Below are 51,256 nucleotides of genomic sequence, written 5' to 3' on the forward strand. Positions count from 1 at the left end.
ACTAGTAATTTTATTGGTTGAATTTAGAGCTAAACTACAAGCCACATACAGATAACTCTTAATTTTGGCAAAGATTTGCAGGATGAAATTATTGAATGAGTAATGCCCATTGTGGGGCTGGGGATACAGCTTAGTTGGTAGAGTGCTTGCCTCATGTGTATAAGGTCCTAAGTTATAGATCCTAAGTTCTAATTTCAGTACTGGAAAAACAAAAACAAGCAAATAAAAAAAGTGAGCAAAACCAATGAATTTATTGATTACTTACTATTCACTAGTTACCCAGATGAAGTCTGTGTACAGGGTTTTGTTTTTTGTTTTTGTGAATGATGTGCTGGGGATTGAACCTAGGACTCCCTGTTACTTGGCTACAGCTCCAGTCCTATTGCATAAAGTTTTATCTCTTACCAGCCTGCCTTCCTTCCATTACAGAGGATGCTCATTAACAGTTGCTACATTAAAAGAAATCATTTCTGCTATTCATCTTGAAGTGCAATAACGAGAATTATCTGTGTGAGAAAAGGCTTGAATTGCAGCCGCTGGATCTGTAATTTCAGCAGGTTTTAAGTTTGGAGTTTGTATTTCAGGGTTTCCTTGCTGTAAGTTCATGCACTGGTGGATCTCTCCCGATCTTTAATTCTCCCTGGGAACTTCGGTTTCAGATGATGTCTTACTGATTGTTTTAGCCAGTCCCTTCTGAGAATTTTGTCTGTCACATAGTCTACTACCTCTTAAGTACTTTGATCCAAGTCCTCAAATACTGTGGCCACCTATATCCACCTACTTTATGTTGTTATTCAGTGATATAGATTTTACTATTCCAGGAAGAGGTCAATCAGTATATTGAGCAAATAATGAAACGCCAGCTGCAATTCAGTTACGATGAAAACAACAGCAAGTTCCGTTCTCCCATGCAGATACTATAATATATATTTGTATGGTTTATGCATTAATAGTACAGATATTTTCAAATAACTTTTTTACATTTTATCAGATGTTGTATTGACTTTTTTTTCCCACGCTGGCTAAAATGTGATCACCACTTTCCTTTCTAGGTCTAAAAATAAAGCAGAAAAAAGGGGGGGTTACTTTTTCTTTTTAATTTTTTTAAAAAAATCTTTTTTTTTCATTTTGTATACCAATCTCAGTTCCCACTCCCTCCCCTCCTCCCATCCCCTACTCCCCACCCCACCTCCATCCACTCCTCAGAGAGGGTAAGGCGCATTGCTTTGGGGAAGGTCCCAGGCCCTCCCCACTATATCCAGGCTGAGCAAGGTGTCCATCCAAAGAGAATAGATTCCCAAAAAGCCAGTACAGGGGTGGGGATAAATCCTGGTGCCACCGCTAGTGGCCCTGCAGTCTGTCCCAGCCATACAACTGTCACCCACATTCAGTGGAAGAGGGTTACTTTTATCTTTAAAAGATTCATAAAGTTTGGAAAAATAATTTCTAGAAATCAGTAAGAAAATAGGCAGCTGAGTGGGAAATGAGCAAGAGAGTTAAAGGTTCCTTTACAGAATAAGATCCTCAGACATTTGAATACACACACTCGATAGTGGTGATGGTTCTGTTAGTTTTGTGAACACGTACAATGCGTGATGGTAAAATGGTGGTTCTCCTGGCGCCTAAGTGGCTAGACGATGCAGAATGCTCTGGTAAAGGTCCATATTAGGCAATTCTTGTAAGTGAGCTATGAGGCATAATTCTTTTAGTCACAGTAAAAATACTAGTGATTTTCTAATGGTGGTGGTGGTGGTGGGGAGACAGCTCTATTATGCTGTCTGGAGAGATGGCTCAGCGGTTAAGAGCACTGCCTGTTCTTCCAAAGGTCCTGAGTTTAACTCGCAGGAACTACATGGTGGCTCACAACCATCTGTAATGAGATCTGGTGCCCTCTTGAGGAAGAGACCTGGTCAATCATCTTCATTATCTTAGACCATGAAACCCAATATGAACAAGTTCAACAGAACCGCCATATACAGGCTGCCCATGCATGCTTCAGCATTGCCAGGGCATAAATTTCAAATTTCAAATTTCAATTTTCACACCCCAAACTATCTGCTTGTGAGTCATACATGAATCTGATTTGTTTGTGTTTAAAGTTGTGATACATTTAACAAAATTATAAAGGTAGTCTTCATCTCAGGCATTCAAGATAATTTTAAATAAAGTAAATTAAAGCTAGGACTGAGCCAGTTATTTCTGCAGTAGCTAGTTTCTGATCCTGGTTTTCCTATGTAGGTTACTACTCTACATGAGGGAAACAAAGACATTGGTGTTCTTTCTTTATTAGTATTTTCATAGACATTATAAAATATTAATTTTGGTGATTTAGAAATGGAAATTGGTTGACTTTTAAAGATCAATATTTTGGATTGGGCATACAGTTCAGTGGTAGAGCACCAGCCTAGCACATGTAAGGTCCTTGTTTGGACCCCAGTACCACCAACAAAACTCATAACATTTTAAATATCGGTGATTAAACGTATTATTTTACAAAGGAGTAGCAGCTGAGTGAGAAGGAAGTGGACCCAAGTTCCAGCTATTTTCCCCTCTTCCAGTGGGTGAAGAGAAGCAAGCTACCCTCAGTTCCTTTTCTCTATAGTTAACATGTAATCCTCATAAGGGGAGAGGAATAAACTATCATCTGTTGGGTTCTTTCTTCCTCGAAGATCTGAGATCTGTTGGTACTGAAAAAGTTAAGTAATAATGTACTGTAAATTGTACCACTATTAATTCTCTATCTTTTGTTCTGTTATGTCCAGCCATAAACATGGCCCTAAACACAAGCAATATATTTTCAAGTATATATAGTAAAGTATAATTCCAAGGCTGTTGACCACTCCCTAGATCCGGCATCTCACCTCTCTGTCACCGAGTCCAGCTCTTGATGTTCTAAGTTTGTTGCTCGGCAGAAAGGATGCTCTTTAGGAAATGTTCCATATTAATGAAAAGGAGACGATCTTTGTTTTTTTGGATATACTGTGGAGTGCACAAAGGACAGAGTTAATATTCTTGTTCTTATTTTAAGTACTGTTGCATCTGCTAATCCAGATGTGAATTTACTAAGACAGTGCATGTAAAATTCTCAGCATAACATTTGACACATGACAGGCTTCTGAAGCTTTGCTCCCCTTGACGTTTTGGGATAGACGGTTCTTTGTTGTGTGGGCTTTCTATGGATTCTACACGATAGCAGTATCCCTGTCCTCTACTCATTGTCTGTCGGTGGTACTTCCTTCCCCTGAGACATGACATCAAAAATGTCTCTGACGTTGTCACCTGTTCTCTGGGGCACAAACCCACTCCTGTTCAAGAAGCATTGCTGTAGCGGGAAGGACATTACAGGCAGAGGGTCCCCTAAGAGGCAGTATACACTGCATGTTTGGGGTTGAGTAGATGAAGTGGGAAAAGACCGGCAGGTGAGGAGCAGGGGGGCTTGACTCCACTCACCTATTCCAAATGAGATGGGAAGTCACAAAATGGTTTTGGGAACATCTGACTTTCTTTTTCCTAAAAGGTCACTTTGCTGTGATGAGAACAGACTGAAGAGAGGCAAGGGCACTCGTGGGGAGGACAATTGGTATCAAGACATCTGAACAATCAAGAAGTCTAGATAAGACACAGTGGTGGCTGTCACTAAGTGGTGGCATTATCATTCATCAGACAGTGGTCATATTCTGCGTATGTTTTGAAGGTAGAGCAGCGGGACTTTCCTCACAAGTGGACTGTGACATGTGAATACAAAGGGGAGTTTTTGTGAAAACTTTGGTCTGAAAAACCTGAAAAATGAAGCTGCCATCCACCAAGGAGCAGGCTTTTAGGTGGACCTCATTGGGAAAGACACAACTTGGGTCTTGGACCTGTCATAGCCACATAGGTGGATATAATTAGTAAGCAATTTGATATATGAGTTGAGTTAGAGAGTTAGGAAGTGAATAGATCCACAGGGCTAAATTATAGTCCTCTAATTCTGAGGGGTCAGAGAAAGAAAATGGACCAGGAAGGAACAACCAGGAGTATGGGAGGAAAGCCAGAGGAAGACAATATCCTGGGAGCTGAGTGAAGAAAATGTACAGCAGGGAAGAAAGGGAGCAGATGGGTAAAGGCAGAGAGACGATTGGTCTCTGATCCACAGGAGTTGGGTTATGGCAGAATTCTGTTTGAGTAGGAGGTGTCAGGGTCCCCAGGAAAGCATCACTATGGGTGTGTCTCTGAGGATGGTTCTAGAGATAAACATCACAAGGCTCTGACCAAACCAGTGGTTTAATCCAGTGATAGATTCATATTTTCAATAGATTGCTAGGAACTGATGGAATTGTGAAGGCTACTTGGAGGAAGCGAGTCTCTGGAAGCATGCTTTGAAAGGTATGACTAGGCCCTGGTCCTTTCCTATTCTTCTTTCCATGTGCCATGAAATGAGTAGTCTCAGCCACATTCTTCTGTTGCGATGATACTCTGCCTAGCCCTGGGTCCAAACCAATAGGCTACAGTCTAGTCTTTCTCTAGCATCTTTGGCTATGCTTAATGATGTTACATAATGCAAATCATGGTAGAGTCAAAGAGACCTATCCACTACATCTGCAAGAGGGAATACTCGTGATTTAGAAAGCTGTGGTGTAAACAGCAGTGGATGTGGTTTGCTCACTGAACATTGGGTGCTCACTGTAGTTACTATTTTGATGGGAGTGGCGGATGATTGGAGTCTCTCTAGGCACAATGCTGCTAGCTCTACTACTTATGAGCGCCTCTATCTAGCACTGGTGGCAGAAGCAGTGATAGCGGTCCGAAGCACCTTGTCCTTGGAGCAGTCAGTGATGCTGGCCCATGCATGGAGAGAGGCAACGGTGTTAGCACTATTCTGTGGAGCCCACACTCTGTCCTAACAGCAGCGTTTGGTCAGACAATTAGGGCAACACTGGCAAATCTATAGGCTGAGTGGAAGCAGGAACTAAGGTGTTCCTTTCTGCTGGTAGTGATGCAAGCCTGGCACCAGTGCGTTCTTGGCAATGGGACTGTGGCTGGTGCCAGGGAAAGTTCTTCTAGGCCTGGTTTTGTCTGTGTTTGCTGCTGGCAAGGATGTAGCTCGAGCTAAGCTCACCTGCCCTATCCTCCCTACTCTTACCGCTCAAAGGGGTGCCAGTGGGTAGGGTGGCAGGCAGAGCCAGAGAGCTGCTTACGCCCTTGCTCAGCACACTCCTGCTAAGGTGGCTAGGCCATCAGTGTGAACCACAGTATTGCTTCCCTGATTAACAGGAACAGGATCCTGAGTTCAGTGCAATGGGGTGGGAGATGCCTGGCTTCAGTCCTGCACTGGCGCGTGTCCACTTGTAGCTGGGCCACATCTTTGGCCTTAGATGTTGAGTGCACTGATATGGTTCTGGATTGGCTTGGGGGGGGGCACTCTTCATGTCCTTGTGTTACAACACTGTTCCCTACAGTGCAGGGCATTCAACCAATCAGTTTTGATCAGTTGTAACTGTGCTCTGGTTCTTTCCTCTTGAGAAAGCATCTAACTTGCTTTGGATTTTGGGTTTTTAAAGAGATCCTAGACTTTTAAAGTATTGAAAAACGTTAGACTGTGAGACCTTTTAAAGCTGTCCTGGATTTGATGTTTATGGGCATGAGATTTGGGGGGCAAACAACAAAGGAACTGGGATAGTTTCACAGCATTGTATTTATGTGCCCACGTTGACAAGGGGTAGACTCACAATGGTTAATTTTGGTTATCAATTTGACACACCAAGAAGAGGGAACTGATCTGTGAGATTGGGCCTGTGAGCATGTCTGTGCGGCAGGTCTTTGACCACTAACTGATGCAGGAGTACCTACTCAGTCTACTGTGCGTCCTGCCATCCCAGGGCAGGTAGAACTTGGAATCCATTAAAAAGGTAGGTGGGTGTGAGCCCCAAAGCAAGCCAGTAAGCAGTGTCTCTCCATGGTGTCTGTTTCATTTCCAGTCTCCAGGTTCCTTCCCAAGTCCCCACCTTAGTTTCTCTTGACAATGGACTACAACCCTTAAACTAAATAAGCCTTTTCCTTTCCTAAGTTGCTTTGGTGATGGTGTATATTACAGCAACAGAAACCAAATGTGTCCACAGGGGGGCTACTATGTATATTTCAGGTTACTTGCCTAAGTGGCCTGCCGGCCAGTGAGTACCATGACACTATCCAGTAACTACAGTTGCCAGTATCAGCACTGATAGAGTTGGTGAGACTCCCCGCCCTGCGGAGCCAGGGTGGCAGCTACCTGAGACACTCTTGTTCCTCTTACTGTGCTGTTGACTCTTCTCTTTTGTCCCCGTCTCTCGGTTGCTCCATAACTCTACTCCCTATAAAAGGCAGCCTGTTTCTTTGGTTCTTTGTGGAGGAGGAGTTGAATGCTAGGGACCTCTATTTAGCTATCTTGAACCTCTGGGATCTCTTATTTTTAATTCTTTAAAGGATTATGAGATAACATTTTCATAAATGGCCTCGATAATAGCATATCGTTAAGGTCATGGTTAAGTTTGCATAGAAAACAGCACATTATGTTTGGATAGCTGTGGGATCATTTGGTCACTTGCATTCAGTCTCTGAGTCACAGCGAGGTTGCAATAGACTTCTGCTTATTTATTGATAATAGGCAATGGCAAGTCAAGGCGCTGTTGGAACTCTCTGAATGGGCCACATACCAAGGCCTTTTCTTTGTGAAGGAGTAGATTTTTTTAACTAAGACCATGTGATATACAAGATAAATTTAGTTACCTCTTCTGATGACTGTCTTGACAAGCAAGGCTCACGCTTCCTCTCGATGAGTTTAGAGAGGAGATCTCTTTCTTTCCCAGAGGTGGGCTGCTCTTTTAGCAGCACGGCACTTAGGCTTTGGTCAAACTTATTGTCCCAGGAAACTGCTGACATCTGCAGTGTAGTGGAGAATGCCTCCTTGAAGTAGGCTTTCAGCCCCTGGTTAGGGAAACGTAGGCACAGATCAGCGTGACTTGCTATGCAAGCTTTCAAATAATGGTTGAGAGGAAAATGGGGCTTGAGAACATCTTCACTTGCTCCCTCCCTAATAATGCTGGTGAGCTTCATGCATCGGCATTGTTTCCGCAGCTGAGATGTTCTCGGAGCTGGTCTGCAGCTCCAGTAGAGCGTGCATTCTGCCATAGGCTATTACAGGAAGTTTGGCCAGGAACAACAGCCTTTTCCCAGTCAGTCAGGCCATCAGTGGGGCTCCAATAGACCCCAATATTACAAAGTTTTTATTGTCCTGGGGAATGATGTCTGAGTCGCAGAGAAAGAGAAGTTCTGTATATGTCATAACTACCTCATAAAACAACCCCAGAAATCTGGGGTTGGAATCCTGGTTGAAGTCCCCAGTGGTGATGTGGGCCAGGCAGTGGATCAACAAGAGAATGAAACTTCCCACAGACGCCAAACACTCTCTCCGAACAAACAAGGTTTTCTCAGTGCTCTGCATGGAAAAGATGTCCGCGCACAGACATGTCAACCTTGTGAGCATTTTCACATTTCTCAGTTTGCTTAGAATAAGTCTTTGAAAGGAAGCTTCAGAGATGAAGACAATTTTAGTTCAACTTTGATAAAATAATTTTTTCCTACTTTCCCCAATTTTTAACTTTTTTTTTTTTACATTTTTTATCTCCCTCCCCCTCGTGTGTGTGTGTGTGTGTGTGTGTGTGTGTGTGTGTGTGGACGTGAAGGTCATAACTTGAGGGAGTCAGTTCTCTTCTGGGGATCAAATTCAGGTCGTCTGGCTTTGTGGCAAGCACCCTCACCCACCCAGCCACCTCAATGGCCCATCTCTTAATTTTTTCAGAACACTTCAATTTACAGAAGACAGACTGTTACAAATTCCGACCCAGGTGACTTGTGCCTCTTCTCAGGGCCACCTGATAAGATCCCTAAGCAATGCTTTCCTATCTTCAGGTTGAATGGGTATTGCAAGAGGGGTGTGTTATTATTAGAGCCCACTCCAGGACTTCTGCTTCTGTGGGCTGGGCCTGGGGCCAGGCATTTTCATTTTCATCAAGGTCCCTAGGTAGTCAATGCAATCAGTCCGAAGACCACAGTTTGAGAATAACGGCCTTAAAGGATCCTAGGCGTTGTCCTTTTGCTTTTATTGTATTCGAGTTCTCAAGTTACTTGTGACGCACATCTGAGATGGCTCTGACACCTCTTCTGGGTTCTGCAGGCCCCGACAGGCACATGATGCACAGACATATACACAGGCAAGTCCCTCACATGCCTACTAAGTCTTTAAAAAAGGAAAAAGCTACATTTGACCAGCAGTCACCTCTCTCTTCCTGACCGCAGAGGCAGTGTGTTGGGAGCTCCCCCTTGGGTGCCTGCGGGGCACACCCTTGCTCACAGGGCTTGCTGGTATGTTGCCGGTCACACCGTCTCCATTTCCCTCCCTGACCCATCTGGAGTTTGTGTGTCCTCATCTACTCTTTCAGGAGGCAGTAGATTAGCATGGGAAAGCTAAGCATGATGGGACTCAGTTCGAGAGTTGTCCCTTGAACTAGCTGTGAGTCAGGAGGATGAGGTGTGGGACGTATACATACATCTGAACCAGACTCTCAACTCTTGCTAACACTTAGACTATTATCTGACAGCTCCAGACCTCCACTGTCCAGTTACAAAATGGAGGCAGAGAGGACCTGTGCCGCAGGTAGGGTTGCTGAAACTGAAAATGCAACACATGAAAGGCACTGATGAAGGACCCGACACCTTTCCTGCGAGAATCCTGTTGTTTGCTTTCTTTTCCCCACCATAGTAAAATGGAACTAAGTTCTTGCTGAGATCGTAGTTTCTTTAAAGGTCAAATGAAATAATCCTTCAAGGGTACTCTGTATGAGCATTTACTTATCCTGGGGGTTCCTATTAAAGCCCCTAAGAACCCACAACTAACCAAATTTGAACTGTCCCTTGGTCACACCGAGTTGCTATTTCTCCTTAGAAGAGCTCATGTGTGGACTGTCATCAGTGCTTAAAGTTCATATCCATCAGCTCGGAGTTACCAAGGAGGGACTCACAGACTACATACTTGAAGAACTTCTAAGGCAGGAAAGATATAGACCATTTTTGTACAGAGATGTGATTGTGCAAGATACCATGAAGCTGGACCCATGGCTCTTACGGGAAATACCAGTTTGGCAACACCAGATGTACAGCGGCAAAGATCCACTAATGGGCACGAAGCCATTATGCTTCTCTGGGCACCAGCCAGGACATTTTACTTTGCTGATTAGAAAAGCACTTACTCTGTGACATTTATTAGGCTTTAGTTAAATGGCTTTTCCCCCCTCAAAGGAGAATAAAATTCATTAGGGTTTGAGGGAGAAAAATGTTTTATAAAATTTGTTCCTTTTGCTTCTGTGTGTCTTGCCCAGATTCCATAATTTAAGAGTCCCTGTCTAGGGATGAATTTGCATCACCTGATAGAAGAAGGAACCCTTGAAGGCATTTCCTGAGACTTCCACGGCAGGCAGATGAGAAGCAATCTGTAGGGTGGTTACCGGAGCCTGAAAAGAATGGCAAAACTCAAACCCACCCTTTGCTTAAGAAGTTGCTCAGCTACATCTCATCAAGCATGGTGGGAGAGAAGTGCACTGGAACATCCGTTTACCTCACAAGCACACTCGGGGAAAGCAGAATCAGAATACACTATAGGAAGATGGAGGTTTTAGCTGTGTATTTTGTATTTACACCAATTCTGATAGGTATAAATAGCAATCATTTCAGCCCTCTATGTCTCCTAGACGACAGTCGAACCTGGAGCTTGGATTCTAACCCTGGCCTGCCTTCCTGGTTATGACCTTGGGTAAGCTGACTCAACATTCTGCCCCTTTTCTCTCATTTTGAAAGTAGAAAAAAAATAATGTATCGGTGTCAGAGGGTTTTGAAGCAATTGAGTTGTCCCATGAAAATAATCAACATTTCTGACACCTAGACTGCTTCTAATTCATTTCTGCCCATGATTGAAATCATCTAAAAGGCTTGATTTGAGACAGCTGTCATAGCTTCCATCAGCTGCCCCGAGTGAGGCAGTTCATTGCTGTAGGAACTTCTTCCTAGAGAGGATTTGCTGAGTCTCTTCCCGGCCACCTTGACCTCCACAGCTTCCTGGGAGGCCGCTTCACAGAATGCCAGAGACAGACGTACCTGCATCTGGGGGATGAGGAGGTGCAGGATGGAGAGACCGTACTGGTAAACCACGAACTCCCAGGCAGAAAGGTGCATGACTTGCACAGTTACCGGCTGTCCCTGCATCGTCCGAGTCTTCTGCAAAGCGTTTTTTGGGTCTGCAGAAATCAAGACAAATCAGTGATAATTTCACTGATTTTTTATGGTAATGATATATTAACAATAACATGACAGTTCATCTTAGGAAAATATTTATCTCCATCCATCCATTCATCCATCCATCCATCCATCCATCCATCCTCCAGTGAAGCCTATACTGCAGGCTTCCCTGGTCCTCTACATGGAAAAATGAGCCCAATCAAAGGGACAGAGGACTTAGAAGGAGCCACAGAAAAGATGACAGTATTTCCTTGGCAGTAGATCTGAAGTTGTTTGGATCATTAGGTGTGCTACACTCAGAATACTGTCTGGCATACAGCAAGCACTCAGTACATGTTAGATGTATCCAGATTTTTACTTATCTATCAAATTGTCTCTAATGGGCCTTTAGATAATTACCCTAAATGGGTTTTTATCTAAATGGGACTTTAGACACTTCCATTGTCTGATTCTTAAGAGGACAATGAAAAATGGCTTGGACAGCAATATATAATGAGAATAAAAGTAGCAACCAGGAGACCTGTGTCCTGGTGGTGTCCAGGGTGTGTAAGACCTTTGGACAGTTACATACTTCTTTGAATGTTGTTTTTCTTATTTATATTAAAAAATGAGTAATAGAATTGGAGTTAGGTTTCCGGGGGAGGGGGCAGCAAACAAGACAGTACACATAAGAATGCACTTACAATGGTTGGAGAGGGTAGTCCTTGAATGAGGGTCCATATCTCTGCTCGTATTTCTCATCAGTTCTCGTGAAAGGAATTAATCAGGTTGAACAACCCCCAGAATCAGTAAACTGTTTTTTTGGCAGTGCTCAGGTAGTATATAATTTAGGCTTTGCCAGCCAGGAGCCACAATTGGAGTTCAAAGTATTTTACTATCCTCACGCCAGGAGACAGAGCTTGCTCTCCTACAAGCCTATCCTGGCTTTCCTGATGCACATCAGTCTGCCTGCCCAGGCACTCACTAGAGCACATCTCTTTTGGCACTGCCTCATGGTGCCGGATGGTTTTTGTAGGAAGCAGGGTGAGCGTAAGACTCTGGGGGAAGGCTCCTGGAATCTCAGCTGAGCCACCCATTAGCAACTGGATCTTTGATTTCCTATTTATACAAGGAAGTTTCCTTCCCTATAAAGTGAGTATTAATACCTACCTTTTTAGATTGTTGTAAATGAGTTACTATATGTTTAGGACAGGACATGACGTTGTAAAAGGCCCCATATTGGCAGAGTAATCTGGGTGCTCTTTTTATGGGGCAAAATATTCTTTCTGTTGGTTTCTCTGTATCCCTGTATCTCACATTTCCTGCAAACTCCCTTTTAACATGTTGATGAAATACCAAGATTTAGATTCAGCACTTGATCGGAAGGTAGAATACCTTTAGGAATTGTCTTCTAAGGATTGACTAAGTTATAGTTCAATGATACTTTGATTCTTGCCTGATATGCCTTATATGGAAAAATCCCTTGGGGGCCTTAGTATGGGGCAGAGGAAGGAGGAAAGGATGTCTGGTAAGACAGGATCCAGGATTCCTTGGGTTCTCAGGTTTGGAAGGTACATCATCATTTACCATGAGTGCACTATAGTAATTTTTCAAGGGAAAAGAGGTTACCTTGTCTGTGATGTATTTGTCTTTGTAGTTCAGCTATTCCCCTAGGGTCTGGGGACCAGGTATCTATTTTCTTCATGATGGAGAATAATGGTGCGGTCCAGATGTTGTCAACTTTGTCTGCATCTGAATATGAGAGAGTAAAATTATAACAATGTACCCAAAGTGAAAGACGCGCCTAGGAGCCAGGTCTGCTCGTTCAGGCCTAGGATCCCTGCAACTTGGAGGTAGAGATAGGAGGATTGCAAGTTTAAGGCCTGCCTGGGTTATCCAGTGATTCTGAGGCTGGTCTGCACAATTTAGTAAGACTTTGTCTTAAAATAAAAGATGGAAGAAAAAGCACAGGATGGAGATACGGTGGGGTCCCTGCCTAACATGTTTGAGATGCTAGGTTAATCCCCAGTACAGCTAATCAGATCACTAGCTTTCTTTCCCCCTTCCCTTTCTCTCCCTCCCCCATCTCCTTTACTTCCTCCCGCTCTCTCCCTCTTCTCTCTCCTTCACCCCCCCCCCCCCCGCCAAATACGGATGACAGGCAGCCTCTGGGACAGCCTCCAGGACCTCTCACAGTGGGTGTCAGCTCTTACATGAGTTCCTCCCCTTGGATGTGGGTTGGGTTTAGTGATTCATTTCAGCAGAACGAAACAGGGCAAGCGATGGGCTGTCAGTTCTGAGACTGATGCATGAGACTGTATCAAAGCCGCCCATCTTGCCGCTTTCACTTACTCTCCTGCTCGCTAGCTCTGAGGGAGGCAGCTGCAGGCTGTGTGGGGCACTATCGGGCCCTTGTGCTCAGGTATTGATATTTTTGGTTAATGGCCAGCGAAACTTGGAGATTTGCCAGTAATCTCAAGAGTGAGGGTGGAAAGTGAACGTCTCCAGGCCAAGCCTTGAGACGGTGCAGCCCTGGCCAGTACCCAGATTGCAGCCTGCATGAGGCCCCTGAGCCAGAGGCACCAGGCAAACCTCACCCAGATTCCTGACCCATGGAAGCTATCAGCTAAGAAGCTCTGAAATGTCGGGGGTAGTTTGCTATACAGCAATCAATAACTAACACATCATGTTTCTCTCTGTCCTTCCTAAATAACCCACTGTGGCCTGATGCTGTGGTGCCTGAAGCACTTAATTGCCACACTGACAGCATCAAAGCATGATCAGAGCTGTCAAAAGAAGAGGAAGGTGAGCAACTGAACAACCTTACTTGCTCCTGGCCTCGGCTCTTCTAGCCCTGGAAGATGACCTTGGTCCTCTGAGAGCATGGCCGTGATGACTCTCAGGAATCGGATCAGCACAGGGCAGAGAGCAGCCTGGTTCCCAAGACAAGTCGTGACCGTTCCATAGAATCTGCCTCCAGGGTAATTCTCCAAACACACAGGAGTTCCCGAGGTAGTGATCTAGGACAAAAATGAGATCTGAGTTTCATGCTTGGACACCCCCAACCCATTTTGAAAATCTGTTAGAGGAGTTTCTCTGTGACGCTCCCACCAAAGACGGAAACTCAGATCTTGCTGGTCAAGTCCGGAGGGTCAGTACCTGGATATGCAAGAGCTGCAGGCGGCTGAGTTCCCGGTGGTACTGCAGTTTTCCAAGAGCCCTACCCAGGAAGTTCTGTCTGCCCCTTACCACCTCCCGAAACTCATCTGAGAGATGCTGCAGTACCTAGAACACAGGAAGCATGATGCCAAATTTAAATGTTCTTTCTTACTCTTTCCGTTGCTCCTCTTTGCCTATCCAGTGATCCTTCATCCCCAGCAGCTCCTGAATATTATATGGCCCTGGAGAACCTTACGATGGGAGAGAATTTCCTTATCCCAGAGGGTCCCCTTGCCAGCCTCAGGCCTCACCTTCCTGTGACGATTCCAGACCCGTGGGCTCTGATCCTCACTCTGCTGTCGGCACGCCTCCTCCTCTTGACTCTGCAGCCTGACAGACACTTTTCTGAGCTTCTCAGATGCCTGCTCTAAACTCTGCAGGACCTTCCGCATGCCCAGCAGCACTTGTGCCTCCACCTCCCACTCCTTCTTGTCTGCTGCAAAGGGCAAAGAGAAAGTCCACAGAGCAACAGCTACCAGCATAGTAAATAGAAAGAACAGTTGATTGGAGTCAGTGAACCTGCCAGGTATGAGTCAGTGTCTAGTGGGAATCAGTGAGAGACGAGCACATTCAGGTGGTGGAGGGGCTTCTTGTGTTCCCTGGCACCTTCCCTGGCACCACCAGTAGGGCCACTAGCAGGACCTGCTACTCACCTTGAGAAAGCAAGCACGATTCTGGGCTGCTGAGCATGCTCAGGGCTCTAGCTCGCCGTTCTGTCTCCTGCAGGCAGCAGGCCTCCAGGGATGCACAGGCCTCCTCAGCCGTCCTCAGCTGCATTGGACAGAAATCACAAAGGGCCGAGCCATGGAGAGAAGGCATGGCTTTAAGCCTGGCCATCTCATGCCAAGCCTCCCTTCTACCTTCATACAGCTGAGGGACTTTGGGGTGACAGAGATCTAGTGTCTGGTGAGTTTGCAGACTGGAGGTTTGAATGAGAATAACCCTCAGGAACCCATGGATTTGAGTACTTGGTCTGCAGTTGGCAGAACTATTTGGGAAGGGTTAGGGGACACGGCCTTATTGGAAGAAGTGTGTCATGGAGCTTTGAGTTTTCGAAAGACTCATGCCATTCCTAGTGTGTCCTCAGTGGCTCTTACTTGCAGATCAAGATGTGAACTCTTCTCTGTTCCTTCCACCATGGACTCTAACCCTCTGAAACCATAAGTTCAATTAAGCAGTTGCTTTTATACATTGCACTGGTCATGGCATTTCATCACAGCAATAGAAAAATAACTAAGAGACTGTGTCTGCTCTGAGATGGATCCCGTTCGTGTGGCCCGTGGGGAAACAAGGTCTCTCGACATTAAAAAACTTGTATGGTATTGGCAGATGAGTGGTGGTGTGGAATATTAGTTAAAGATGTGTTACATCTGCTTATGTTGTGGAGCGTTCGTTTAATGATGCGAAAAAGTACTGCATTCTTTTATGTTGCCTTTTTTAACTCTGTGAAGTTGTACTACTTTGACTGTCTAAAACACCTGATTGGCTTAATAAAGACCTGAACGACCAATAGCTAGGCAGGAGAGGGAAAGATGGGACTTCCAGGCAGAGAGAATAAATAGGAGGAGAAAAATAGAAGAGTGAGTGTAGAAGGCCGCAGCCACATTCTCCATTATCAAGATGGCGCTGACATCCGGCTTCACCACCAGGTGAACGCACATGTGCTCGGTAATTTCCCACTGAGTCCCCGCCTACTCCCGAGGCATTCACCTGGGATTATGGACAATTGACCTATCCAAGAGTGACACGTCCGAAGCAGGGTCTGTTTCCTTTATAAGGGATGGGTTCCATCTTATCTGGGTCTCCGCCATGTTGGCTGATGCCCGCTCTCCCAAGGGGCATTAAAAGCTTTACTACAGAAGGATCCTATGTGTACCGCGTGGTTCTTGCTGGCGAGACGGTAGCGCGGGACTTCTGGTGCCGATACCCGGGAGGAAGAAGAAGAAAAAGAAGAACTTTGCACCACCGGAGACCCCTTGGACACAAGGAGGATTCAGAACTGTAGGCATGCGTGCTCAGAGAGGTACGTTCTAAAGTCCAGAGAGCATATCAGAAACTGAGCAGCAGTGGGAGGTTGTGCGCGCACCCAGATAAGTTAAAAAGGACCCTCCGGTAAAGAATGGGGGAGACAGAAAAGAAAATAAGTTAAAAAGGACCTCCCAGTGATTTTAAAAAAAGTAAAAATGGGGGAGAAGGCTGATTTACAAGGTCAAAAGCTTTATGTTATGTTGTTCATGTTGTCTTTTGTGTACTGGATAGGAGAAAGATATTTAAACTTAGAAACTGCTAAGGATATGATGTTTTGGGAAAGAGGTTCTGTTTTCGCCTCCACAGAAAAGGAGAGCCTAAGGGTGTACTTGGGATTTACGTGGTTTGAATCACCGAGACCTCCTGAAATGTTATAAAGTTTACCCCTAAAATTCAGCGGCCCAATAACAGCAGGAAGCAGCCAAAGAGACTAAACGACGCCCAAATTCCCTAAAAGATTAAATGAGGTCCTTTTAATGATTGCAGACCAGCAAGCCTGCTTCTGAGTTCCGCTTTGCTCCGTACACCGGTTTGGGCTCGGAATGGGTGCAGCTGGGGCTGGAGGGCGGCTGGAACGGAGCTTTGCTCTATGGCTATGGTGGGGAGCACGTTGCGCCGGCTCAATTGGTGCCCTTGGTTGGTGCCTGGCCTGGAGGATGTCACAGCGGTGCCACAGGCAGCCGGGCCAGAAGGCTTGCAATATACCTAAAACTGTGAGGGTCTCTGAGGCTAAAATGGCTCTGGTTCCATTTGGCTATGCTAAACGATGCTGACTTCAGGCAGGGCTGGTCGTATTTATCATAATAAAGGCGCAATTAAGGTTTAGATGCAGTAAACAGGCAGTACCGTACCGTATTACATCTACATAGTGCGACTTAAGTTTTTAAGAACTGCTTAGCATTTTAAGAACTCAAGTCCTCCTAAAAGATTGCTGTGTATACGCTTGGCTTGTCTGGTGTTTCAGGATCCGCAGGGAGGTGGATGCGAAGGGCCCTTGGATTTTGGGGTGATTGGGTCGTTGGCTGAATCTGTGAGAGTTTACAGCCGCTTTTGCTGTGGCACAGGTGTTGAGAGTTGGCTAGTAGGGAAGCGGCCCTGTTCGCCGCCTCTCCCATTGGCCCCTTGAGCCGCAGGCTCTGGCGCGGACCTTGAGATATTGCCGGCCTGTGACGCCTCGGTCTGGGTGTCGGCTCCCGCCACACTCCGCCACCAACACAGCCTCAGAGAACGAGGCTAGCCCCACGGGGAAGGCAGAGGCGCCTGGGGGTGGAGCCGCCACTTCTTGGCTTGGGACACAGGGAGCTGCGCAGCGAACAGGCCCAGGGCCGCACACAGCCCTTGGATGACGGGCGGGCTCTGGAGCCCGAGGCCACCGTACCAGCAAGAAATACGGGAGCCAATAAATCTTAAATCTAATATCAACAAACAGGGCCTGGGTTTTTCCTAGGCGCCACTGGGGCAACACGGCCCATACCGTAAAAAACAGAGATCCCCATATGAGTTCCCCAATGGCCACGTCATCTTAGGACTCCAGGCTGGAAACAGGAAAACGGTTTTCTCATATTTTTAAAACAATAATCTCATCTGCGCCAGATTTAAAATGGTTTAATTCTAAGGCCTACTATAATGACACAGACAAACAAGATTGCTCTTTAGAACAGAGACCTATAGGTCTCTAAGTTCAAGACCAGCCTACTTCCAGTACTGACTGTGCTAAATTTTTACACTGAGTTTTTTAATACTTTTAAATGTTATTTTGGGAGAAGAGTTTGTTTATGTTTTTTTCTAGGAATGCTACTATTCATGCTGTGGATTCATCTGTCCAGAGGCCTGAGGACAAAGCCTCTGCTGTGGAGCTGTCTGACCTGATTGCTGCGGAGCTGGCGGGTTCCTGAGGGATGGTCCAGCTCCTGCCCTTGGTCTGTCAGTTATTGCTGTGTTGTTGTTGTACATTGCAATGTTGTTGTTGCTGTGCCATTGCTATGCTGCTGGATTTCCCCTTGTTTTGTCAGTTATTGCTTGCTATCAGTTTCCCTTATCCTGTCAGTTATTTCTGCTAAACACTATGGGTATCTTCAAGATAGGTTACAAAATGCCATGGTTATTTAAATTAAAAATTGGATAAATATCTATTTAAACAAAAAGGGGGGGAATAATAAAGGAACTGCCCCCGATGCCAAGAATGGCTATTGCCATGGCTCTGTTCACTATAAATTTTTTAAATGGCAGCACGGCCTATACCATGAAAAACAGAGACCCTCAATCAGTTATCTACCACAGTGGCTACAGCCCTGGATCAATAGGCTAACATAGATACATCTATTAGAGGTAGAATAAAGAACAGGTGGATATCTTATGACAGCTTGCCCAATTGGACTGTGAATGGAAAACTCCAGCCTTATGTGTGACCAGTATACCATATGAGAACTTTATAAAAATGGCTAACTTGTCCCGAGAATTGTCTTTGTATCTTGCAGGAGAATTTTGATGATTTGCTGTCCTCCTTGAGACGGTCCATCATGACAATCAACGCCACGCGAGTGGACATAAGCTTGGCCGAAGAATTCCAGTCCTGGATTGTGTCCTTCATTTCCTACTTCAAAGAATGGGTGGGGGTTGAAGTGTTTTGGAACGGTCCTGCTATGGAATAGTGTTTCTCCTCTGGATGGTCTGCTGACTCAAATCCCAAAGCCATAGGGACAAAGTGGTTTTTGCAACAGCGCTGGCTGCCCTGGAACAGGGAGCCTCTACTGATATGTGGTTATCTGTGTTAAAGCAGTAAGGTTTAAGCCAACCAGCTCCTGCACCCCTAGGACTGTGGTCCATTGCACAGGGTGGAGTGCTTGGCTTAGCTAGCCCTGAAGGTTGTCGAGCTGAAAAGCATCGCACAGAGAATGGCCCTCTCTGAGAGATAAGTCGCTCTGCTTAAGGGTTTTCTGCCGTATATTTCCCTTTCCCAGAAAATTGGCAGAGGGCAGGCCGGATAGGTTCCAGGTGTCATGAACCTAGGGGCAGATTCCGTGTAAGCCCATTTTAATGTTTTTTCATTTTGGGAAGTGCGACCTCTATCTTTACCTTCCTAGGGAGTTGCCTTTCTGCAAAGAAGTAAAATTAGGGGGAGATGTAGAAGGCCGCAGCCACATTCTCCATTATCAAGATGGCGCTGACATCCGGCTTCACCACCAGGTGAACGCACATGTGCTCGGTAATTTCCCACTGAGTCCCCGCCTACTCCCGAGGCATTCACCTGGGATTATGGACAATTGACCCATCCAAGAGTGACACGTCCGAAGCAGGGTCTGTTTCCTTTATAAGGGATGGGTTCCATCTTATCTGGGTCTCCGCCATGTTGGCTGATGCCCGCTCTCCCAAGGGGCATTAAAAGCTTTACTACAGAAGGATCCTATGTGTACCGCGTGGTTCTTGCTGGCGAGACAGTAGCGCGGGACAAGTGAGGAACAGGAAAAGGAGAAGGAGTGGAGGAGGATGCCAGGGGCCAGTCACCCAACCATACAGCTAGACATGGAATAAGAAGGAAAGAAAAGATGTGCAGAAAGAGAGAAAGGCAAAAGCCCAGAGGCAAAAGGTAGACAGGATAATTTAAGAAAAGCTGGCTAGAAGTAAGCCAAGCTAAGACCAGGTATTCGTAAGAAAGAAGAAGTCTCTGTGTGACTATCAGGGAGCTGGGTGGTGGGTCTCCCAGAGAGTAAAGAGTTAAAGAAAAACAATTACAGAGGGGAAATGGTGAGGTGGCCCTCTAGGTCTTACCTGCAGCCTGGCCTCATGGCCTGGGTGGAAGTGCAGCTCCTGGCTCAGGTGCCACAAGTGTTCTGTCAGCCGCTGTTCCTCCTGCTCCTGCAGCTGCCAGTACTGCTGACGGGCCCTTAGCTCCTGCTCCAAGGGGATCTGCTGCAACGTGCAGCGTGTTTGGCTTTGCTAAACAGCCATGGATCCCAGGACTTGGCTATAGACCTCATGGCTTCTCAGGATGCTCTGACCATCCATGCCTAACTTGGTGAGGCAGTTGACTTGGTTGGAGATGGGAAACAACCCCATACCTCTTTCTGGCTCCCTAGTATCCTCTCCTTACACCCTAGTGTTTGCAGAGTCCCTGGGCCTCCCGCCCCAGTGTTTCTCTTGGGGAAGCATGGGGAAACAGGGAAGTGATGTCAAAGAATAGTTACCACCCCAGCCCCCAATGTGGCTCCTCCACACTGATCTGTGAAATGGTGGTGCTGGGACTCAAAACCAAAATGTGATGGTTTCTGTCAAGATGCTCTGACCATCTTCGTGTCTGAAATTGTTACTAGACTCAGCATGTATGCAAAGACGCTAAATCATTTTTATTTTGATGGAGATCTGCCAAGAGCTGAATTACTGCAGCAACCTCCTGACAAGGTTTCCTGCTCTGGCCTGGCTCCAGTCCATCCATCCTTTGTACAGCTGCCAGCGGGAAATTTCTAGAATGCTGGTTATACATAAGTATAAACTGTCTGGGAGGGGGTGTGACAACCTGTTAACGGGGGTTACATCTGGTGGGTGAGGGTGGAAACAAGGCCAGGGGCATCTGGAAGAGGTCTCTGCAGGAGCGTTGACCCTTCTGCAGAGGGTGTTGAGGAAAGAAAGGACCCCTTGCTTCTTCATTTATATAATTTAAAAATGTAATGGTCTTATAAATAACTTTTTGGTATTCCATAGTTTTTAAATTTAATTTCCTTAGCTTATTGCCTATGTACTTAGACTCCTTCATGGGCTCCGCATAGTCTTCCAAGTCTACTTCTTATCCTCTAAGCACAGAGGTTTCTTGCCATTTGTTTTCTGCCTTCCTCATGAGCCTCTTTGCTTCCTTTCTCCCTCCATCCTCCCTTTTCCGGAACATTTGAGGCCTTACACTTGGCATCTTTGTTTGTCCTGCTGTCACGGGGCTGGAGTGGCTTTCTCTGCCTTCATCTTCAAGCCTCCGCCCAAGCATTACCTCTGTTGGTAAAGCCTTGCTTGAACTCTCTATGGTTACAGGGTCCTGCATCTGAGCTCCCTTAGCATCCTCATCTCCTCTAATCTAGGTGAGAACCACTTCTCCAGGGCTGGAAGCCCAGTGACCTTGCATCTCCACCCCTCTACACATTGCCTGGAGCCCAATGACCTTGTATCTCTAAAACACACACACACACACACACACACACACACACACACATTGCCTGACGCCCAGTGACCTTGTATCTCTACCCCACACACGTTGCCTGGAGCCTAGAAGGCTCACAACACGTGGTTGCTGAATGAGTAAATGAACAGAGAATGCCCCCCATACATACCGGATTGGGGTTCCTCACTCCACGTGGCAAGGCCTCCAACACCTGTACCACAGGCACCACCACTCTAGTAGAAGGGTCCACTTGAGCACCAATGACGGGACCACGCTTGCCAGTTAAGGGATCTATGGCCTGAGCTCCGATGGAGATTGGGACAAGACCTGTGGGAAGCCAGAGCCACCACTGAATTTAGTAACCAAAGATGGAGGAAGGAAGTGTAGTTATGGGAAGAAGCCCCAAGAGCCCCTTATCCTTTTCAGAGCTCTGAGCTGGTCTGGGTGGCTGTATGTGGGTGGGTGGTTTCTAAAGTACTTGTCTTGGAAAGGACACAGATCTTTCAGGGACGAGTCTTGATCTGTGGGTCAGCCATCATGAGAGCCTTGGCATCTTATTTTGGGGTGTCAGAAATTCTAGCGGAATCATCAGAATGTGCCTTTCTCTTGGCTTCTGTGTCAGCGAACCAGTGCCACCTATCCTGGGCTTTGCCAGGCTCTCTCCACCAGGGACTAAGTCACATTCCTGATCCCCTGGAGTTTAGGGGTTCCAAGTTGCCCTTCACCTTCACCAGCAGCATCCTCCATTGTCCCCGCCAGGGGCACGGTATTACAAGAATCCCCATCTTGCTGCATGCCCAGGATGGGCACCATGAGCCCGGAGCCTTCAGGGTCTGGGATCTCCATTCCATACAGGGCTGGGACCCAGAGCTCTGTCCCAGGGTAGCACATTACTCCTAATACAGGGAGCAGAGGAGTTGGGTGTCAGGCAAAACCACTGGTGGTTTCCCAGGTGCCTAGTGCCTCATTCCTGACCATAGAGGTTGCTGTACAAACACCGCCTGTGTTTCCCTTTGGCCCAAGATGGCATGTTGAATTCAGAAGGGAAGATGTGATGGTATTAGCATGGCCTGAATGGTATCGGATGTTTTGAGAAGCTGAGAAAGAGTTCAGGGCCACATTGAGAAATGGGATGGGATGAGATGGGAATTCATATTCCTGAGCACCTACCTGCTTTGTGTCAGAATCTGAACTAAGGACTCCATCTAAGTTGTATTTTATTTTGTCTTTTAACTAAGTCTGTGAAGTACTGCAGTTTTGATCCTCATGATGGTGAAACAGTGGCAGAGAAGTTAGTAACTTGCCCGAGGTCAAAGAGGCAAAGGATGGGTCTTCAAAGTTCAGCCAGTTTTAACCCCAAACCAAAATAAAACCCAGGGTCTTTTTTTGGGGGGGTGGGGTCCCATCATGGGCAGAGGGAAGCTTCTAGAAAGAGTGAGATGTAAGATAATCTCCAGGACAATGCCCCTCATTTCCTCTTCCTGCTTTCTTTACTTTTTTCAGATGAGGGTTATTGAGAAGAGGCAGGCTCCTTTCTGAGTTGAAAGGTGGGAAAGGAAGAATGTTGTAGGAATAAGAGTGAGAAAGGGGCTGAGGGTTTAGGGGATTTCAGCCTTGAGCCTGCCTTTGTTGCCAATTAGCCATAGAACTCTTGCTGGGCAAGTCACTCAATTCCTTGAACTTTAGAATCCCCGTGTAAAATGGGTGTCATGATGGTTATGTGCCTGGAGACCTTATGAGATAACAAGACTGTACATTCTATAAACATAAAGTGTAAGACTCAATCGAGTTGTTAAAGGAACAAAAGAGGAACACAGCCACTAAAGAGTCTAAAGCCACTCAAAGAGTTTGGGCACAAAGGCCTGGTCTATTCTCTTGTTTTGGTCGCACATGCCCAAGGCCAGTGGAGCTGAGGTCCTGTTCTAAGCTGGGCTGAGAGGAACTGAAGCAAGCAGCCAAGCCAGAACTGGGAACCCAGGGCCCAAAATAACACATACCTATACAGCCGCCAGTGGCTTCAATGTCGCGTGCTGCCTGCAACTGTCTCTCCAGTCTCTGAGCCTGCTGGAGAATGTGGTGCAGACTCAAAGCCAGTGCTTGTCTCATATCCCTTATGGAAGACTCCAGAAGTCCTTGTGCCCCGGACCCTGGAGTCTCCTTGTACTGCTGGAGTGCCTTGATCACTTGCCTCTGGGCCACCAAGACGTTGGCATCCAGCAGGGCCTGTGACCCTCCCGTGTAGGGTAATATTTGGCCTGCCTGTTGGGAGGCTCCCAGGAGCTGGACGGTTTTCCCACTCAGTGGCTCCACAAAGCTGTCACCGGGCAGCAAGAGGCTCCCTGTGGCATCTCGCAGCCCTCCCACTGCGAGCACCTGCCCTGCAAATGAGACACCTAGAGGCTTAGGTGAGAGAGACCCTTGGTAATATAAACATGCCAGGCAAAGCGTAGGGGAGAAGAAAGAGGGGGCCAAAGGGAGCTGCAGCAGGGCCATGACAGTACCAAGGACAAGAACAAGGGGAGTATGTGGAACCGTCCTCTTGGGGTTACTTCTACTGTAAAATCACCTTGGGGATGCTGTAATTGAGATGGGAAGGGGGAGGGAAACTGAGAAGGAGAGGGAAGGTTGGGGGCAGGGGCAGAGTGGAAAGAGAAGATGGGGTGTAGTTTCTAGCCTAACCAGAGCCTGGGGAATATAGGGGACTGGGAGAAACTGGGCATCCAGGCCAGACAACAGGGGAGAAAACAGCGAAGGTCGCCGGACCTGTGTCTTCATCCAGCCCAACGCCTAGGATTGGCACGATGTCTCCGGTGACTGGGTCTTTCATCGGGCCCCCCAACTCCAAAGGGGCCAGTGTCTTGGTGAGAGGATTGCGGTATGTCCCTCCAAGAGTGAGCCACTGCCTCGTCTGTGGGTGCAGAGTCACGGCGAGCACAGGCACCTCAATGCCTGTGATGGGGTCGGACATGAGAGCCCCCAGCTGTGACGTTCTTCTTGACTGTAGAATGGGTAGGCGAGTGGCTGGAGGGTAACCTGTGGCGGGGCTCGTTGGGTAGGGCACATAGGGGAGAATGGCAGCGGCCACTGTCCGGACGCCACCTGGATAGGGAGACAGAGGGGTGTGGGTACCTCCTCTCCTGCCGCTCCCCTCCCCTCCCCTTCCCCACCCATTCTACAGATCAGGAAAGAAAGCAGCTGTGGACACCTGCTCTCGTTCACTGAACAGCTCTCTGCCCTCCCCTTTTTTGATGGAGTCTCTCTGGGTAGCTCTGGCTGGCCTTGAATTTGCTTTGTAGATCAGGCTGGCCTCAGACTCACAAGAGATCCTCCTGCTTCTGCCTCCCAAGGGCTGGATTAAATGCATGTGCCACCCAAACCCAGTGGCAATAGTAAGGTGAGGAGGGGGTGTTTACTAGTTTGCTAGTCATTGAGACCCCTGCCCAAGGACAGAGCCCTGCTGTCTATGCCGTGGTCCCTGGATATTCATTCATGAAGTCCTCAGGGAACTCTGCCCCATCTCTGAAGCCCCAAGTAAGGTTGGGGCTAGTTAGTGGGTCAGGGTCTTACTGGCATTAGAGTCAGTAGTAGGTATCAGGGCTGTGTTCAGCAGATCAAATCCCAGGTGCCCAGCCTCAGGCAGCACCCGCCCAGTGTCGGGGTGGATAAAGTAGCCAGGGGGTATGGGCCCTATGTGGCCACTGGTTGGGAGCATCATACAGTTGGGTCCAGGAACCATCAACTTGGTGACAGGATTCACAATGATGTCATCTGCACCCCCTTGAGGACCCGCTGAGGCTGCAGGAAAGCAAAGGTCATCTGCTGGGCCTCTCCTGAGGTCATTTGGGAAGGCTGGGAGTCAGGATGGTGACAGAAAGAAGTCATCAAGGATTTCACCCCAACCCCACAAGGGTGGTGTCCCCCAGGACAGAGGTCTGGGGTGTTTAGTCCAGCACTGGGCTTTGCCCTTGGAATGCACTGTTGCAATAGCCTCAGATTGCTGGCTGGCTGGAGGGCCTTCGTGGAAAGGTTTGTGGGTAGGGAGCTGAGGCTGGGAACACCCAGAACTCAGCATGCCTTTAAATCACTGAGGGTTATCTTTCCCAGGCAAATCCACCAGTGTCCAAAGCTGGCTGTTCACATTTATCTGCCAGGCTTTGAAGAACGGCCACGTGGTCTGCAAAGCTGTCATTTGCATGATTTCTGTCTCCACCCTCCCTATTTCTGAGCTTCCCTCTTCTTTTGGGTGGGACTGTTGAACAGGAACCCGCTCCCAACCCCATGGGCTCTCGGTTGCTTTGCAATCCCCCACCCCTCACTGCTGTAGGTACCTGGGGGCAGAACTTGAGTTTTAGTTTTTGTGGCACCTGTCACCTTGAATGCAAGGACTTGTTTCAGTGCAGAGCCCAGCTTCCCACAGACTCCGAATGAGTCCAAGTGGGGTTTACCTGACTGTAGCAACTCCGCCCCTGTGCCAGTGCCCAGGAAGCCCCAGGCCTTCAAGCGGTGGCCTTCTTGCAGCATGGCCTGGGACAAGTGGCCCAGCAGGGTGTCCAGCCGTGAAGTCATCCTGCAGAGACACAGGATACTGCAGACTGGTCAAAGTGCAGAGATAATGAGAGATGAGAAAGGGGCATTTTAGTATGGCTGTTCTGGGACTCCGTGAAGCCATACTCTCTCCTTGCCTAATAGCCTGACTCAGGTTAACCAGGTACATACCCTTCAGGGCTTTGCCCAGGCCGAGGGAACTTTCCTGGGCTAGAATTTGCAGATGCCTTCAGCAGCCACTGAGTTTCCATCAATGCTGAGCAGAAAGAGGCCCACTGGTCCTGTCTGGCGCAGAGGTCTCGGTGAAGGAGCTCCAGCTGGTGAGCAAGGCTTGTTGCATACCCGCCTGCCAGGCTTTGCCTCTGCCGAGACTCTTCCTCCGCAGCCAGGGCAACTGCCTCAGCAGCCTGAGTCAAAGACACTTTGGCTTGTTTACCCAGCCACCAGGGACAGCAATTTTGGGAACTACACACCCAACTTCCTTTGGAACTCCAGAGTACTCAGGGCTGGGGCAGTAGAGGAGACAGGAGTCAAAGAGGTGGCCTGGGTGGGAGGGTTTTCAGGGAGGGAGCCAGGGGATTGTGAGGGGTGGGGGGTGGGGGGAGCATAGCTGAGGTTGGGCACAGAGGCTGGGTGGGAAGGTTCAAAGTCCAACCTCTTGTTGCTCTCTCTGGGTGCTCCCCAGAAGCTGGTTAGTGAAGGGTGAGGTGCGGCGCTGAGCACCCCACAGCTGCCGGAGGGAATCTGCTTCATTCAGAAGTTTAAGATAGAGGACTTTGTGCTAAGAGAGATGATAGAATTGGCTGTGAACGCCATCCTAGAGCCACCAGCTTTTTAACCGTAGAGTTAGAGCGCCCTCTGCTGCCAGTATGTGGAAAGACTCCAGAGAACCCATCTCTGAAGAAATGGATGCAGTTGGCAAGAACACAGTTTTCCCCTCAAGGCCCCAACTCAGAGCTGGGGATCAAGCTCATTGTATCCAACATGCCAGGCACATGCTCTGTCACTGAGCTACACCCCCAGGTTCCTTACCTAGTTTTATTGACTTTCTTTCCAATTCCTGTCCTAGAAGACCAGGAATGGGAACCTGAAATCCCAGATTTGACCTTGCTAGGCTCTCTCTCTCTCTCTCTCTCTCTCTCTCTCTCTCTCTCTCTCTGTTTTTTGAGGCATGGTTTTTCTGTAGCTTTGGAGCCTGTCCTGGAATTCGCTCTGTAGACAAAGCTGGCCTCACAGTGATCCGCCTGCCCCTGCCTCCCGAGTGCTGGGATTGAAGGAGTCACCATTGCCCAGCTTAGGTTCCCTCTCTCAACTCTTATGCTGTAAATTTCCTAAAACTAGTCCTAATTTAATCTGAAATCTATCTCTCCTACTCTCCTTTCCCCCAGATTCTTCAGGCCCCTGTGCCCCATGCCCCTCCCCCACCCCAGAGCACCACTTGCTCCCGCCAGCCTTGAGCGGAAGCGCCTTTGGGGCTTTCAGTTACCTCCTCCGTGGTTTGGCTGAGTTTGGCTGTTATTGCCAGGGACTGCTGGTGCAGAACCTCAAAGAAGGCCTCGGTGTCAAAGCACTCTAGGTCTACCTGATCCTCCCAGGTCCCGCCTGTGGGGGATGGGAAGGATGGTTAGCTCCGCAAATGCAGATCTCTACACAACCTCAGCGGACCTTCATCCGGGCTCTCAGCAGTCCAGATTTGCTCTGCCTACCCAAGGCACGGTCCTTATGCAAACGCCACTAGTGTTTCTGAGAGTGAGAGACGTGACAGGAACTCAGACTGCCGCACCTGGCCCCAGCCTCAGGGCTTCAGAAGACCACAGGTTACCCCTCCCCACAGCGGGAAGTCTATGCATATGAAGTTCTAGGGGCGCCCCTGAGTCCCAGCCCCGCCTTCCGATCACACTTTGAGTGGCACCTGTCGGAGGGAGAAGCCTCAGAGGGATGTACAATGCCTTTTATGGCTTGTCCCTCTAGGTGGTGGGCTATCATGACTTGTAAAGATACAGGGAACCCTCTGCGTTGAGAATAGAGCCATCTACTGAGGACAGAGATAGCGGAGGCAGCCTGGGGCCAAGCAGCCTTCTTTCAAGAAAAGATACCGTCAACCATTCCACACCTAAATCAATGTATCTTCAGGCCTTTGCCTTATAAAGGCTATAAACGGTAATACTGCCACAGGGGTAGCGGATAAAAATTAGATTCTCTTGTTCCCCATTGGGCCAAACTAAAAATAAATGCATTTCCTTTACCAATCTCTATTTCTTAATTTCTTTTCAAATACAGGGAATCCAGGGTGGTTGGTTATGGACTAGCGTGTCAGACAACAGCGGCATGCCCATTTCTTAATCTGAGTGCGTGGACATGGCCATATTACTTTTCCCTCGACAAATTTGTGCTTCGTTGCCTCCTTCCCACTCTACACTGTATTCCTAGTGCCTAGCAACATCTGTATACAGTAGTCACTCAATAAATGTTTTCTGAGAAAACAAGTGGATGAATGATGGCGGGAACTGAGCAAGGTGTAACCCAGGGAGATGAGAGCTAGTCAGAAGCTCGGCAGGATTCGGGCCACCCCAACTTGTCACTCACCATGGCTCCCTTCAGCTCTGAGGCCCCCACACTCTGGGCGTGATTGGGTCCTCTTCACTGATGTCACCCCAGTTCTCGAGGAGATGTAGACATCAAGGTTGTATGCTTGCTGGTGAGTCCTGAAGACCGGGTGTGGAGCAGCCTTCCGAGCCCAACTGAGGCAGTTGCATTGGATCTACAGGACACACAATGGGGTGGCAGAAGGGCTAGGGGAGGCGGAGAGGCCTCGCTCTCTGTAGGCCACCCCTTTAACCCTTCTCTATCCTTTACTCTATCGCTTATCACAAGTTCAAATCTTCTCAGATGTTCAAAAAAATTTTATGTGTTGCCTTGAAGACAAAGCTGAAATTCCTTAGTCTTCTTAGCCACCACTGAGGTAGGAAAATGGATTGTCTCAGCTTCATCCTGGGCCTCTCAGCCGAAGTTCCAGTCACGGGACTCGTCCTTGGGCTCTAGAGCTAAAGGCTGGTGTTTCCTGTCTTTGAAACTTTGCTACTAATGCTGTTGTCTCTTAGCACCCATGGGGACGGGGTCCAGAACCTCCCACGGATGCTCAAGTCTTCTATATTAAATGGCATAGTATTTGTTGATAATTGAAGCACGCCCTGCGATATCCCCAACCCATCTATATATGTGTATATTACTGAATGCCGAATAATAACGCTGTAAACAGGTGCCATGCTGTATTCTATAGAGAATAATGACAAGAAAAGCCTGTGCTTGTTCAGTATAAATTCAGTTCATTCCTATTTGGTGTGTGTATGTATGCAAGTGGATGTGTGTGTGTGTGTGTGTGTGTGTGTGTGGCCAGATGTTGTCTGAGGTTTTCTGTCCTGCCCAGTTCTCATAGTCATTAAGTCCCAAAGAAATCACACAGAGGTCTACATTAACTATAGACTGATTGGCCCATTATCTCGGGCTTTGTATTAACTCTTATAACGTATATTAGCCCATTATTCTTGTCTATGTTAGCCACATGGCTCAGTACCTTTTTCAGCTAGGCAGTCACATCTTGCTTCTTTTGTGGCTGGTCAGGACCTCAGAAGGATCTTACTTCTTCCCGGAATTCTCCTGTTCTCATTCACCTGCCTCTACTTCCTGTCTGGTTGTCCCACCTATACTTCCTGCCTGGCTTCTGGCCAATCAGTGTTTATTTAAAATATAATTGACAGAATAGAGACCATTGTCCCACATCAGCCAGAGGTCAACTTCAGGTATTATTCCTAAGTTGCCAACCATCTTGTTTTTATAAGACAAGGCCTTTAACTGGGCTTGCTGGTTTGGCTAGGCTTACTGGCCAACAAACCCCAGGGGTCCATCTGTCCTCATCTCCCCAAAGCTGGGATTACAAGCATGTGCCACCATGCTCAGTTTTCACATGAGTGCTGGGGGTCAAATTCATGTCTTCAGGCTTGCAAGGCAAACACGTAACCAACTAAACTATCTTTCCAGCTCCTCCCAAATGTGTTTGGTTGGTAGTTGAATTCATAAGACGGGAAACCTACACATTTGGAGGGTTGGCAATACCCTCTTCGTTTCTTATTGTTTCTTTGAAAAGCACACTCCTTTCTCTTGACTTCCCAACCCCCTTATTGGTGCAGGAACTGCTCCTTGTGTCTGCTATTTCAGGGTTCATGTCTTCTGGAAAAATCTACCCTGCTCTCCAAGAGAGAGAACGGTCACCTCTGTCTTTGTGTGACCAGGGGCCCCTGCAGAGGCTTTGCTACAGTTCTGTCACATTTCCTTCTTGTCTGTATTCTCCCTACTAAGTGTTAGGCCTCTCCACCACTCCTTCCCTGTGTCTCAGCAGCTATTCCAACGCCTCCTACAAGCAGGAACGTGTTGTTTACTGAGAATCACCAGATCCTGCATTTCTTGTAAACAACTTGTTTTCCTCTACTCTGAGCAACCTGCCGTTGCTCTGAGCAGGAGACCCTGATGGCAGGGGAGTGGGTTCTGATGAGTCTACAGGTGAAAGATCCTGAGAGCTGGGGCCAGAGAGCTATAGAAGCTGCCCCTGAGCACAGTAATGTGAGCTTTCTTGGCATTCTTGTCTCAAGGATGTCCCTGTGACCCATCTGTCTGTGTCTGTCTGTGTTTGTGTGTTTTTAAATTTTCAGCCTCGTTCCCGTAGCGCATAGTGTGAAGATCGCGGAACAGAGCTGGTGTGGTTTTGCAGGAACAGAAGGAAGGGGGTTGGAAGGATCAGTTCAATGCCAGCCAGGTGCTACACGCTCGCTCTACTCACCAAGAGGAGCAGGCAGAGCCCCAGGAGAAGCAGCATCCCTCCCAGGACTGCTGGCCAGTGAGGCTTCTTCACTGGTTTGGGGATCTTGGCAATGCCAGTCTGGATAAGATACCTGGGCGTCGTAGAGGCGAAGGGCCCATTGGCGAAGCACCGGCCCCCAGGTGGGAGAGTACGGAGGTACTGGGTGGAGAGAAATCTACTTAGTTTTGGTGCCACCATCTGCCAGAGACTGGCAGGGGACAGAGCGGCCACCCAGGCATGTCAGCTTTAACAACTGGTCCAGATAAAAAGTCTTAGAGGCTGTGGACAGAGGTGGGGTTTTCCTGGGAACTTCATTCGTATCAGATGACTCTCCATATAGCTGGGAGCTGGTTGCACGCTCTGGGACTCAGTCTCACAGGGGGAGATACTAAATCCCTTGTGTGACATAGAGAGGGCACCCACACGCAGAATGGCATAGTGTATAGTACCCTAGGGTGCGACACTATGTAGATTGACTTGGGATACGCAAGGACGAAAGAAGGGTGGGCAGGGCAGGTTAAATGGAGGGGTGTGAGAGATAAGACAAGATCCTAAACCAGTCTAGCCCAACACATCATATATTGGGCTACCTTGATGAGAATCTTGGTGATCCTAGAATCATCTCTTAGGCTTATGGGATCCTGAAAGTTTGGTTATGCCAGATCGGGTCTCTTTGTCATTGGGTATCTATCTGGTTGGTTTTGAAGCAGTTTTTTTTTTTTTTTTTCTAAAGAGAGAGGAAATGGTGAGTGATGTTTTAAATGAGTGGACAGACAAACCATCTTTCTATGCTGGTTGCTGTTCAAACGGAAGACGTAGACTCCAGGTTGCTGGAACTGCTGCAGGAAGAGGCGGGGACTCTGCTCAGCGAGGTGGAACTCTTCAGCCAGAGCCCGGAAGCGCCCCCAGTCAAACTGCTGCAAGGTGTTGTAGAAGTGGCCTCTGGACATGGAGAGAGTGGGGCATGCTGCCCTTTGGAGGTGGTGGCGGATGCACAGCCTTCATGGTAGGGGGCAGCAACTCCGGATACTCACAGGTCATATTCTGGGTAATGCTCAGGAGTCAACAGGAAGGCCAGTGTGTCATTGGTCTGGAGGCAGACTATGGGGTTCTGGATGCCTGACATGTCTTCAGAGTGTGTGGAGTTGAGACTCAGGGACCAAGGGTGGGGCTGATATTCTTTTCGTAATTTCCCTAGGAGAGATTCTGAGCATGCGGCACAGCAGCTCCTTTCAGAGGACCCTGAGCTACAGCCCGGAATAGGGCACGGATCAGGTGATAGTCTATGCGGGCGGGGCTAAGACTCACCTGGACTCTGGTCTGAATGCCTGGTATCCATGAGAGGCAGGCCCAGTAGGTGCAGAAGCTCAGGGCCTGGTCTGGTCAGGCCCCAGAAGCCGTGCTCTAGACGAAAATGGAAAACTTGGACTCTGTGGGCACTGGGGTGAGAGACTCTCCTACTCCAGGGGATAATCTAAAGCCAGGAAGCCCGAATTTGTACATCACGAGAGTCTGTTCTCTAAAACATGCAGGAACCAGAGTTTGTAGTTTTTAGGGAGACCATCTTGGGTAGGTATGGCCCACCACACCCCGACTTCTACTTTAAGGCAGAGCTTGTGCTATGCAAAATATTAGATTTACACATGTGTGGTCCTGGGACATGACGCCCTGTGGGACCCTCCCATTTAGGTTTACACATGTGTGGTCCTGGGCCATGGCGTCCTGTGGGTGCCTCCCATTTAGGTTTACACATGTGTGGTCTTGGGCCATGGCGTCCTGTGGCACCCTCCCATTTATCTCTTACCATTCACCCTGATCACATATAGAGGGACGGATTTCTTCCCTTGGTCCAGGTGACAGGGATGACCCACAGCACGTGGTGAGGAAGGCCTGTCCAAGAGGTAAACATCCTAGAAACGAGGATGCGAGCATTTTAGGTGGGCAGTATTAGCTCTTTCCCCAAGACACCAAGAATGGCACACTTGGTAGGAAGTTATGGAGAGCCTAGGGCTCTTGGGGAACCCTGTGTGACTGGACGGGTGGAGGGGTGGTATTACAGCAGATCTAAGAACTCATTGATCAGAAGCAGCCTAGGCTCATGCTTTCCTAGTCATGTGACATGTATTTCTTCCTACACACACACACACACACACACACACACACACACACACACACACACGCGCGCGACTGCTGCATCTTTAATGAGTGTATGAGGGGAGATGAAGCTGCCTAAAGGGCCTTTTCTCTTGCTTTGGAGACTTACACAGAGGGTCACGTGAAACATAATGTGAGCTGTGAACAGTGGCCTCTAGGCTTGTGCACAGTCATAGACCACACAGCCCATCTTTGAGGGGAGTTAGTCTCACTTTGACTCAGTGTAGGCTTGGACCTCAAGACCCCGTACCTGGCTTCCAGTGCCTTCAGTGACAGAGATCCGTGGGCTGCCCTCGGTGCAGCTGAGCTGCAGGACGTGTCTCTGTACTTCTGGGCAGAGGAACCCACGCATTTCGCTCGATTGCTGTCCCCGGCACAAGCAGAGCCCCAGGCTTGGGTCATAGCCATGGGCATCTTCTGGTGTGGGACACACCTGCACAGCAATGTAGATTTCTTGGGGGAATACCTCCCTGGGGGAGGGGCTCCTCCACATTCTTCAGGTTTCTAGAGGAACTACTTCAGACGGCAGAGTACAGCCGTCTGCATTCCCATGGAGGGTCTATGGACAATCCAGAGTGGGCTTGGCATGGCAGAGTGGAGAGGCGGGACCACAGGGGATAATCTGTGCGCATCCTCCTACCTCGTGGGCACAGTGACTGTGCCATTGTTCCTTGGTCAAACATAGTCCCTCCTGGTTCCAAGTGGCCCCATCCTTGCAGTTCTCATGTTCCTTCTGGACACAGCCCACTGGTTCACCAATGTCTTGGTAGCCAGGGAGGCAAGGGCACTCACCGTCACTGGGCTGGAAATAAGGATTTGTATGGGGGATAAACCTAGTTCAGGCTGGCCGACGAATGCTTGGTGGCGATGGGCCACTCGCCACCCTTGGTAACCTTTCTGAGACGTGCCAGGGGAGAAGGTAAGAGAGGTGAAGTGAGCAAGAGCAGGGTTGGGGTGGCACGGGGGCACGGCTACTGGTACGGACGGGAAAAGGTTTGGTTGGTACAATCACTTCAGCTATAAAGATAAGGAAATTTCAGTAACGGAAAAATGTACATACATACATACATATATATTGTCTTACAAGAAAAATTTAGGCTTTAAGGGCTTGGGTGAAGGTGTGTTTTGAGAGTGATCATGGAAGGTAATGACATTTCCTTCCAGGAAAGTAACTACATTTAACAAACAAACAAACAAACAAATGAGCAAGCAAATAAACACATAAAGTAATTAGATAAACCCACAAAACACCCAGTTAAATCTGAAATTCAGATGTATAAGGAATACTTTTTATCAGTCCCACAAGACACTAAAGCACTATTCAGCTTTTGTTTGGAATTCAAGTTTAAAACCCTGTATCTGTGACCTCACTCCCTTGTCCTTTGGAAAGCCGAGGACAGTGATCAGGTTACAGCTGAACCAAACCAGACTGGAAACCAAAAGAGTCCTGCATCTGTAGGCTGACCCGGGTCCCACTGCCAGAGGACATACCTGGAACACTTGCCCAGGTCTCCGGCAGACACAGGTGTCCTTGCCCTCCTCTGGCTGGGAGGCCTCTGACCCACAGGGGAAGCAGGCATTCTGGCCGTGCCAGGGGTTGAAGAACTCCGCAGGGCAGGGGTGGCAGAAAGGGGTGTTGTGGGGACCCATTCCAGAGAGGAAAGTTCCAGGGGGACAAGGAACAGGTGGTGATCTAGAGCAGAGCCTGCCTGGGGGTAAGGGTTCCCTAGCTTTAGTCCAGGTGTCCCTTAGAGCCAACTACTCCCCCCACAGCCGTTCTTCTGTCCCCTCGCCTCAATTTTACCCCCAAACTCCTTTGGTGCAAATTTAGCTCAAGCCCCCTACCCTCCGGACATCCTGGTGGGGTCCGACTCTTCTTTTACACAGGCAGCCTCACCCTGCAGGCCCGAGGATGCTCCCTGACCAGGCATGTGGGGCTCTGGAGGATGAAACAGAAGACCAATTATGAGGGCCCGTACCCCTGGGTTGTTCCCCCCAAAAACCTCCATGTTCTGGGCAAGGGTGACAGCAGCGGCGACAGGGAGGCGTGGATGGAGAGACACCATGGATGGCTTCAGGCAAAGGTGGAGAGATAGGGAAGCAATGTGACAGACACCAGGAGAAGGTAAGATGAGGGTGCTCGGCAGAGGCCGGAGCGGTCTGGGCTTGGGAAGGACGGCTTCTGCCGTGCGGCAGCTCCGTCATTCCCTGAATAATTCACAAAGATGAAAGCTGAGATATGGGTCCTGCAGGCGGCGCTGGCCCACATCGTGCAACCCCATGGCTCCTTTTTCGCTTTCCTCCCAGAGGAGCGCCTGCATGGCAGCATGGGTACAATCAGGTGTAGTGAAGACGGGGGGGGGGGGGGGGGGGGGGGGGGGGGGTGTTCCAGTGCTTTCCATTTACAAGGCCAAGTAGTTAGCCTCGCTTAAGCACCCACTGTGTGCAAAACCAAATGAGACTCACACGGGGGATTAAATATAACCTAGAGTTTCTGCCTCTGCTACACACACACACACACACACACACACACACTAAATTTCAGAGACCCATAATGGAGACTTCTGGATCATATATTTCTCCCCCCACCAGTTTGCAGTGGTAAAGTCCAAGGCCCAGCCTGGACAGTTTTCACAAATTGGTGACATCAGTCAAGTGCTCTTAAAGAATGTGTGTACAGGAAATCCCCAGAAACCATACGCAGCCAGTGTCCCTGGTGTAACCAGGCGGTGCTGAAGAGAAGACATTGAGCGCATGTTTTTTGAGAAGGCTGTCTTCCAGAATAGGAGAAGTCCATTGATTTATTGCTCATAAGAAGTGACCCGTGGGTATTGCCTCCCAGCTTTCTCCATGGCTGCTATGAAAACCAGCCAAGTCAGCAAAACCAGAAGTGTTTTGGGAAGCAGAAACCCAGAGTGGGTTCAGTGCTCCGGTGTGAGGTATGGTTGCTCAGAAGCCTTCTGAAAAATTCATTGCATCACACTGGAGCGAGGTCCAAGCTGAAGGAAGAAGGTTGAAGGAGGGGGAGCGGAGTGTCTGGTTTGATTTGCCCTGGGTTATTCATCAGCTCCCCCACCTAGATGACTGATGATTGTTTCTAAGGAGAGATCTGCTCCCTCACACTTCCAGAGAAGTGTCCCCTAATTTGACAGTATTCTTTTTATTTAATCCAATTTTGTCATTCCTTCAGAAGATATATATTATGCATTTCCCATTTCCCAGGCAAGACTTATTGTGCTGGAAACTTGGAAGGATTGTTGGGTGCTGTTTTGCAGCCAGGGCTGGAAGGAGAATGGAGGGGTACAGAGAAGTAAAGGCTCCCTGTGGAGACATCTTTGAGGAGGAAATTACTGGGAACAAGAGGCTGCCAGCACCCAGGCTGACAACTTCATGCAGACCCACAGGGCTTTGCAGAGTCCCCAGCCTGTGAATGTCCCCTTCCTGGCACGTGACTCCTATCAACTACTTTGTTTGAGTGGCTCACTCGTCATGTCTTTGACTCGCCAGTAGGTGGCACTGTGAGCTTGCAGGAAGTAGTGAGCTGGGCATGGAGAGGGCCCTTATGTGGTGTAGCGCAGTCCTCTGATGGAGGGAGGAGCGGAAATGCTTGTTTGCAGGTGTGTGTGTGTGTGTGTGTGTGTGTGTGTGTGTGTGTGTGTGTGTGTGTGTGTGTGAAAAGGGAGAGAGGGAGAAAGATCAGACAGATAGAATGAGAATTTAGTATCATCTTAAATATTTTGATGGTAATTAAGATGAACATTTGTTATGTTTTATTTTTAAAATTCTCAAAAACTCTATTATGCTATCCAATCTCATCAGAATAACTTTAAAAAGGAATATTCTGGTAGGACTTGAGACTCTGCGTTTCTAACATGCTCTCAGGTAGGGCTGTCCTTTAGTGGAGTTTTGTAAGGAACGTTGATAAGCCACACCAGCCCCCCCACCCCATATAACCATTTTGTGGAATAGACACGGCAAAGCATCTCACTTTGTTGTTCAAGAAACAGAGGTGCAAAGACATTGAGTTACCTGCTCAGCATACCTCCTGCGAATGGGAGGCGAAGTGAGGAAAAGATCCCAGGTGTCCCGGCGCCCATGGTTACTGCATGCTGATCATGTGTGCATTTCCCAGGTAGCAGGGTATGTGCGCGTCTCCTCAGCCTTTCTCACCAGTGAGAAGATGGGTGAGATTTCTCCTATTCTGAGATCTTGCAGTATAGCCCCTAACTTTCTGGGCTCTTCTGTAATCTGCCTATGGCAATCACGGCCGCCTACTTCAATCAGGGCCAGCAGCTTTCTGTGATTCCCCCTCTTTCTATGAAGTCAACCTGAGTAGTTACTTTTAATCTGGTTAATGGGACGGTGAGATTGCACTTGAAAGGTAAGAGGCTCCTGAGGTCTTAAATAGGATCAGGGCACCAGAAGGTCCCCTAGAGGTGGTGTCTTTCAGTGCTTTTATTTTATTGATAGGGGAAGCAAAGGCCTAGAAAGCGGAAACGACACGTCCTAGGTCAACACAAGAAAAGACAGACGTTTCCCAGAAGACTAGATCAATGTGTAGGATTTCCAGGAATAACAAACCGGAAAAGATGCTTAACGATTAGGGTTGTTCCTTAGGTTGAAATAAAAAAAAAAATGGACCCCTAAATCTCCTCTACTTTGAGTTGTCTGACCTCAGAGTCTTTGGCTACTGGAGATATTTTGGGTCTAGCTCAGCTCCACAGAAAGTAAAAGACAACTTTTTACTTTCATCCCCTGCCCCTGCGAGGTCTTACATAGGATGAAGGAGATGTGAGTCCGGTGCTGAGTGTAAATGATACATGCTGACAACTCCAGAGAAGAGTGGGTGCCCTAAGCACGGTTGGCATGGCTACCAACAGAAAGGGATTGAATGCTGGGACTCACCGTGGCCTTGGGATGTCAACTCACCCATTATATTGACAATCACATGAGAGTTTAGCTTGCCTGTTTCAGCTTGTTGTCTTGCAGATGGAGAAACCCGAGTCTCTTGGGAGATAAGGGAATGTTGCCCCGGCGACACGGCAAGTGAGAGCAGAATAAAGGGGTCATGGCGCAAGGGCGGCCAAGGTTACCTTTCCTCAGAGCATCTGGGGTGTCTTCTTTGCCGCTGCCCTTTCCTTCCAGTTAGCCATTCTTTCCTGTCTCCTAAGGCTTATATTTAATATCCTATAAACTTAAAATATATAAACATTATATATTATAATGTTATAATGTTGAAAGTTAGATAAATTCGCTTGGCACTGGTTTGGAGGAGTGCTCCCTCCAGCTTGCTTCTCTGAATAACCCCCGACTCCGCGACCCAGCCCTCCACTGCCTTCCTTCATCCGTGCCCCTGTCTTCTCCGCTGTTGCCTTATTAGTGTTTCCCTCCAGTTCTGGGGAAATCAGGTCTGATTCTCACACACTTTTAAGGGCGTCTGTGCCCTTTGTTTTCTTCTTTCCTTTCCCTCCCTTCTCTTTCCCCTCCTCCCCATCCTCTGGCTTCTTTTAGACACACACCCACACTAACACCCCCTCTCCCCCCACGCACACACACATGCTATTCTATGTCTGAGCTAATCACACCCAGTTCATGGCTTGTCTGGGCAGGATCCCTTCCCTGATTTCTTCTTTTTTTTCTTCCTACTTTTTCTCATTCGCAGCCCTTATAGATAATAAACTAAGCACGTAAGCGTGTGTGTGTATGTCCTTCAAAATAGGGGCTGTTTAAGTAGATACACTTTTTGATTACATACACAGGTGGCCCCTCTCACTCATCCTGGGTTTTACTCCTTCCCTAACCTCGGCACCGTTTTGAAGACTCGCTCATGTCCCTAAGTCCTTCTCTGGCATGAAGCTTCTGAGAGGGCTTAGTGATGGGTCCTGTCTTTTTGCTCAGTTCGCCAGACCCGCTGTCTCCCCTCAGGCTGCAGCCGTCATTTCTTTTTTCTTGTCTTTTTTCTTACTTTTGAGATAGGGCTTCTTTGTATAGTCCTGGAACTCACTCGATAGGCCAGGCTGGCCTCGAACTCACAGAGAACTACAGTTGGACTTTCTTGTCCGGACTGCCAGCCCTCAAATAATGACCTGCAGGTTTGTTATTTATCATGAAAGGTGCTAGGTTTCCTCCACTGTGATTCCTTCCTCTCCAGGCTGTACTTGCTGGAAGAGGACAAACAGCCCACAGTTGTGGAGTGGAGAGCTTTGCTCCAGCTCTCAGAGGGAAGACTACATCTCTAAGTTATCTGGAATTCTGCACGTAAGATTCGTTTTCTCCTTTAGCCATTTCATGCTTTCACCTGAAAGTATCACTTCTTTTTGTTTCTTCTACGTGATCCACACTGACCACTAAAATCTCTTTTAGTTGGCTAGAGGGTTCATTTGACCTAGTCCACGGTGTGTGTGTGTGTGTACTTCCCTACCTTTTTTTGGCATGACAAGATATCTCAAGCTCTCTTTGTTTCTTGCCCTAGCCATTCCGTCAGTCAAGGAGGTTTGACTCCCTTTAATGACATTAGAATCAAGGATCTGGAAGCTGGGTATGTTTTGGTCTCTTAATTTTCAACCCATCTTTTCTTTCCCTTTCTCCTGTCTCCAGCTCATTAACTACAGAGGTTTCAAAGAGTAAATCACACTTTCAACTCAGTAACAGCGCTCCGATTCTGTACAAGAGTTTGTGAAAAAAAAGTATAGTCATGGAATTCACAGTCAAGGGTGGGAGATAAGTAGACATATATACCTCAAGTGTAGGGACCTGATACCCAAGTCCTAGGGCATCCCTAAAAGGTTAGCAACTAATTCAGATTACACCATCTGGGTAATCTCTGAAATAGAAAGAACACTCTGTGGTCTCCATACCCTGTTTCCCAGTTCAGACCGTCTCTCTAAGCTGCAGCACCTGACCAATGCTCCCTCTGAGACTAGGCAGCCATCACCAGTGCTCCTTCTCTCATGCCCTCAGGGCCTCTCTCTTCCTGTATGAAAATGGACAGAGTTGACTCTTATGAACTCCTCAGAACTCTGAGAATTCATGTGGTTATCTTTTATTTAAGTTTGGTTGTGGGTACATAGCAGTTTGTTATTGTATTCTTTATTCCCTTGTTTTTCATGGCTTATGAAATTTTAAAACCCATTTATGGAGAAAAACAGGAATAAAAAGCTGCCTATGGCCCTGACATGTGAGAAAGATGTCTTAAATGACAGCAAAGTGAGATTCTGGGATTTCTGAGCCCAGGTCATATGACACCTTGTAGTCGCTGCCGAATGTCCCCACTTTAAGAGCAGGGACTTCCCTGCCAGACACCTGCCCCTCCCAGGCTGGAGCCAGGGAACATACAGCTGGCTTGAGTCTGCTGAAGCCTGTTTAACAAAGAGTTGCTAGGTGTTCATGGGACCCAGTCCCTAGGAAAATAGCTCTCCCCTGCCCTCCCATAATCCTTTCTCTATAGTTCAGACAACCTGGAAGCAGGGACATTGTGAGAACCCTTGATAATAGGAAGAACTATAGCCAATCAGGAAAGTTCTGACAGGTGACTTCAAATCTAGGGTGTTAACTATCTACCTTGTAGGAGCACCTTTGCGTCTATCCTGAGTTGATTCATTTTTTTTATCTCCCATCTAAAGTCACCTGTGAATACAAATCAGAAAAGGTCTTGTAGCAGGGAGAAACAAGGCAAAGATCTTGCTGAGAGCCAAGGGATGACGAGGCAGGCTGGGCGCTGGGCCGACTGGGGATGCTATACTGGGCTGGAACCAGGGTAGGGTATTAGTTTGAGTCTTTGGGGAAAAGCTTGTCAGTGACACCAACACCTAGTGCATGCAGGTTGGTAACAGCAATGTTCTGTTTACAAGGCCAGGCTGGGAAGTGCCAGAAAACTCTGCTCTGCATGGCTTTTATGGTTAGTGCTACGGAGAAGACCTTAGGAAGGTGTCTTCAGGGACCAAGGAAGTGAGATTCTGGGCTTTCTGAGCCCAGGTCATATGCCACCTTGTAGCCCCAGCACAGTTCTTTTGGGCCATTCTTTCTCGGAGATTTGCTATACTGTGTAAAGATTCTCACTGTCTGGAAGCTGTCATGCTTGAGAGGGGTCATAGAGGGGTCATAGATAGACACTTTGGCCAACATCTCAGTTAAGCCATGTCTTTGGTGGCCCCTGTCAATTTGGAAGCCATGAATAAGGGATGGTTTTAGAGCCTTAGCTTTATCCATTCATCAATTAAAGGCCACAGGGTAACTCTCATCAATGCAGTGTAGACAAAAGCTTTCCCAGTTGAGCCCAGAACTGATTTCTGAACTATAATATTATGAGACATAATAAAGGGCCTTGTAATATGCCTGCTAAGATATAAATAAATAACCAAAACATTTGAGTCACCCCCGTTCAACCCACAAGTCTGAGGACCAAGGTCCAAATACTGCATCAAAGTAGGAGACAGGGCTTCTAGGCTCATTCTGAAAACACCCTGTTGCCAGCAACTTGAGTGAAGACCAAGTCTTGAGAGTGTTGATACGGTCCTGGAGGCTGTCATTTCAGGATAGCCTAACTCACCGGATAAGGCTTAAGGATGAAGTACAGAGCAAGCAGGAAAGATGACCTAGAAATAACACCAGATACAGGAACCCTGGCGCAGAAACGGATGGGTAGAGTCTGCGAGTGGAAGCGTGGAAGTGAAGGGTAGACAAAGGATTAGGAGGAAGATGAACTTGGAAGAGGCTCCATTCATAAAGAAAGCTTAATTTCGGGAGAAGGATAATGCGTAGCCTAGAGGGGCTGTTGGAAGAAGCTGCATTAGTGCCAGGACTGATGCATTCTCCCTGGCTCTAGCTCCTGTCCCTATGCCTGGATCTCTTTAGAGAACTCTGCTGGATGTCCAAATAAGCTCACACAGCGCAGGTGCAGGCTTGGCCCATAAACCACAACAGCAAGGGCCTGTTCGTCCACAATGCACTGGGTAAAACCTCCAGAAGGGGATAAATGGTGATTATTTGTTTAGCATCATTAGCAAGAGTCCCAGAACCCTGTAAAGCAAAGCAGAAACTTTTGTATTAAGGAGATTAAACCTTAAACTCAGCTGAGAAGACTCTCCTGTATTGAGTGGCTTTGTTGTGCCTGGCATTGTGTGATTATATGCAAATCATGGAGAGGCCTTGCTGGGGTCCTGACCACAGAGGCTTAGCTTCATGGCCAGGGAGATCCCACAGCAGGGACAGCCACACATGTTTGTCAGGCCCTATGCAGCACCTCAAGTGGGGAAGCTTAGATTTCCTCAAGTTCAGGGGCTTGGGGATTTGAAATTACCTTTAGCATGTTAGCCAGTGTTTCTGATGGATGCCTGGAAGTTAGGTGTGCGAAAGTGTGCCTGGAAATTCACGGCAGTGTCCAGTGAGGGGCATATCCTTCTGCCCCCATCTCCTGGAGCGTAGTTTCTCTTTGGAAATTTAGCGTCAGGCTCCAAGGAGATGGATGCATGCTTTGGTTTCCTTGTTTTCACTTCTCTGAGTGTCTGACCTCAATCCCTCGTAGCCAATGAGAAAGGTTGGGGGGTTATCTTGGACATATTGATCAAGAAAATATTTGTTTAATGTTCATTCTTGGCAATGTGGAGAGCTAGGCACTGAGTGAGAACAGAGGTAAGTCAGACACCCCCTAGTACAGAAATGATTAAAAGACCTGGTAGCATTTCGTAACCACTGAGGGAATGACCTATAGAGGTGCTTGGCTTCTAATTAGGACTAACTGAAGGGGCTGGAGGCTTCACAGAGTTAGAAACGTTCAGAGTCAGACCTTGAAGGCCGAGAAGTCATATACAAGGAGTAAAGGTGTCCCAGGACCCAAAGGTAGCTGCAGGCTGCTCTGTACCTGGGTCACACTGTGTCTTGGGACTGTGGAGAGAAATTTTTGTACATTACCACTTAAGTTCTAGTGTTTGTGTTAGAAGTTAACAAACTGAAGTAGAAGTCTAATCCAAAATCTTAGACTTAGGTGTTGTAGGATCCCATGTCAGCACCCGCAAAACTGCCATGGGGTCACTCCTGGAGACTTCTGTGTTCTGTCTCCTATTGACCCTTTGGGTATTCTGGCATGAGTCCTCTGCTTCCTCAGCCAAGAGGCGGCTGCTTCCTAGCCTGCCAATAGGGTTGGTTTGGACATCTCCAAGCTCCTGTTTGCAAGTGGCCAGAGAATTGCTCGCCAGGGTCAGCAGTTATGAGACTCCTCTCCTGGGGAACATTGGGTGTTCCTGAGGTCCTGTGGGTGTGAGAAAAGCAGAGAGGATGGTAGAAAAAGCCTGGCACCTCACCTTCAGGACGAGTTATTGAAAGACCACAAAAGACCACTGAACTGATGAGAAAACCCTAGAAAGTCAAGTAGGTAAACTACCTCTCTAACTGGGTAGAGCCATGGCGGCAGGGAGTTAGTTGATGGGAGCAGGGGTGATCATAGGTACTTCCCAGCTGTGACTCTCACCTCAGTTATGGGAGGTGAGGACTTCAGAAGTTCTCTGTCCCTTGACTCTTGTGGAGGCTGAGCTGATTCCTTAGTTGGGGCTGGTGGTGGGGAAGGAAGAGAAAGAAAAAAGAGGGGGGGCATGTGAACTTAGGACTTAGCATTCATGCTATGGACACTTCATTTCTTTACATCCACATTCCCTAGGGAGTCCCTAGCTTCAGGGTGAACACCCTCAGAGGCAGTAAAAAAAAAGCTGTGTCAACCCTCCTTTTGCTGAGGAGTCCTGAAGACTGGAGTCATTTTCTGTTTTCCACATCTCAGTGATCCATGCAGCCTTTGCTAGAAGTTTCTGTGACCGTCGGGATCTCTGAGTTCTGAGAGGTTTAATGGTTAGAGGAAAGAAGGAAGGCAGTTGCTCACTTGGAACCCCGTGTCCTTTGCCCTATCAGAGAAGCAGCTGTTTTTGGAAGGGTGGAGGGTGCTGGGGGCTCCTGCAGGACCAGAGCCAGGCAGAAAGCGTTCCAGATGATGAGGGAGCTAAAGGGAATTTTGTAAAGATATTGTCTGTGCCTTGGGCTGGATAAAAGGTGCCGGCAGACGGACCGTTCACCTGCCGGAGCTTTTGTTCGGCTTGCAGCACTTGCTTGCTACACTGCCCTTGGGGTGGGGTGATGCTGGGGAGGGCACGCTGTCTGCCATCTGCAGGAGAAATACAACAAACACCCACACGCGAGCCAACGGAAACTCTCAGCAAAACAAACAGCTCGTGAGAGGAGGGCTCCGGGCAGGAGTGTGTGGATGGGCGGGGCAGGCAGGAGAGGCAAGAGGGCACCTGCCAGGGATGGGCTGTGGCTGGGCTGGCTGCCCTGATTAAGGGTCAGGCCGGGCTGCTAAGGGCTGCCAGGTGAGAGCCTTTTATGTGTTCACCTTCTTGGTCTGCAATAGCCTCGGGTGCAGGAAAGGCCAGTATTCTGTTCCCCTCCAGGACCCATGCAGACCAGGCTGCTGGATTAGGAATGGCTGTGTAGGTGTGAGGGTAGATGCCAACAGCGTGGACTCAAGACCCGACTGTTGTTTCAGTAGCCACCTCTTGCTCACTGTCTGTAAAATGGACAGAGAAGGCCTGACTTAGAAGGTGTTAGGAGAATGAAAATAGCAGCTATAAACTCCCGCTGTCTGCAAAGTGCAGCGGGAGTGGTGGTCATTTGCATCTTCTCTTTGTGTCTGACCATTTGGATCTTGTTAAGCGGTCTGAATGCGAGACACACGTCACACGCACATTTCCGTCCCTTGGCCTGGGTAGAAAGCGTGTAGGAAGTCCCAGAGAAGAAGATCCTGGACTAAGAGCTGGCTTTGAGGCTGGGTCAGCAAGGCAAGTGAGCACAGAGATGGGATGGGGTAGATGGAGCCTCATCAGACTCTGGCCTGACCCTGGGGGTTGGAGGTCTGCTTCCCCCACATCTTTCTCCAGCATTGAGTGCGCAGTGAGTGGCAGCCGGCTGACCATGTCTCTACAAACCTGTTAGGACTAAGAAGGCTGCTTGTTTGCTCTTCCCAGGCCTCAGCCTGGTGGGCTGGACTCAGAAGTATTGTGTTACTCAGCCAAAGAATTTCTCGCCTCACCTCCCTCCCTCCTTTTATAAAGTGGGAACAAAACCCCTGAGCTATATGCACTCATGGCCTCAAGCCAGGTCCTCAAGTGTCATTTCTGGGGTTCTGCTTCCTTCCCAGGCAGGGTGCAGCCTTCTGGGGAAACAAGTTCTTCTTTTCCCCACCCAAGATGGTGTTGGTGGGCATTCGCCAGTTCCCACCCACCCCAAAGAGGCCCTGGGTTCTTTGACACTGCCCTTGCATTTTCCCCCTCCAAGCTCCGAGCCCTTGAGCCTCCTCTGACTCAGTGGAGTCCAGGACAGAGCTGCTGAGGCTCAGCCACATCCCCAGATGGTGCTGGTCTACGCTGGGAAGGGGAGTCACCAACAAGGAACTCTTGCTTGTGGCCTGTTGCTCTCCTGTCTGTTTGCTTTAAGAAACTGAGATGGCTTTTGGTTCCTCGAGGGCTTGTCTTACTAGACTTCAGAGTTCTGGACAGAACTAGGTAGCCCCAGGAAAGCCTGGGCAGCTCTGGAGAGTTCCCGTGACCGGGGTAAAGTCTCAACACTTGAGCTCCGTCAAGTGACATCTATTGTTTTGCATCCAGTTGGGGTTGGTTGGTAGAATGAGAGTCAGGTGAGGAGGGTCAGCAAAGGTCCCGCTCAGGGGTTGGCCTTGTAGGACCCGCAAGTTGTCCTGCCTCTTCATTTCCCCCTTGGTGGGTAGCTCATCTTCAGTGTGAAGGGCCTGCTAGGATGTTTGCACTGGAGTCTGTCAAAGCTACCGACTCACCACGGAAAAGCCATGGTCTTCATGTCATGAAAAAGTCATCCCAGGTCTTCATGCCTCAGCTTTGTATTTTGAAAATAAGGAAATCAGAGTGGATGATTTTTCTGGGTCTCTTCCACCCAGGCTGTATACATTTTAAAGCCAACGTCAACCCTGGCAAAGGTGGGGATCTTTAAACTAAATCATTGTTGTGTTTGTACCTTGGATAAAGTGTGATTAACTGGGCTCAGCTGAAATGACAGAGGCTTCTAGAATTATGTCTAGGACAGTCAGATACAGCGCTGGAGAAATGGTGGTAATAAGATTCAGTTTCTGACGAACGTGAGTTGAATGTTTTAAGACAATGCAAAGCCATTTATAATTAAATGTGACCAGCATTCTCTTCTGTTTCCAAATAAGTTCCAAATTCTTCTATCCGGAAAGGTAAATCCTCTCTGGAGCCTGTATTGTGTTTCTTATTTAAAAACTGCATAGCAGGATTGATTGGTGGTACACCTCCATGGAGGAGTGTTTGCTCAATATGTGTGAGGCCCAGAATTTTCACCACCACACGCAAAATTTAATCATCCCCATGTCTTTTCGTGTCCAGAGCTTGTCTTTCAGTTTTTGGAAAGCAGATGTCACGATCTAACACCTTCAAGTGACCCCGCGGTAGAATGCCTTGATCATAAGAATTCTTTGAGGTCAGGGCTGTCCTGGTATTCACCTCCTCTTTTAGGCCCCAGTTACAGCGCTGGCTCACACTAAGCTCAGCCAATGCTTATTTAATGAATGGATATCAGCCAGTGCCCAGAAGCACTTACTAATTCACTGACTCATCCCCTATCCTGTTGCTGCCTTCTGCCTCTGCAACACTCTCCTGCTTCCCACCCAGCTGATAATCACCCAGGCTCCACCTCTGAGAGGTTCTTGATGCTCATTCCTTTGGCCTCCTTTGGCCTAACTGTGTGCCCCACCAGGAATCCCGGGGATACTTTGTGACAGCATTGTTTACATTCCTCTGATGGCTGTGTGGTGTATGTCCCAGGTCTGCATTTTGCGAGATGTCTGCTCTTACATTAGGTTGAATACTGGAAGGAAACTTTGAAGTCACCCCCTTCGATTTCTTCTCTGAGTCCCACACGTCTCACCCATTCAGCCCCCGTAGGCTGCCTCTTTCACTGTTGTTCAGCTCTAGCTGTCCTGTGTCCTGCCTCTTCCCTCTCAGCGGTCCCCTTGGCTAGATGGCAAGCTTCTCCACATCAGGCATGATATCTTCTGTGCATCTGTCATGTTGGCACGGGATAGAGAATATTTGCTAATATGATAATTTTGAGCATTTTGTGTGGGTCTGCTTTCCCCCTCGGCCTGTTGGCCTCCAGGTCAAGAGGGGAAAGAGACAGATGGATCGGTAGAAAGCTTTGACAACTCATGAGCACGAACAGAGACAGCTCTCCGGGAGTCAGATTCTGTGAATCGACTAATTTTTATTTCAGAGTATAAGAAATATATAGGATTGGGGAGCCTGAGGTCAAACCCTAATTTGCATTAAATGGCACGCTCTTATCACAAGGCTTAGTATATGGCAGTAGGATCCTATAGCAGAGCCTCTAAGACAAATCTTCTCAGCAGGGGTCTACGTCAGGGGTCAAGCTAAAGATGAATCAGGCACCTGGTTTTAGAGAGCTTTTAAGGTAAGGTCAGTCTTCCAGGCCCAGGGACATTCTCCAGATAAGGGCAAGAAGAGGCAGGAAGTTCTGCTGGAAGGAGAAAGCTCCGTCTTGCTGAGTTTATTGAGATAAGCAACTAGGTCATGGTGGGGAGGGAGGCTGTGACCTCTGACCTGCCAGCCATGTCTTCCAATACCTCGCCCTCTTTTATTTTTTGATGGAGAGGTGTCATTGTAAGTCCTGAGGAACCTGTGACAGAGGGGTCCAGGTCTGGTAGTGAACCATGGCCTGACTGTAATTTTGTTAATGGCGGTAATTGCTGTTTTCCAGATCTGGCTGTCCTGTGTCCTACTTCTTCCCCCTTGTCGGCCCCCTTGTCTCGATGGCAAGCCTCTCCACATCAGGCATGATATCTTCTGTGCATCTATCATGCTCCCAAGGGACAGAGAATATTTGCTAATATGATAACTTTGATCAGTTGAGCTTAGAAAGGAGGTTTTGTTCTGTAAATAGGTTGTAGGAGTCTCTTCTGGTTTTGGAACCAGGAAGCCCTGGATCTGAATTCCAGTTCTACCATCTACCGGCCGTTGAGCCTTTGGGAAAATTACTCCCTTTGTGGGCTTTATTTTCTCATTGATAAAACAGTGACTCTAACAGTACCCAACTCAGAGTCTTTGTATGTGGACTCAGGTGTTGAAAACCCAGCTTTTGGAACAGTGCCTGACATATGCCAGGGGTTGTTATTGCTAGGCTGACATTGGTAGAGAACACAGGGTTCTAGGCTAACCACAAAGAAATGAGTGACTCTGACCCTGTCCTTCCTCAGTCCTCTCAAGGTGGCACGGGCACTCTCTTTCACTGCATGGGTCAGGGTATAAGGATGCATCCTACCTTCTGGTAAGTGCCGGAGTTTTCTTTCTGACGTTTGATTCAGACAAAGAGGCTAAGGGAGCATAGACAGGAAGGAGACTAATCCATATTTGTGTGAGATGGTGTTGAGTCGCTCTCACATGTGGGCATCTGCTTTCAAAATGTATCTAGTCTGGCAGAGAGCAAAGGCTGATGTGTGTGAGATGACCGGGAAGCAGTATTGACTCCGTACCGTGAGGGTCTATTTGTGAGATGCACTCTTGGTGAAGGCGGGCCCTTGGTTACAGTGGGTGGGAGAGGTTCCGAGGGGAGACGTGATATGATTGTAGTGTAAGGTCAAAATGTGAAAGAGATATAAAGGAGACTCCAGGCAGGGCTGGGGAGATGGCTGAGCAGGTGAAGGGCTTGCTGTGAGAGCGTGGCAACTAGAGTTTGGATCCTCGGAGCCCGAGGGAATGCCAGGTGAAGACGGTGGCCCACTTGTAATTCCAGTACTGAGAAGGCAGAGAGGGGGGATCCTGTCAAGAGCTTCCTAGCCAGACTAGCCCAATTAGAGAACTCTGGGTTCAACAGCAAGACCGCATCTCCATAAATAAGGTGGAGAGGGCCCTAGGGAGACAAGCTGGTGTTAATCTTCGACCGACCTCCATACACATGTGTGCCAAACTCCCCATGAACGTCCATACACGTATATATACCATACAGACATGTAAATGTAGTAATATGGGATCTGAACTCATAAAAGCCATGATTCTAATCCTTGTTCTGCCTTCTAGTGGCCCTGTGACTTTGAGTAAAGTGATTTAGTTTTTCTGGGCTTACTTATTCATCTGGGTTCTTTTACGGAGATTAAATGAGGGTGTGTAGTGTGCATTTTTTTTTTAAGGAGGTAGCTATAGTGGTTTGAATGTCTCCCACAGGCTCAGGTATTTGAATACTCGGTTCCCAGTTGGTGGTGCTGTTTGGAGTTAAGGTTATGGGGAGGTGCAGCCTTGCTGGAAGAGTATGTCACTGGTGGCAGGCCCCACTTCCAGCTGGTTCTGGTGCTTTCTGCATGTGCTCAAAGATGTGACTTCTCAGTTTCTTGCCCTGGCTGCCACACCCGCACTTACTGCGTGTCTCTCTGCCATGATGAACTCTACTGCCCCTGGCACAGTGAGATGAAATAAAGTCTTCTGTGTCTGGTCTGTCATTACAGAAACAATAGCGGGTACAGCAACGTGCGACACATAGCAAGGACTCTGTAAGTAGTGTCTGTTCTTGGAGCTTGTTTTATTGTATGTGTATGAATGTTTTGTTCACATGTTGTGCACACCCTATGCGACTGGTACCCTAAGATGTCAGAAAACATTGCCAGTTCCCCAAGAACTGGAGTTGCAGATGATTGTGAGCTACCATCTGGGCCCCAGCGTTTGAACCCATGTTCTCTGCAGGAACAAGTGCTCTTAACTGTTGAACCATCTCCAGCCTCAAGTAGTTACTAACCTTCCTGTTGTGTACTTTTTTGGTGTGTTAGAACAAGGAGTGTTGCTAAGGTCTGTGCTTATCAGAAGGGATAGTATATAGACAAATTAGGGGTGAGATTACTTCTAGATAAAGTCAGTGGTGACAGCAGGAACAGGCGGGAAAAGAGTAAGATCCAGGAGACAGTAGGGGTGGCTAAGAGAGCTGGGATGCCTTTCAGGGTCTGGGTGGAGGAAATCATCTTGGAAGACATGCTGGAACTGCGTAGGACCAGATGAAGGGCATGTGATGTTGGGGCAGTGTTTCTTCCTATGCCACACTGGGTTAGCGTGGTGCTAGGAATTGTGGTTGGAGTTCTTGGCTTCATGACCTGTGACTTTGCCTTGGCTCATGTCTCTTCTGCTAATGCGTTCTGCTGGTCTACTGCCTTTTATTGCTACTGCTGTTTTTGAGTCCCCTTCCCCCAGTTCCTAAAACTATCTGGTTGAAAACTCTCTAAAACTGTCCCTCTTCCTATTGTCTTCAGACGTGATCAAATGCAAGCAGACCTTATCAATATTGTCTTTACGATAGGGACGATGTGTAAAGCCATCCATACCCAAGCGTCTGCCGCATTTCCGAGGCACACAGTGTGACTTCATCTGTTGTTGAAGGACCTTGGACAAGTTACTTAACTGTTCAGGCTCCACTTTCTCAAGGGTAATAACTTTGGAGCAAGGCTCTTGTCATCTGTTTATTGCTCCTCAGCTCAGGGGCCTGATCTATAAGCCCAGCCCCACACAGGCATTCTGTCTTTCCTTAAGCACAATGCTCAGCTCTGCCAGTAGAAAGCACCTCCCTCCAGAGGAGGTTTTTGTGAATCACTACTTAGTGAGTGTGGGGTTTCTTTGGGGGCATGGTAGGGTTGTTCTGGGATTAGATAATGGTGATGGCTATGTAACACTGGAAGTCACTTCATTGTATAATTTAAGTGGCTTAATGGTAGATTTTACTCAGTAAAAATGTAAGTTAAGCTGGGGGAGATGACTCAGTAGTCAAGTGCTTGCCCCTCGAGCATGAGGGCTGGAATTCAGATGTCCAGACCCCAGGTGAATGCTGGGATGTGATGGCACACCTGTAACACAACTCGTGGAAGACAGAAGTTGATTACAGGAACAAGCTGCCTGGAAAGGCTAGTCATCTCTAGCTGTAGGTTAGTCATATCTAGCTCTCCAGCAAGATCTGGGTTTGAATGAGAAACTCTTTCTCACTGAATAAGGTAGAAGAATCATCAAGGATAATTCCTGACCAAAACTCAACAGCCCTCCAGGAGAGAATAGAGGTTTCTTGGCTGGAGACATTGCATAGCTCTGTACTGAATTCAGTAGGGCCTACTGAGGCTCACGGGAACCCGAGGAAAAGCAGCAAGAATAATATGGCAGGATTTGAAGACACACTGAGGGACTGGTCTAGGGAAGAATGTTGAGATGTCATCTTAGATGGTGGCGGGGGCAATGGAGAAGGGTATAGGCTTGTAAAAAGGACTTAAATTTTTTATTCCTTGCTTGTTAGATTCTTTAGCTTGTAGTCCTCTCTATCCCCCACCCCCTCCTGCTGTGTGTAGGGGTACACATATGTGCACGTGCGTGTAAAAGTTAGAGGTTAACCTTGGGTGTTGTTCTTTAAGGGTCATCATCCACCACTTTGTAAACCAAAACAAAGCTTATTTATTCTTCCAGAGTTTTACACACACACACACACACACACACACACACACACACACACACACACAGAGAGAGAGAGAGAGAGAGAGAGAGAGAGAGAGAGAGAGAGAGAGTTTCTAATCTATATACTCTCAAACCCCAGCTTCTTGTGAGCAATACTAAGTCAAAAGATTTCAGGCTGAATATCTCCCTGAGCATCTGTGCCCTTGTGGGTTAAGAAAATGCCATCTTTAGTCAAAACACTTGCCCAATACTCCACCTTGCTTTCTCATGGCTACTTGCTGTGGGTAGACCTTGTACATTAGGAATGGGTGATTCTATTGTTTTGGGCTCTCTTTCCGCAGGTCTGTGTGTGTCCTCAGTTGGGGGGGGCAGGGTCATGCAGTAAAATCATGTGACTTGTGGTGTGACACCTTTGTCACTATTGCTGTTTTCCATGAAACTGACTCAGGCCGCCTCAAGGAATCCGTGTCTATGCAGAAAGGAAGAGACCTGACTATTCTACTTCCAGGTCTC

General features: G+C 48.0%; 1 protein-coding gene across 1 annotated transcript; it reads right to left on the reverse strand.

Moving 5' to 3' along the window:
• Positions 1-284: 284 nt before the first annotated feature.
• Positions 285-34,497, reverse strand: LOC125388932 (uncharacterized). The gene is made up of 32 exons (XM_087905933.1): positions 34,345-34,497; positions 34,074-34,240; positions 33,720-33,921; positions 32,869-33,030; positions 32,479-32,661; positions 31,879-31,984; positions 31,383-31,478; positions 31,109-31,268; positions 30,854-31,016; positions 30,054-30,233; positions 27,806-27,980; positions 26,706-26,821; positions 25,875-26,000; positions 25,391-25,626; positions 25,120-25,241; positions 24,242-24,469; positions 23,438-23,773; positions 22,672-23,052; positions 21,400-21,570; positions 20,844-21,001; positions 19,300-19,437; positions 14,157-14,274; positions 13,755-13,939; positions 13,444-13,569; positions 13,151-13,304; positions 11,914-12,036; positions 10,165-10,304; positions 9,438-9,524; positions 7,307-7,453; positions 6,745-6,942; positions 2,862-2,979; positions 285-1,054 (listed from the first exon to the last, which is right to left on the reverse strand). Exons 1-31 carry the CDS (start codon positions 34,495-34,497, stop codon positions 2,893-2,895), a joined length of 5,124 nt encoding a protein of 1,707 aa, XP_087762059.1. The 3' UTR covers positions 285-1,054; positions 2,862-2,892.
• Positions 34,498-51,256: the final 16,759 nt, after the last annotated feature.

The sequence above is a fragment of the Myodes glareolus genome, chromosome 4 (genome assembly GCF_982192425.1).
Source record: "Myodes glareolus chromosome 4, mMyoGla1.1, whole genome shotgun sequence".
NCBI lineage: Eukaryota > Metazoa > Chordata > Mammalia > Rodentia > Cricetidae > Myodes > Myodes glareolus.

Bases quoted from the DNA above. Each gene is read 5' to 3' on its own strand.
- LOC125388932 (XM_087905933.1), bottom strand. From the start codon at position 34,497: ATGTGGGCCAGCGCCGCCTGCAGGACCCATATCTCAGCTTTCATCTTT. The intron at 33,031-33,719 runs GTATGTCCTCTG...CCTTATTTCCAG, and splicing joins GACCTGGGCAAGTGTTCCAG to CCCAGTGACGGTGAGTGCCC. The intron at 9,525-10,164 runs GTACGTCTGTCT...CATTCTTTTCAG, and splicing joins TCCTCATCCCCCAGATGCAG to GCTCCGGTAACCACCCTACA.